At 44.0% G+C, this 72089-nt stretch overlaps 1 protein-coding gene and 1 pseudogene across 1 annotated transcript; one reads left to right on the forward strand and one right to left on the reverse strand.

Annotated features, from left to right (window-relative positions):
• Positions 1-20002: 20002 nt before the first annotated feature.
• Positions 20003-22821, reverse strand: LOC147975877 (protein FAR1-RELATED SEQUENCE 5-like; annotated as a pseudogene).
• Positions 22822-25316: 2495 nt separating this feature from the next.
• LOC125551574 (bidirectional sugar transporter SWEET16) lies at positions 25317-29595 on the forward strand. The gene is made up of 6 exons (XM_048714827.2): positions 25317-25560; positions 25677-25713; positions 25826-26036; positions 26157-26318; positions 28838-28957; positions 29060-29595. Exons 1-6 carry the CDS (start codon positions 25527-25529, stop codon positions 29420-29422), a joined length of 927 nt encoding a protein of 308 aa, XP_048570784.2. The 5' UTR covers positions 25317-25526; the 3' UTR covers positions 29423-29595.
• Positions 29596-72089: the final 42494 nt, after the last annotated feature.

Consider the following 72089-nt stretch of genomic DNA (forward strand, 5'->3'; position numbering starts at 1 on the left):
TATAATTTATCCCGTTGCTGATAGTCAGTGGGTAAGTCCTGTCCATTGTGTCCCTAAGAAGGGAGGTATTACTGTTGTCCCTAATGATAAAGATGAATTGATTCCTCAAAGAATTATCACAGGTTATAGGATGGTAATTGATTTCCGCAAATTAAATAAAGCCACTAAGAGAGATCATTACCCCTTACCTTTTATTGATCAAATGCTAGAAAGATTATGCAAACATACACATTATTGCTTCCTAGATGGTTATTCTGGTTTCTCTCAAATACCTGTGTCGGCTAAAGATCAATCAAAGACTACTTTTACATGCCCTTTTGGTACTTTTTTTATAGACGTATGCCTTTTGGTTTATGTAATGCACCTGCTACCTTTCAAAGATGCATCATGGCTATATTCTATGATTTTTGTGAAAAGATTTGTGAGGTTTTCATGGATGACTTTTCCGTCTATGGTTCCTCTTTTGATGATTGCTTGAGCAATCTTGATCGAGTTTTGCAGAGATGTGAAGAAACTAATCTTGTCTTGAATTGGGAAAAGTGCCACTTTATGGTTAATGAAGGTATTGTCTTGGGGCACAAAGTTTCTGAAAGAGGTATTGAAGTTGATAAAGCCAAGGTTGACGCTATTGAAAAGATGCCATGTCCCAAGGACATCAAAGGTATAAGAAGTTTCCTTGGTCACGCCGGATTTTATAGGAGGTTCATTAAGGACTTCTCAAAAATTTCTCGGCCTCTGACTAATTTATTACAAAAAGATGTACCATTTGTCTTTGATGATGATTGTGTAGAAGCATTTGAAATACTTAAGAAAGCATTAGTCTCTGCACCTATTGTTCAGCCACCTGATTGGAATTTACCCTTTGAAATTATGTGTGATGCTAGTGATTATGCTGTAGGTGCTGTTCTAGGGCAAAGAGTTGATAAGAAATTAAATGTTATCCATTATGCTAGTAAGACTCTAGACAATGCTCAAAGAAATTATGCTACTACCGAAAAGGAATTTTAGCAGTTGTGTTTGCTTGTGATAAATTCAGACCCTATATTGTTGATTCTAAAGTAACTATTCACACTGATCATGCTGCTATTAAATATCTTATGGAAAAGAAAGATGCTAAACCTAGACTTATTAGATGGGTTCTCTTGCTGCAAGAATTTGACTTGCATATTGTTGATAGAAAAGGAGCTGAGAACCCAGTTGCAGACAACTTATCTAGGTTAGCGAATGTTCTTGATGGCCCACTACCTATTGATGATAGCTTTCCTGATGAACAATTAAATGTCATAAGCACTTCTCGTAGCACTCCATGGTATGCTGATTATGCTAATTATATTGTTGCTAAATTTATACCACCTAGCTTCACATACCAACAAAAGAAAAAGTTCTTTTATGATTTGAGACATTACTTTTGGGATGACCCACATCTTTATAAAGAAGGAGTAGATGGTGTTATTAGACATTGTGTACCTGAGCATGAACAGGAACAGATCATACGCAAGTGTCACTCCGAAGCTTATGGAGGACACCACGCTGGAGATAGAACTGCACATAAGGTATTGCAATCTGGTTTTTATTGGCCTACTCTCTTCAAGGATGCCCGTAAGTTTGTTTTATCTTGTGATGAATGTCAAAGAATTGGTAATATTAGTAGACGTCAAGAAATGTCTATGAATTATTCACTTGTTATTGAACCATTTGATGTTTGGGGCTTTGATTATATGGGACCTTTTCCTGCCTCCAATGGATACACTCATATTTTAGTTGCTGTTGATTACGTTACTAAGTGGGTAGAAGCTATTCCAACTAGTAGTGCTGATCATAACACTTCTATTAAAATGCTTAAGGAAGTTATTTTTCCGAGGTTTGGAGTCCCTAGATATTTAATGACTGATGGTGGTTCACACTTTATTCATGGTGCTTTCCGTAAAATGCTTGCCAAATATGACGTTAATCATAGAATTGCATCTCCTTATCACCCACAGTCTAGTGGTCAAGTAGAATTGAGTAATAGAGAGCTCAAATTAATTTTGCAAAAGACTGTTAATAGGTCTAGAAAGAATTGGTCCAAGAAACTTGATGATGCATTATGGGCATATAGAACTGCATATAAGAATCCTATGGGTATGTCTCCGTATAAAATGGTTTATGGAAAAGCATGTCACTTACCTCTCGAACTAGAACATAAGGCATATTGGGCTATTAAAGAGCTTAACTATGATTTCAAACTTGCCGGTGAGAAGAGGTTATTTGATATTATCTCACTTGATGAATGGAGAACCCAAGCCTATGAAAATGCCAAGTTGTTTAAAGAAAAAGTTAAAAGATGGCATGACAAAAGGATACAAAAGCGTGAGTTTAATGTAGGCGATTATGTATTGCTATACAACTCTCATTTAAGATTTTTTGCAGGAAAACTTCTCTCTAAATGGGAAGGTCCCTACGTTATCGAGGAGGTCTATCGTTCCGGTGCCATAAAAATCAACAATTTCGAAGGCACAAATCCGAAGGTGGTAAACGGTCAAAGAATCAAGCACTATATCTCAGGTAATCCTATAAATGTTGAAACCAATGTTATTGAAACCGTAACCCCGGAGGAATACATAAGGGACACTTTCCAGAACGTTGCAGACTCCGAAAAGGAATAGGTATGTGGTACGGTAAGTAAACCGACTCCAAAACCATTTTTAAGGCAATATTTCTCCGTTTTGGAATATTTAGAAAAATAGAAAAATAGGTAGCAGTCCAGGGAGGACACGAGCTCTCCACGAGGGTGGAGGGCGCGCCCCCCTACCTCATGAGCACCTCGTGTGCCCTCCGGACTCCATTTTCCTGCACGATACGTATTTTGGTCGGTAAAAATTCATTATATATTCTCCCGAAGGTTTTGACCCCCGTATCATGCAAATATCCCCTGTTTTCGTTTCGAGCTGTTTCCGTTGCAGATTTGAGAATTCCGGAGACTCGATCATCCTTCTATGAGGGTGAGCCTATGCCATGGAAGGGGACGACAAGCTTGCGTCATCAACAACACCTCCACCTCCAACAACAAAGAAGGAGACCTCATCACATGGGTATGGGCACTCCCCTTGGCAACTGCCAAGCTTGGGGGAGGTGCCCCGGTATCGTATCACCATCACAACTCCTATCTTTACCGTTTTTCTTAGTTCGATCCTATTAGTAGTATCTTGATTTGGTAGAATAAAGTCACGGCATGATCTAGTTTTGAAGTTTGCTTTATGATCCCTCTATGCAATCTAGTCCGTGAGCTATATATAATAAAGATTAGTGTTGAGTCAAGGGCTTGATTATTTTGCCATGATCTTGAGTGAATAAAAGAAATAATAAAAAGAAACAAAGAGTTCATATTGATCTTATTGAGAGTAATGACTTCACATAGAAAGAGTATGATGATTAAAAAGTTGTCAGGAGTTGGAAAATATAGCTTTAGTCATCGTGGCAATTAATAGGAAGTAATAAGGAGAGAGAGGTTTCACATATAGATATACTATCATTGACATCTTTCATAATTGGGAGCACTCATTAAGTATGACATGCTAAAGAGTTGATGTTGGACAAGGAAGACAACGTAACGGGTTATGTTTTCTCGCATCTCAGTTAAAGTATATTGTCATTGATCATTCAAACATGCTAGCCAAATTCTCAGCACCAAGTAGAGATACTACTTGTGCTTCCAAATACCCTTAAACCAGTTTAGCCATGAGACTCCACCATATCTACCTATGGATTGAGTAAGATCCTTCAAGTAAGTTGTCATCGGTGCAAGCAATAAAAATTGCTCTTTAAATATGCATGACTTATTAGTGCAGAGAAATAAGCTTTGTACGAACTTGTTGTGGATGCAATAAAAGCGACGGACTGCATAATAAAGGTTCACATACAAGGGGCAATATAAAGTGACGTTCTTTTGCATTAAGATTTTGTGCATCCAACCATAAAAGCGCATGGCAACCTCTGCTTCCCTCTGCGAAGGGCCTATCTTTTATTATTATCCTCTATCTTATGCAAGAGTCAAGGTAATCTTCACCTTTCCCTTTTTCATTTTATCCTTTGGCAAGCACTTCATGGTGGGGTGATCCTGATATATATATCCAATTGGATGTATGTTAGCATGAACTATTATTGTTGACATCACCCAAAGATGAATAAGTTTGGAGGCAGCATTATAAGCCCCAATCTTTCTCTGTGTCTGATTGAAACTTCATAACCACAAGTATTGCGTGAGTGTTAGCAATTATGAAGGACTAAGTGATAGTTGAGTATGTGGACTTGCTTTTAAGCTCTGACATAGACTCCTTCCGATGTTATGATAAATTGCAATTGCTTCAATGACTGAGGTTATAATTTGTTAGCGCCTAATAAGGTTTCTGATTCATACTTTTGCATTGTGAAAAGATCATCACTTGAACATAAGTAATCATATGACAATCTATATATGTTGCTGTTATGAAACAATCATGATGCCTTCATGTCCGTATTTTACTTTTATCGACGCCTCTACCTCTAAACATGAGGACATATTTATTGTTATCGGCTTTTCGCTTGAGGACAAGCGAGGTCTAAGCTTGGGGGAGTTGATACGTCCATTTTGCGTCATGCTTTTATGTTGATATTTATTGCATTATGGGCTGTTATTTCACGTTATGTCACAATACTTATGGCTATTCTCTCTTATTTTACAAGGTTTACCATGAAGAGGGGGAATGCCGGCAGCTGGAATTTTGGCTGCAAAAGGAGCAAATATTGGAGACCTATTCTGCACAACTCCCAAAGTCCTGAAACTCCACGGAATATCTTAAAATAAATAAAGAAAAATCGTCGCCAAAGATGAAGGCCAGGGGGCCCACACCCTGCTCACGAGGGTGGGAGGCGCGCCCCTCCCCCCTGGGCGCGCCCCCCTACCTCGTGGGCCCCCTGGTGGCTCTCCGACGCCCATCTTCTCCTATATGAAGTCTTTCGATGAGAAAAAAATCATAAGCAACCTTTCGAGACGAGACTCCGCTGCCACGAGGCGGAACCTTGGCGGAACCAATCTAGGGCTCCGGCAGAGCTGTTCTGCCGGGGACACTTCCCTCCGGGAGGGGGAAATCATCACCATCGTCATCACCAACGCTCCTCTCATCGGGAGAGGGCAATCTCCATCAACATCTTCACCAGCACCATCTCATCTCCAAACCCTAGTTCATCTCTTGTATCCAATTCTTGTCTCTAAGTCCGAGATTGGTGCTAGTAGGTTGCTAGTAGTGTTGATTACTCCGTGTAGTTGATGCTAGTTGGTTTACTTGGTGGAAGATCATACGTTCAGATCCTTTATGCATACTATTACCCCTCTGATTATGAACATGAATATGCTTTGTGAGTAGTTACGTTCGTTCCTAAGGACATGGCAGAAGTCTTGTTATAAGCAATCATGTGAATTTGGTATTCGTTCGATATTTTGATGAGATGTATGTTGTCTAACCTTTAGTGGTGTTATGTGAACGTCGACTACATAACACTTCACCATTATTTGGGCCTAGAGGAAGGCATTGGGAAGTAATAAGTAGATGATGGGTTGCTAGAGTGACAGAAGCTTAAACCCTAGTTTATGCGTTGCTTCGTAAGGGGCTGATTTGGATCCATATGTTTCATGCTATGGTTAGATTTACCTTAATACTTTTGTTGTAGTTGCGGATGCTTGCAACAGAGGTTAATCATAAGTGGGATGCTTGTTCAAGTAAGAACAGCACCCAAGCACCGGTCCACCCACATATCAAATTATCAAAGTACCGAACGGGAATCATATGAGCGTGATGAAAACTAGCTTGACGATATTCCCATGTGTCCTCGGGAGCTCTTTTCCTTGTATAAGAATTTTTCCGGCTTGTTCTTTGCTACAAAAAGGATTGGGCCACCTTGCTGCACCTTATTTACTTTTGTTACTTGTTGCTCGTTACAATTTACCTTATCACAAAACTATCTGTTACCACTTATTTCAGTACTTGCAGAGAATACCTTGCTGAAAACCGCTTATCATTTCCTTCTGCTCCTCGTTGGGTTCGACACTCTTACTTATCGAAAAGACTACGATAGATCCCCTATACTTGTGGGTCATCAAAATCAATGTCGCAAGTGAGGTAATCTTCACACAACCCATGTAATACATAAGGGAAAGAGATACATAGTTGGCTTACAATCGCCACTTCACACAATTACATGAATAAAACAATACAACATCCAGATACAATCAAGGTCCGACTATGGAACCAAAATAAAAGAAGACTACCCCAAATGCTACACAGATCCCCGATTGACCCCAACTGGGCTCCACTACTGATCAACTGGAAACGGAAAACACAAAGGGCAAGATCTTCATCGAGCTCCTCCTTGAGCTCGGTTGCGTCACCTGTACGGTATCATCGGCACCTGCAAGCTGGTTTTGGAAGTATCTGTGAGTCACGGGGACTCAGCAATCTCACACCCTCGCGATCAAGACTATTTAAGCTTATAGGAAGGGTAAAAGTTATGTGGTGGAGCTGTAGCAAGCGACTAGCATATTTGGTGGCTAACATACGCAAATGAGAGCGAGAAGAGAAGGCAAAGCACGGTCGAGAAACTATGATCAAGAAGTGATCCTAGAACAACCTACGGCAAGCATAACTCCAACACCGTGTTCACTTCCCGGACCCCGCCGAGAAGAGACCATCACGGTTACACACGCGGTTGATGTATTTTAATTAAGGTAAACTTCAGGTTTTCTACAACCGGACATTAACAAATTCCCATCTGCCCATAACCGCGGGCACGGCTTTCAAAAGTTCAAATCCCTGCAGGGGTGTCCCAACTTAGCCCATCATAAGCTCTCACGGTCAACGAAGGATATTCCTTCTAGCGGGAAGACCCAATCAGACTCGGAATCCCGGTTACAAGACGTCCTCGACAATGGTAAAACAAGTCCAGCAACACCGCCCGAATGTGCCAACAAATCCCGATAGGAGCTGGACATATCTCGTTCTCAGGCCACACTCAGATGAGACTAGCTACGAGTAAAACCAGCCCTCAAGTTTCCCCGAGGTGGCCCCGCAGGCAGCTCAGTTCGGACCAACACTCAGAGGAGCACTGGCTCGGGGGGGTTAAAATAAAGATGACCCTCAGGAGCGCGACTCCCAAGGGAAAAGAAAAGGCTAGGTGGCGAATGGTAAAACCAATGTTGGGCATTGCTGGAAGAGTTTTATTCAAGGCGAACTGTCAAGGGGTTCCCATTATAACACAACCGCGTAAGGAACGCAAAATCCGGGAACATAACACCGATATGACGGAAACTAGGGCGGCAAGAGTGGAACAAAACACCAGGCATAAGGTCGAGCCTTCCACCCTTTACCAAGTATATAGATGCATTAATTAAATAAGAGATATTATGATAACCCAACCAATAACCATGTTCCAAACATGGAACAAGCTCCATTCTTCACCTGCAACTAACAATGCTATAAGAGGGGCTGAGCAAAGCGGTAACATAGCCAAACAACGGTTTGCTAGGACAAGGTGGGTTAGAGGCTTGGCTTAACAATACGGGAGGCATGATAAAGCAAGTGGTAGGTATCGCAGCATAGGTATAGCAAAAGAGCGAGCAACTAGCAAGCAACGATAGAAGTGATTTTGAGGTATGGTCATCTTGCCTGAAATCCCGCAAGGAAGAAGAACGAGTCCATGAAGAAGACAAACGGGCGTAGTCGAATGGGTCCTCACAAACGCGATGTTATCGGAACCAACCCGAAGAAGCAACACCGGAAAGAAGCACACAACATAGTAAACAAACAACACATGGACATGGCATGATGCACAACCAAGTATGATGCATGTCCGGTTTAATGATACATGGCATGGCATGGCATGGCAAAGTGCAACAAACAACACTACAACTTAAGTGGAGCTCAATATGCAACGGAGTTGCATATTGAAGAAAACACCACATGACTTATTTAGTTCTCTCTCGTTTATGTACCCAACAAGATTAATTGTTGATTAACATGGCAAGAGGGTGAAGCAAAGCAAAACTACCTATCTAGTCAAGTTTAAAAGAGGCCGGGAACAACAAACAAAAATCCGGAAACTCCTCATGTGCATATATTAGGTTAGGTCCTGTTCTGCCCTAAACCATATTTTAGAGTTGTTTAACATGCAAAGTGATGCCGCCATGTTAAACTAGGCATTTTTCTACCCCATTTACATATAAAGTTTGTTAGGTTTGGAGCTACGGTTATTTAGTTATGAAATAAAGCATTTTAGCATGGCATTTAAGCAAATTTACTCAAACAGCATTTTAAACATTTTAAACATGGATGAAAGTGGCATATTATTAAACTAGACAAAATTCTAAGCAACTTTCATATAAGGTTTGTTTTAAACTGATGCACGGCTATGAAGTTATTATATGCATGAAGTGCAAGGGTTTTCCTACAAAACTGCAGTCTCAGGTTTAATTGCTAAAATCGCAGACAAGGGGAAAAAATACATCGGGACGAATCTGCAAGCTGCTGGGGCACTCACCATGGGCTGAGGCCCATCAGTTGGAGGGGAGGCCGTTGGGCCTGATGCATGCTGCGGTTGCGGCCCGGGCCTTGGTGGGCAGGAGGAGGCCCACGCACGGCGCGGTCAACGAGCGGGCGAGCGGGCACGCTTGATCCTGAACCGCTACTCGAAGCAAGGGAAGAAGAGGCCGGGCGCTGGCCTGGCACAGATGGGACAGGAAGCAGGGCGAGGCGGCGCTGCTTGATGGGAGGTTCGACGATATGGGGCCTGCAGGCGGCGTACGGCGGCGGAATCCACCGGATCTGACGAGGGAAGCCGATTCCTGATGGTGGGAGTCGAACAAGACGACGACGGCTCTGTTCCTGTGAAGAAATACAGCGAGCAAAAATTCAGAGGGGAGAGACAGGGAGAAGAAACGGGGAAGAAAGGAGGGAAGAATGGGTGCGGCTTGGCTGGCCGGAGCTTCACCACAGGCGTGCGGGCACGGCGGCGCTGCCGGAGGAGATGCAGACAACGGGGAGGGTTCGTGGTGATGGCAGCGCGGGCGATGCAGCACGAGGACGGCGACATCGAAGTCTTGTCCATGGCGGCAGAGAGTGAGCAGAGAGATTAGGGAGGTGGAAGAAGGACGGAGGAAAAGGAGAAGGGCGGCGAGGGCTGACCTTGTCGCGGTGGTCTCCATGGCTGACAGCTCGCCGACGAGTCGAGCGGGAGCAAGGGCGACGAGGGCTGCTGGTCGAGAAGGGCCGTGGGGGCTCTGATTGGTGGGGATCGAGAGGAGTGGTGGCACTGGAGGTGGCAGGAGGAAGTGGATCCCGGCGGCGAGGTCCTCAGGGATCATAGAGCTCTTGGCGCGAATCCATGGTGTTCGACGGCTGCGACTGGTTCCTGCGGTAAGAAACTGAGCAGGGGAGTTGAGAGATGGAGGAGGAAGACGAGGAGAAGGAGAAAACAGGAGGAAGAGGAGGGCCGTGGTGCTCATCTGCTGCTGATGCTTGGGTGGCCGGTGACCATCTAGTTGGCTCCTGGTTCGCTTCGCCGGCGCGAAGGTTGGCGGTGACGCGGGGTCGAGGGGCTCCTCCCCTCGATCCAATCGAGAGTGAGGGAGCAGGGGGGAGCACGAGAGGATCTGGATCGAGAAAAAAATAGTGGCTGGGCACGGAAGGAGAGGCGCAGGTGGATCGAGAGGAGATCCTGAGGTTGGGGGAAGGCTGTCGGCTGGCTAGATTGGTCGGGGAGGATCCCGAGGAAGATGGAGACTGGGTGGCGGCGCGAGGAGGGAAAAGAGGGAGTTGATCTAGGGTTAGGCTAGGGTTAGATCTGATTTAGTAAGTGGGTGCACTATAAATAGGAAACATAGGGTTGGGATTAGACCCTCCGATCGTAATCGGGCGTTCGAGAATAAAAGGTTAGAGGAGTCCAATTAACAAAACGGGGACGTTTTGTATATGTTTGGGGATGATCCGGACCCGTTGGTGACAACTGTCCGGGTCAGGTCCGGGACAACTTTTTGGACGCGCGCGCAAGGAGAGCCGCGGGCTGACGAGAGAGGTTAGGTTGGTCCTGGCGGTAGGTAGTGGGCTGTGTAGACGGTCTCGAGCTGAGAGAAGAGAAGAGGGGGAGGCCCGACGACTGTTTCCGGAGACCGAAAACGTCCGACGTTAGACCGGCTATACTGCCGCTATAGTTATCCGTTCGGGCATCAAACGAACTCCGAATGTGACGAAAATTGACAGGCGGCCTACCTACAACATAAAAACACTGCACGCCAACTTTCATCCCATTCCAAGAACATATTCCGGCCACTTATAAAATAATATCTCAGACATGCCGCGGGCGCGTGCAAGTGTGGCTGGGCTCAGAACGGACAATGGAAGGAACTGGGGGAACCCGGACGGATGCAGGTTTTGAAAACATGATGATGCAATGCACATGATGACATGGTAAGATGCAACACGAAAGCAAAAGACAAGGCAACAACAGCGAATAACTGGAGGACACCTGGCACATCGGTCTCGGGGCGTTACAACACTCCACCACTACGAGAGGATCTCGTCCCGAGATCTAGAATGGCATCGGAGGGAAAAACGAAAGAGGAAGAGGAAGAGAGGAGGTAAAACTAAGTTGCTTCTTTGAAAAACGAGTGAAACCACGAGCCTTGAAAAGGTTAAGCCATTTCGAGAAAAGAATACAACGGAGATAAATGAAGTAGAAAGCACTCCGTTAGCAAAGAGGAACAAGGAAGAACAACTTTGGGCAGCACTCCGGTTGAGAAGGGATGCAAGGCTTGATAAGGTGAAAAGAACCTGAGCCGAGGGCACAACTCTCCGGTTAAATGGATAAGCAAGAAAAGAATATGATCTTTGACAAAATGAGATGATGGTTGAAAAGAACAACGTAGCAAAGCCTCCAGAAGAGAGAAATAGAATATAGATCATTGAAATAAAAGAATGGAGAAGAAAAGCCAACTTCTGCCACAAAAGAGTTTGAAAAGGTATCCTTTGGAGAAGGGTCGAACGGAATTGTTTGAAAACCAACAACGAGAAGAATAAGCTTGATATGGTCTTATGGAATACATCCCAAATTATGAGGTGACAACCAGCCACTCACGGGAAAAAAGAATTGGATTGGCATGAACAAGGAGACGAGAAAGTATTTCATCGGGAGGATAAAGAAGAACTTGGGTCCTTTATGAGCACCATAATAGCAACAATCCTTAGGGAAGGCTTTAGGTGAAATATAACCCAAGATAACTTCAAAGAAGAGATTGATGGATTTAAAATACCTCATTCCTAACAACATATGAATCATGAAACATGAACCCAAATTATCAAGAATGACATAATACCACCTCCAATAATATGGTAGAAAGAATTGCACTTCGGATTGCAAGATGAAGAATGCTTGAAGTATATCTTGGCGGATCATAGCTTCGAGAGATATCTTGAAGAACAATTGAAGAATGAAAAGAAATCCTTGATGAACCATCATGAGGAACTCTGGTAATAGAAGGATGATCAAACAAAAGGAATGAGAAGTTGAAAGCACAAGGTGAATCCTCGCGATGATTTAGAAGGAGCTTCGCGATGAGATAATGCGGAAAAGCTAGGAACTCCGGAAAAGAAAGGTGAAGCAAGTGAAACCGAGAATTTGATGAGCCTCCGGAATACGGAATTAATCACTTGGAAGAAACAAGAATAAGGATTACATTATGCTTATCCTTCACAAATTAGATTGATGACAAAACAATGGATTTGGCACACTACTTATTCTCGTAGTAAGGATTAAGCGAGATATAGCGCAAACTTGAGAAGGTCTTCAACGATCCATCGGTAGAATTGAAACAATGAATGAATTGATATGATAGCAAGAAAGAAAAACTTGAAAGAACCACCGTAAGAATTGAAAACGAACGAAGTAATGGGGTGAATCACCGGTAAGAATTAGCAAACTGAATTAATAAACCTGAATTGATGGACTCCGGATAATCAAACTGAGAAGACTCATTAATTGCTCTGGAAGGATGAAAAGAATTGTCACAATCGAAACAATTATGAGAGGATGACATCAAGCTAGAACCGTGAATCTCTGAGAGAGCGGATAAGATATGGAGGTAAAACTCTACTAATGCCTTCAAATGATGAGAAAGACGATGAGAAACACCACCGTGAATTGTTGAGACACTCCGGAATAAAGAAGAATAGAAAAGTTGAACCAATGATGAAAAGAATTTGGAAGATCTTGGAGAAAGACATTTGACTGATGATAAATCATTCTTACGTCAAACTCCGAAAAGAAATTTGAGGATAGCTCCGAGAAAATGAGAGGAGCCAGGTAAGATCCTGGGAAAAGACCTGTGGGTTAGGGCCCACTGAAAGATACACGACGATTGCTAGAAACTGAGATTGCACCGGTATAGAATGGATAGAATGAGATACATGAATAAAGAAGAATGAGATACACTGTGAAATTATTATATGCATGAAGTGCAAGGGTTTTCCTGCAAAACTGCAGTCTCAGGTTTAATTGCTAAAATCGCAGACAAGGGAAAAAAATACATCGGGCCGAATCTGCAGGCTGCTGGGGCACTCACCATGGGCTGAGGCCCATGAGTTGGAGGGGAGGCCGCTGGGCCTGATGCATGCTGCGGTTGCGGCCCGGGCCTTGGTGGGCAGGAGGAGGCCCACGCACGGCGCGGTCAACGAGCGGGCGAGCGGGCGCGCTCGATCCTAAACTGCTGCTCGAAGCAAGGGAAGGAGAGGCCGGGCGCTGGCCTGGCACGGATGGGACAGGAAGTAGGGCGAGGCGGCACTGCTTGATGGGAGGTTCGACGATATGGGGCCTGCAGGCGGCGTACGGCGGCGGAATCCACCGGATCTGACGAGGGAAGCTGGTTCCTGATGGTGGGAGTCGAACAAGACGACGATGGCTCTGTTCCTGCGAAGAAATACAGCGAGCAAAAGTTCAGAGGGGAGAGACAGGGAGAAGAAACAGGGAAGAAAGGATGGAAGAATGGGTGCGGCTTGGCTGACCGGAGCTTCACCAGAGGCATGCGGGCACGGCGGCGCTGCCGGAGGAGATGCAGACAACGGGGAGGGTTCGTGGTGACGGCAGCGAGGACGATGCAGCACGAGGACGGCGACATCGAAGTCCTGTCCATGGCGGCAGAGAGGGAGCAGAGAGATTAGGGAGGTGGAAGAAGGACGGAGGAAAAGGAGAAGGGCGGCGAGGGCTGGCCTTGTCGCGGTGGTCTCCATGGCTGACAGCTCGCCGATGAGTCGAGCGGGAGCAAGGGTGACGAGGGATGCTGGTCGAGAAGGGCCGTGGGGGCTCTGATTGGTGGGGATCGAGAGGAGTGGTGGCGCTGGAGATGGCAGGAGGAACTGGATCCCGGCGGCGAGGTCCTCGGGGATCATAGAGCTCTTGGCGCGAATACATGGTGTTCGACGGCTGCGACCGGTTCCTGCGGTAAGAAACAGAGGAGGGGAGTTGAGAGATGGAGGAGGAAGACGAGGAGAAGGAGAAAACAGGAGGAAGAGGAGGGCCGTGGTGCTCATCTGCTGCTGATGCTTGGGTGGCCGGCGACCATCTGGTTGGCTCCTGGTTCGCTTCGCCGGCGCGAAGGTTGGCAGTGACGCGGGGTCGAGGGGCTCCTCCCCTCGATCCAATCGAGAGTGAGGGAGCAGGGGGAGCACGAGAGGATCTGGATCGAGAAAAAAATAGTGGCTGGGCACAGAAGGAGAGGCGCAGGTGGATCGGGAGGAGATCCCGAGGTTGGGGGAAGGCTGTCGGCTGGCTAGATTGGTCGGGGAGGATCCCGAGGAAGGTGGCGGCGCGAGGAGGGAAAAGAGGGAGTTGGTCTAGGGTTAGGCTAGGGTTAGATCTGATTTAGTAAGTGGGTGCACTATAAATAGGAAACATAGGGTTCAGATTAGACCCTCCGATCGTAATCGGGCGGTCGAGAATAAAAGGTTAGAGGAGTCCAATTAACAAAACGGGGACGTTTTGTAGATGTTTGGGGATGATCCGGACCCGTTGGTGACGACTGTCCGGGTCAGGTCCGGGACAACTTTTTGGACGCGCGCGCGAGGAGAGCCGCGGGCTGACGAGAGAGGTTAGGTTGGTCCTGGCGGTAGGTAGTGGGCTGTGTAGACGGTCTCGAGCTGAGAGAATAGAAGAGGGGGAGGCCCGGCGATTGTTTCCGGAGACCGAAAACGTCCGACGTTAGACCGGCTATACTGCCGCTATAGTTATCCGTTGGGGCATCAAACGAACTCCGAATGTGACGAAAATTGTCAGGCGGCCTACCTACAACATAAAAACACCGCACGCCAACTTTCATCCCATTCCAAGAACATATTCCGGCCACTTATAAAATAATATCTCGGACATGCAGCGGGCACGTGCAAGTGTGGCTGGGCTCAGAACGGACAACAGAAGAAACTGGGGGAACCCGGACGGATGCAGGTTTTGAAAACATGATGATGCAATGCACATGATGACATGGTAAGATGCAACACGAAAGCAAAAGACAAGGCAACAACAGCGAATAACTGGAGGACACCTGGCAAATCGGTCTCGGGGTGTTACAGTAGGAGCACAAAGTACCCGAACCAGAAAAGCCAAAAATGAAGCCCGCCGTTGGTGCGGCAAAGAAGTCCAAGTTAGCCTCAAACGCGGACGAGATGATGAACCTCATCATGAAGCGGTGTATGGATTACATACGCAGCCAAATGAAGGAAATACCGGAACAAGTAGCTGAGGTGACACACCCTTAATTCTATGTTTACAACATTTTTGAAGTTGCAAAACCGTGCCGACATTAATTAATATTTTTAATGTAATGCGGAGATTGTTAGAGAAGTTGAACCAAAATGGTGTGATGTACAAGCCAGCGGCTGATGCGGCTTCCGGCAACAACGATGCAGACATAGAAGTGGATTCCTTTGAGAATGGTCCGCCAGAAAAAAAAGAATTCGTGTACAAGGATGACTCTGACGGTCTAGAGCCGGTGATTGATTTGACACAGCCTGACGAGCCTGTTGTCAACAAGAACAACGATGATGAGGAAGTATGTTTTCATTTATTTGTCTTCATTTATCTCAATTATGCATCTTCATTTTCGTTAACTGAACCTATCACATTATTTCTTTGTTAACTAGAAAACACCTGCCAAGTTAGATGTTGACAAGACAACGGAGTGCGGCGCAACACCGAAGAACCCTTGGATTGTAGGTAATTCTCCTCGAGCAGAATCGTCCGACATTGACATTTCTGCAAGTTCTATCGACAGGATGGTGGGTAAGAGCAAGGGGAAAAAGTCTGCAGCAACCACAAAAGAAGACGATGTTATATCCGGGAAGCGCCGACGGACTGTTCCCAAGAAATTTGAATCCCCCTTTAAACTTGACAAGCCCTGCAAGCGAAGCGCTCGTGGTACTAAGCCATCCGGCAACACTACCACAACTAGAGGTACCGTTAGTAGCTATCTTAGTGCTTAATTTACTACCATTTCATGTACTCACCATTCGTGACGTTCATAATTTATCATGCAGCTCTGTTTAGTAACAATGACGTGGAAGGCTCTGCTAAGGACGATCTCACACCGGAACTCATTGATGCTGTTGTTACGTTTGTGGAGGCAGCTGCTCGGTCTAAGAAGAATATGAATAAAAGAGTTTACTGCAATGAACGTGGCACTTCTATGACTGTGGAGAGTATACGACCGGTACTTGAGCATACATGGCTGGCGGATGACGTAAGATCTATTACCATGTCCTGCTATTTAAGTGCATAATCTAGGTGTCACCTATGAAAATAAAATGTTCTATTATTTTACGCAGATTATCGATGCTTATCAGACACATTTGGCTCTGCGCGTTGGTCATGATCGGCACCTCTGTCCAGCCTGGAGGTCCAAATACCTTGTTGATCGTGCTAAGGCACGAGACAACCCTAAACCGTCGACATACAACATGGATAGTGCGCTGAGCAGAGCTGGAGCAGTACGTAGGGTTCTGGACGAGTATACCATCCGTGATAAGGTACGATATGTTCTTACTAGTTAATTAACACTCATTTCAACAAGCATAATTGCATCTGATTACAAATGTGTTCCACATTTTAGTCGTTTATCCTTTTGAACATCGGCAATACACACTGGATCACCGTGGTGATGCACAACCGCAAGAAAGAATTCCGAGTTTTTGATTCGCTCTATCCTCTCGAGTTCTCTCTCGACACTGTGAAAGCACTGGTACTCTCCCCAACATTGAGCATTCTTCATATGAAATGTCATATGGTTTCTCACTACTACTTTCTTTCAAATAGCGACTAGCAATAGCAATTGATATGGAAGAGGCAAACCGTATTACACCTGGCAAATATCCAAACGTCACTAAGTGGCCTATCTTACCTCAGATCGACATGCCACTACAAGAGGACGGGTGAGTTACGGTTCATCATTTTCTACTTACGAAAGACATGTTCGTGTGCACGGTGACTAATGTTTGCATATATATTAGGAACTCTAGTGGCCTTTTTGTGATTGACGTTATGGAGCATTGGGACGGGGATCGATGGACCACCGATTTTACCCAGGTAATTTATCCTCTCTTTTCGTACACTTGTACAATTGTCGTATAATACCAACTTCTATTCATTAAACATTGTTCTAAAAATTGCAGGCCACGGTTAATGCAAGGAGAAGGCGTCTCGTCGCCCAGGTGGTTCTCTCACCTACCAACACGCTCGAATGTGTGAAGAACAAAATCCGTGACATCGCAAAGAAAAGCAAGGCGTAAAGACATCATACATGATTCAAGATTCTAGTTTTAGTCGTTTGTTTTAAGTCCGGAAGCACGTTTCCCGGCATGGACAACTTTGATTTTCAATCATTCATGTAATAAGCACGATACCATGGATTTTGTGTGGATTTTTGGTCGCTCACACATACTTGTGTATGTGTAATATAGTCAGACTATACGTTTCGTACCAATAAATTTTTGCTTCCCTTCATTTGTTCTGTCTTAATGTTTTTTGCTGTTGTGTTCATTCTTTTCTTCCATGGAAGAGTAATTCATTTCCTTTTTACTTTTGCATATTTTTTGATTTGATTTGGCATTATTCAACAATAAGAAAAAAATGATAAATTCCTTTTTGTTTGCTTGAGAATCAACCTCGGCTGTCGTGCCATCCGGTGTGGGATCCCGTGTCCGAGACAACGACAGATCCGGTCCCCGCGCGGGCGACCCAGTCGACGAGCGCCAGTTGGCGCGGGGCGACGCGCCAGGTCCGGACCCACCCGACCGCTCGGTGGAGACAGCCCGTGTGTCAGACGCAGACGGGCCACCCGTGGATCCTGCGGTTGGTGGAGTAGGTAGATCCGCCTGGGATCCTGTGCGCATGATTGCGCCGCTGGATCTCTCGGGATCGGCGTCCGCAGGTGGATCTTCCTCGTGTCTTGCGCCAGACTCCCTTGGCGTTATCTGTTGCTTCAAATCACGTTGCACAGTTTTTTTTGCTACATTTTTGTTAGCCTTTTCCTTTTCTACATCATGAAGATCAGGATCAGTAGCACCATCAATCACATGATCAACTACTCCTTCGCCCCCTTGATCAGTACGATTTAGAGCTCCGGTGGAAGCAAAAGAATTTCAGTGCTTAGCCGAGAACCCGCATTAGGATGCAGGTCAAACAAGGGCAAACTATTTCGAAAGTGATATAATTTATTGGTTAATATAATATACTTAGACCTTACACAAATGAACTGGCCACAATGCAGATAGGACTTGATCATTCAGTTCAACAATAAACCACAAAACATACTTAAAATTCATCACAAATCTCCTTCAGCTTCTTGATCTTATCAACGTACCCATGTTTCTGTTTGAGAAAATCTGCAATAATATACTCAAGTTTTTTCTTCTCTTGCTTCAGCTGGTCCCTCTCTCTCTCTCATCACTTGGTCTCTCTCTAGCACCACCTGGTCCGGTCTTTCTCAGCCTTTACCCTCAGGACCTGATGTATATTGGCACAACCATGGTCTGCCATCTTATTCTTCTCCAGCTCCTCTTTGAGATCGCTAAGTGACAATCTTGCATTGCCCAACTGCGTGAGAGCATCCTCCTTATCAGCCACTAGTTTAGCAAAGTCCATTTTGAAAAATCTCAGCTCTTCCTCCGTCCTCCTCTTTTCTCCAATTAACATGCATTTGTCTTCAGCATTCTTAATATTCTGTCTCAGCTTCTCGTCATACATGCTCCACAGTTCTCTCAGGCAGAACTTCGTAGCCACTGACCACTCCGGGTCTACCCATTCCACATAGTTACATTTCACTTCTTCCTACAGTATGAAAAAATATGGTCTCAATCATATATGCACAAATGCAATACAATTACATGGAATGCACTAAAAATATGGTCTCAATCATATAAACACAAAATGTAGCATGCAATGATATACATATATATGTATATGGATCAATTAACTACAAGTATATGTTATTATATGCTAAAACAAATATTAGACCGTGAAAAAGACAACATAAATACGGAATTTGTAAATGCACAAATTAATTGAAATTGTATGCAATTTTGGGCAGATCAATGGATTACCGCGAAGTAAGTTGAGCACGAGGTAATGTAAACATATATTTACAGTACGGAACAACATACCTTCTGACCACAGGCAAGAAAACGTCTGCCAGTGTCCAAGGAATCAAAAGCAACAAGCCTGGCGCAAGGTTCTCGATGCAGACAACGAGAAGACAAATCGTGAGCAATGCCACTCCATTCATAGCACGGGATAGTCGTAGGAAGCTAAACAAAACAACAGAGATAATGCACAAATCAACGCCCTACGTTAAATACTGGAAATGAAGAACCCTAACCCTAAGCCTAGCACTATCTAAAGATTATATAGTAGGAGCGTACCTGCAGGCTAGTCACGGATTCGCCATCCGAAGAAGAGCTCGACTCGTCGCTCCACGAAACCATGGCGTAACGTGACCGGCGGCAAGACGTGGATCGGTGGCGGCGGCGGCGGTCGCAGTGGATAGATAGAACGCGCGTGGAGATCGTGAGGGAAGAACCGCCCCGACCAGGTGGCCAGCGCGGCCCATTTAAACAGGTTGTAATCAAAATAAAAATTGTTAAATGGGCTCGGCAACGGGAGCGGTCGTGTGTCGCGCCGTCTAACGGCATCCGTCACCCCCCTCCACGTCATCGCGACAAGCGGCACGAGTTACACTACAAGCCCTGAAATGGTGGGTTTTTCTTTTCTTTATGAGGTGAAAATGGTGGGGTTTTGGTACGAAGTCTATACTATAGACCAAAGTGAGCTAGTATCTTCCATATCTAAATGGTGGTGAACCAAAGGAGTGAAAAAAAATTAATTATTACCACACATAATTACATCTTCTATATCTAAACAACTAGCCACCACTAACCTATTTCTCTTAACATGCAAGTTTGCCACCTCGTTATTCAACATGTATGGAGAAAGGTCCACTACAACATGCAAACAAAAGATTCCCGCAACAACATATACATGTTACATGTAAGCATTTCTCTATGAATATATTGCAAAACATTCCCGCAACAACATGCCGTGTATTGTCTAGTTTTCTAATATAATATAACTAGAGTGGACAACACAAAAGATGACATCATTACAATGGCTAAAATGCTATCCATTTTCCATGATTAAATTCCCTAGTGACCGCCTCCTGTTTAGTCCATATATGCTACAAGCACTATCTCAAGGTAGTGGCCTCTTGCAATATTATATATCATGTATCATGTATGCAGTAACACATTGTAAACACCTCACTATTAGATCACTGGATTCATCCTAACATAACTCTAGCAACTATTCTACTCTTCTTCGCCCACCACGCTTCTGCACATGATAACAGGAAAAGTTAATGAATGACAAATTAAAAACAATTATAACCTACAATGCGTACAAAAACTTACTTCTTATTTAGTTTGCATTTCTTGCTGCGTTTAGTGTGCCCTAGCAATTTGCATGCACCGCACCTGATTCTGATCTCGTCGTACCAAAGTGGCCCACCATTTTTCGACATAGGGCGGTTCTCATCTACCTTAGTTGCACCTTTCGTCGATACTTTAATAGGATCTTGAACTTCAACTATGTTGCCTTCACCATCGTCTACATATTCAATTGCACAACTACTAAGATCAGCCGTTTTCTTACTCAAATTTTCCTTTAGCTGATCATACTCATGGCTCTTAGCTATCACGGTCTTCAAACTCTCCTGTAATTGATCCCACAAAGCTGGGTGTTTGCATGCTGCATGAATAGCTTCTGAAACCAACACACTGACCTGGCTATATTTCATTCTTTCAGCTGCTCCAGTCCATCCAAATCCCAACAGATCACTTGTGCGCCTTGCGGGCGGTCCCAACCTTGCGTCTTTCGTGAACCGCACAAGAACTAAACACTTTTGTATTTCAGATATATTCAAGTACTTCAGTACATGGAATATGTGCTTGCAAGGTAGACCCTTTCGAATCATTCTTCTGCAGCTGCACCTTATAGTTTCTACGGAATTTACTGGAGTGTACTCCACCCAAAAATGGCTCTTCCGGTTATTCTTCCAGGCCACGATGTACTGCTATGATCCATCTCCGAGCTTTATTTCTACAATCTCCATGCCGCCAATTTTCCTAAGATCAGCTTGCAACATATGGAAGTTTGCTGGAGTGAAGACGTGAGAAGCAGCTATCTCAAGTTCCCTCGAGCTAGTAACTACCACAGGTACACTCTGTGAGGCCGTGCAATCATCTCGTGCCTCATTCTCACGGATACGTACAACGGCGTTCTCATAGTGCAAAATCATATCCACCAGGGTCATTTCACAGTCTAGGTGGAGGTGAAGGCATGAGTTTAGACTTTCACTCCTCTGGTTGCTTTTCATGCCAAGCCAAAAACCCTCTGTCAGATAAGCCGCAGCCCACAGTCTCCTCTTCTTATACATCTGTCTCAACCATGTTATTGTTTTTTCCGACTGCCATCTTTTGGAAAACGCCTGCCATCTCTCCTCAAACGTGGCCATGGACGTGCTGTAGTACAGAAGAGTTCGGAACTCCTTCAAGGACTTGTGACTGAGGTGAATCTTCATATTTTTTTCTATATGCCACGTAAATATACGGTGCCACACGTCTGGCAAGACTTGGCGAATTGCCTTGATCATCGCAGCGTCGACGTCCATGATAACACTATTCGGCATATTTTGACACATGGACCTAAAAAAAGTCTCCAGCAGCCACACATATGTCTCTTCGGTCTCGTCCAAAACTATGGGACAAGCAAAAACACTGGTCTTCCGGTGATGGTTAAGACCAACAAAGGGTATGAATCGCATACCATACCGGTTCATCTTGTACGTGCTGTCAAATACAAGCACGTCGCCGAAGTCCTCGTAGTCATGACGAGACTGGGAGTCACACCAGAACATCCTATTCATATGTCCTTCCTTGTCTAGCTTGTACTCGAAAAAGAAGCTAGGATCCCTCTGTTTCCTACTGGCCATGATGCCTATGACTGTGGTAGCATCACCTTTTGAAAGCAGCTTCCTCTTCTCCCTAGCGCAAAGGTTGTATATTTCACGCCTGGTAAAACCAACACCGCCATACCATACATGTTTGCTGATGAACGAATCCATCATGTCGTGAATTCTAATCCCTGCAGCTCCCATGGACAGTATCTCAGCTCTCTGGTACTCTTTGATTTTTCTGTGGGACCAAAGAAAAGGTACCTCATCCGGTCCTGCCAAGATATGGCTATGCTTGTCCTCAAAACTATCAACATACCAAACCCCACGCTTTTGGTCAAGCTTCACGGTCAGGTGCGCTTTGCAGTGGCAGCGTGTCTCGGGTCGGAGCCTACGGCTGTGTCCTTCCTCGGTTAGCAACCTGCTATCACGTTTTCCTTGTCTGGAACAAACAAACCGCCTATAACGCATATGACGTGACTCGGTTTTGGTATACCTGACCCTATTCTTTCTAATGCCAAAACCATTTTCTCTAGCATAGCTATTGTAGAAATCATACGCAGCCTCATGAGACCTAAAAGTCTTTTGTATTATCTGCATGAACATATCCCTCTTATCATCTGCACTAGCAGTATCTTGGACATTCTTTTTCCCCTCAACTTCTGTCACCTACACAATCATAACATAGCCATGAAAATAGTTTTCTATGGTATAACATTACTTCCATACAACATTCATTACATACATACCTCACTCATGATGACCGACGATTGCGACTCCCCAGAATCAGGTGCAGCTAATGATTCGACATCAAGGCCTGTCTCCGCGTCGGATTCACCATAATAGTCGTACGCATTATGACATTCGGAAATGAGCTGAAAAATATAACACAAATACATAAGTACTTATAATATAATATTCCAGGATTTATTCAACTTGCATGCATGCCAACAAAAAATTCCACTTCCATACCTGACTAATGTAATCTTCATTCGAGATCTCCGAGTTGTTTTCCTCACCATCATCATGCTCATTGTTTTCCTGACCATCATCATGTTCATCCATCTATAAATTTTCAAAATATAATATTGTCGGATGCCACCAAAAAATTACAACATGATAATGCGACTCACATTAAGATCTTCCAATACGTTCCCATTCTCTGACCTATCTCCGCGATCTGAATTTTCATCATCTGACCAATCTTCTATCCAGTCTTTCATCACTTCTCCAAACTCCATGTCATACATCATATCAGTTAACTCATCGTCCGCCATTTCCTACAACAATTAATATGTATCATCGCATGTGCAAACATTATCAATGCTGACATATACAACACCTAGCGCATGATCACGGATGTTAAATAAACTACCCCAACCGGAGAGCGCCCCAACCGAGGGCGTTCAGATCATGCACACAACCGACGCCAACAACCTCTGATCGCCCATGGATCCTCCCCCTGTCCACACCGAGCGGCGTTAAGGTACGTCCCACGAATCCAGTACGTGATCACTTTGGATCGCGAGAAGCTGCGCTACCCGTGATAACATGCGCCGCCGGATTCCTAGCCCACGAAACCAGTCGTGATTACTTTGGATCGTCAGATACCTAGTTAAGCCGCCGCATCAAATAACGGAGCCGTCGTGCACACAACGGACAGCAACCGACACTAGGTTAACCCTAGAAAGAAGAAACCCACTTTAGCCCGCGTGATCACTGTGTATATCACGACGAGCAGCACTACCAAAACAAGATCTGCGATGGCCTGGACCGCCGGAAAGCTAGGTTACCCGCCCCGCTAGGTTAACCACTACGACGAAAACAACGGCAGTTCGTTTGATGCTGCCGCGAGCGAGACAAACGTGGGGAAACGAGATGCGGTACCTGCGAGCGCTGGAGGTTGACGACAGTGCCGCGCGCGCTCTCGGACGAGATCGCCGGCGATAAGATCGCCGCCGCCGATATTCTAAAGAACCTCACCAGAATGATGGAGGAGCTGCGTGAATGATGGAGCTGCGTGAATGATGGAGCTGCGTGATTGATTGAGCTGCGTGATTGATGGATCGGCCGTCGGCAAGTCCTACCTGGTCGTGGGGTCGTGTCATCCTCTTTTTTTTCGGGATGTCACCGTATACATACGTATGGATCATGTTATACGGGGCTTGGATATGGGCCACGGGGCTTGGATATGGGCAGCAGTGGGCCGGAGAAAAAAATAGATGACGGGGGCAAGAATACCCCTAGAAAATTGAGTTGGGGGGTGCAAGAAGGCAGCACGAAACAGGTGAGCACCAATTCCACAAGGTCGCCGGCGAGCTTCCCGGAGCCTCCGGCTGACACCGGCAACGACTAGTGTATGCGGTATCGTGGCGCTGCAGCATAGGAAGATGGCCCATTGGGAAAGAAGACAGGGATGAAGATGGGAGTGGTTGCTTTGAGATTCAGAGATCCACGTGGTGCTCGATGAAATGGGTCGTTCTGTGCGGAGCGTACGACCGGGTCGCATATGATTTTCTTCCATAACACGTATGACCGCCCACTTCCACGTCAATTCGTTTTGTGAAGGCCCAGATCACCTGACTGCCCCGGTAAAGCGACACCAAGTCGACAGACACACATAATCCATGCATATGCATCCACGCATTTATTCGTTTGAAACGGAGCATCCATGCAGTTAAGCTCACCTGACTTTGGTGTTACTACTGTACTATACTGCTCCTTTGATCGGTTAATATCAGAAAATGGGAAGCGTCCTCCGTTTCAATTTCAACGACAGGATGAGGAAGGAGTAACGTTTGATGACTGGGTGAGACACGTGTCCTTGCTCCCATTACATTAACCGGTCATGTCGACCAGGCCGTGTTCATAACAACATCCGATGCTTGATGCAAGTTGCATGCTTTGGTCCCAAAGCAAAGCATAGGCCTCCCAGTGCGTGTAGCATCTCATTCCGGGCGTGTACCCCACAAAGACAAAAGCAAACGAATTCCTCGGCCAACTGTTACATCTAACTAGCTGCTCTCCGATCTGCTCCGCTAACAGTCCAGTCCGTCCCAGGCGATACGTTTCTACTGCTTTACTTACTTCACCAACCGACGACGACGACGACGACGCCGTCACCTCTCGTCTTTCTCTCCTCTCGATCTAGTACTTCCATCTACGAACGAGATGAGATGGCCACACCGGACAGGGACTCGGTGACGGCCACGCGGGAATATCTAAGATTCTTTATCGGCCGGCGTGTAGCCATCGCGCGTACGGTACTTGCTCCCACTTACGCCTCCATGGCCGCAACGTGTCCACTCTCTAGAACGTGTGGTCGACCTCCGATCTGTGTCCCTTCCCATGGTCGACGTCACATTCCCTCGCCTTTCGGCCTCTAGTCTTTGAGTGGCGTCTGGAATTCTGGATCCTGCCATGCCAACCCTCACTAGCTAAAGCTCCTACTAGCAAGTGAGAGCCCGAGCGTGCAAAGGCTGATGGCACCTTGGTAGTGATCCAGTCCACTTCTTGCGGCCGACAAGGCGGAATCGGATATCCACAGCGCTCAATTAACGAACCAGCTACGTCGGAAATGGTTATCTGCACTACCGGCTGCTTACCTACGGCCAACAAAAAGCCAGGCCTTTTTTTTTAGAGAGAGAGAACAAAAAGCCAGGCCTTGTGGCCAGGAAACTAATAGGAGAAATCTTGAGGTCAAGAAAGTGCCCCGGATGGATTTCACCGCTCCGTAGCACGCCACGTCTGTCTACCGACCGGCCGGCCGGCCTATGTCAGTCTATGTGTGGCCCCTCTGCAGATCCGGCACTGTGAAATCTGAGGAATGCGTGCTTATGGGACAAGATCCTAGTAGTACAACCAAACACTTGAGGCTGTCCACCAGTGCTCTATCTATCTATATATATATGGTCATCTATGTCTATGTGAGAGACGTAGCTAGCTTGCCATCAATTTGTACCTCCCGGCTCTTACACCAATGGCCGATCCAAGCTTCTTCGTCGGAATCATTGGTCAGTTCTCTTTCTCCTGCTTAAATTCAATGGCCGATCCAAGCTTCTTCATGCATACATCCTCTTGCTTAAATGCCCACTGCTCTCAGCATCACTCTCTTTCTTTTCCGCAACAGGGAACATAATCTCCATACTCGTCTTCACATCTCCAATGTGAGTTCAGCCAGCAATTCCGACTATATGTATAAGCGCTCGCGGTTTACCAATTCTTGCGCGATCCAGAAGCTGATGCTGATGCTGTATGTGTTTTGCTTGCATGATTCAGTGCGACTTTCCGGAGGGTCGTGCGGAACAAGAGCACGGAGGAGTTCTGGTGGCTGCCCTACGTCACCACCCTCCTCTGCACCTCCCTCTGGGCCTTCTATGGCCTCCTCAAGCCCGGCGGCCTCCTCATCATCACCGTCAACGCCGCCGGCGCCGCTCTGCAGGCCACCTACGTCGCCCTCTACCTGGCCTATGCCCCCAGGGACACCAAGGTGCGTCCATCCCTCTGCGCCCTTCACAAACCCGTTTTCAGCTAGCAGCGCTGCTGTGACCTTCTCAACATGGCCAGATGGAACCCGGGCGGATCTGAACTGTGGATAACTAATTTGCAGGTGAAGATGGCGAAGGTGGTGGTGGGAGTGAACATCTGCTTCTTTGCCGCGGTCGTCGTGGTGGGGCTGGTGGCGCTGCACGGCGCCGTCCGGCTGTTCGCGGTGGGGGTTCTCTGCTCCGCTCTCACCATCGCAATGTATGCTGCGCCCATGGTCGCAATGGTTAGTAACAAGCTCGATCATCTCTTCAGTTCTACCACCACCAAAATCTTGGTCTTTTCTTTTCTTTTCGAAACTGTCTCCCTCACGGCAGCGTTTCCTTTCAAGCAGAAGTTAATTTTATTTTTTTGCGGGGACAAGCAGAAGTAACTTTAACTAGGGCAAAGTCATTTTCCATCATATTTTTCAATTCTCAAATGTCTGAAATTTTGGAAGTCTCTGTCACCTAAAACCACACTCTCCCAAATCTGAATCGCAGTTTGAAACTGTGTACCTTTTGCAAAATGTCAGTGTTTTCTTCGATTTTATAGCAGTAGGTGTAACTCTCCCAAATCTGTCATTAAGCAGTAGGTGTTGGTCTGATGTCGTTTTCTTGGATTTATAGCAGAAGCAATATTATAAAAGCGAAAGCTTCGCTTGAGCACGACTTCTCACCTATTTGCACGTAATATTAAATGATGTGTGTAGGCACATCTAGATATGCTATAGTTATTACACATCTAAATGAATGAATCAAGCATAAAGAAAAAAAAAATTCACACAAATCTCAACGTAAGATCAATGACATAGAATTTAAATGTGCAATATTTATGGCACATCTAGATGTGCTTTAGCAAAACTGAATATTAAACTAGTTTAATTTTATTCGTAATTTATGTTTAAACTGTTTGAAATGGATGGGTATTTACGAAACATGGTTGGATGGCGTGGTACCCATACACGTTCAAACGTACTAGTATTTGCGGATATTTGGAGGCGTCAGTTTGATAACCGCCATCATTCTAGATTTTCATTCACACATGACGTCCATGCCTTCTTTCTAGAATTTCATTCCCCATCAAAATGCATATCTAGATTTTGATTCCTGGACTTGCAGTAATTTCGAATTAAGTCTCGTCATGTGCGGAGTGAGTCATGACACACAGTCTATCCGTATTTGTATGTAACGACGTGACATGACATGATCACCCGCGTCACAAACGGATCAGGCCCCTACGTCGCCCCCCTCAGGCGACTCGAGTGGCTCTCCAACCCTAGCCGCCATCGGGGCCTAGCCCATCTTTCTCCCCTCCTCCCGCCGCCGCCGGCTTGCGCCCGGAGGCCGACGGCGGTGGCGGGAGCTCTTCCTCCCTCCCGCGTCTCAGGGATGGCGGGGCCCCAACATGCGTGGAGGTGCGGCCGATCTAGAAGCGACGGCGGCGGCGGTCGGCCCTGCCTCGGACCATGGGCGGCTACTGCGGTGGCGGGCCTAGATCGGGCGGCGGCGCGATGCGGTCTTCGGCGGCATGTCAATTGGCTTTAGATCAGCGGCGGCGTCGAGGGCCTGATGGACTGCTTGGCGGCATCCATAGCAGATCTGTTCTGGCCGGTGTAGCCAGTGATGGTGGCCATCTTCGTCGGCGGTGGCCGGCCAGAAGCTTGGTGATTGGATTTCGAGATCCATCATCTAGTTCCGACTGCGAGTTGGGGAGACATGGTTGACGGTGAAAACCGAGCCGACGGCAGGTGATGGCGGCACGTCATTACCTTGATGAAGGCATCGTCGTGTAACTACTGTCGACCCACTCGTGTTGCTCCGGGGGAAACCCTAGGATCTGGTGTTTCAGATCGGACGATGGCGGCACTGCGGTGTTGTTTCTCTTTTGGGAGCATCGTTTGTGGAGCAGCGTTGGAAGTCAGAGGCGGGAGGTGGAGCGGCTTCGTCTTGCATGGAGTTTCGGTGGAGATGTCAAGTCATGCCTGACCGACAGGTGCTACGCTTTGTCATGCCTGGTCGGCAGGTGCTACGCACGACAGATCTTCCAAGGACTTCAAACTCTGTCGGCTGATGGTACTTGGCAGCATGGCGCTGAGGTGTATCAGTGGCGACCGCTGTTTGCGCGCAGGGAGGGGGTGCCATTGGGCGCCGTGGTGGCGTCGACGATAGCTAGACCGAGCAAGGTTGATGCATCAGTATAGTTCTGAAGATGGAGCGGTGGCAGTTGCCGGCAGCGGCCTCTGAGAGCACGCGCGGACCAGTGTGTGCCCCGGCCCCGGCAAGTGGCTAGGTTGGGGTCTTAGGTCTTAGATGTTAGGCTTGGCTACGATGTCTGTTTGGTATTAGGCCCAGGCTATCTACGCCCCTTCATCAACTGGATAGGTGTAGTGACAGTTTGTTGCTTAGACGACGGCTTTAATCTTACTGTTGTATCATTTTGTAAGGTCTTATGAAAATAATTAATAAAGTGATCGTATGCATCGTCCAGACGCAGAGAACGGGGGTCATCATCCTTCTTTAAAAAAATGACATGATCACCCCGCAGGCCACAGTTGGTACGTGGTGACCATTAATGCGTGTTTCAGATGCCTTAAGTGGTTCGGTTTCTCATCGCACTCAAGCCTCTCGGGAGAAAAGAGAAGGTTTTTTGTTTGCCACGTAGTTCTCGATTACCCAAATGCACTCACTGGCAGTATGTTGAGAAGCGCTTACAAGTGAGCGATTGAAAACTTTATCCGCCGTGAATTAATTGATATGCATGCAGAGGACAGTGGTGAAGACCCGGAGCGTGGAGTACATGCCCTTCTCCCTGTCCTTCTTCCTCTTCCTCAACGGCGGCATCTGGAGCGTCTACTCCCTGCTCGTCAAGGACTACTTCATCGGGGTACGCACGCATCATGCACACATGACGTCCATACGCATATACACTACGTAGAGGCGCAGGTTTAACTAACTTCACACTTGTTGGAACTGGAACTACTTTCAGATCCCCAACGCCATGGGTTTTGTGATGGGCACGGCGCAGCTGGCGCTGTACATGGCGTACCGGAACAAGAAGAAGCTCGTGGCGCTCAAGGAGGAGGACGAGGAGAAAGGGGCGGTGCACCTGATGGGACAGGTAGAGCTGGGCCAGGCCAAGGTGCCGTCGTTGAAGAAGGGGCTGAGCCTGCCGATGCCCTCGTCCCTGCCGTCGCCGTTGCACGGGTTTGGCAACCTAATCAAGGCCTTGTCCGCCACCCCCCTGGAGCTGCACTCTGTCTTGAGCCAGCACGAGCGCGTCGGTGCTAAGGAGGAGCACCACCACGACGACGACGACGACGACGACGAGCATGCCTACTCGTCCAAGTGACACACACTAACACTAACTAGTGCGTGTAGCAGCATTTGATAAAGCCTGCACGGGGTATGCGTAATATAATGCGTGTACAGTGTTCGCACTGAAATGGAGAGTATGGCGTGACAGCATGTATATGACGTGCTTATTTTGCGCATAAATTGAGAGGGCTAGTTTCTTTTCTTTTCTATTTCAGCTCAGATCTTTTAAGGAGGACATAGCCTCGGCCTCTATATCGTTGCGAGTGATGCACACAACCATATTTATTAGTAATTATTATTAAAGGTGTGAGTATCATTCATCCAATACAACACAAACAAAATATAGAAAGATAAAATCCGCAACCTGCGTATAACATGACAATATCCTATGAATCCATTTATGTTTGTGAATCCCTGTATCCTCTCCTCATCAGCCGTTTGATGGAAATCTTGTGCCTAGCGAGCGTGAGGGCTCATTTTGCACAATGACGCCCGCCTCCAGCCCAAGCTCCATGTGAATTTTTTAAAAAGGTCCCCAGCCCAGTACTTTCCAATCGTTTCTCTGTCAATCCCCTGTGGTCACGACCATCTACCAACGATCGCCGCGACAGACACGACGGGAAGCGCCTTCCAGATCCCGATCAACATGCCGGACGTCACCGCGAGTCCATGACAGACACGACGTCCCAACTCTCAATCAGCAGGGCGGACGAAGTCTCCTCGCAACTGATCAGCATGCCAGCTACTGCTGCTATGGACGATGAAGCTGCTTCGAGAACAATGGAGGGAACCTGCTCACCCTCCTTCCATAAACCAAAAGGCTACTCTGCATTTGCCTGCACATCTAGTTGTCAGCAAAGCCATCTCTCACGCCCTGATGTGGCTGTCCAAAGCCCTACGACTACAGAATATGAGCTGTGCTTCAGTACGAGAAATGTAGCTTCAGGCAACACATGGAAAACAAGTAATATTTGTGTGTGATGTAGATGTATACCACAGAGCACAAAGCACTGAACATCCTCTGGTTTATATTCCAAACAGAGAAATGACATTCATTTTTTTTTTGAATTTTGCATTCAAAACAACATCAATTGTTATTGCAATCGGCAAGAGGAGTTCATCTAAACAAAAGTAGCTATGTGGTCACAGTTGTGGTAATCTATTCAAGGACAGGGATGCGGCGGCCGCCTAAGCGGACCTCCGTCGCAAGCTGCCGATGCGACGGCCATCGTGATGGATCTCTTGTGAAGCTGTTTTTCTCTTATGGCCAGTGTTGAGTTATGTGTGATGGCAGCTGCTTCTTTGACGAGTGTTGAGTTGAATGGAGTGTGGCAAGTAGCAGGAGCACCAAGATATATTATGTTCTCATACACCTGAACATGCTCTGATTTTGTTATATATACCAATGAGCACATAAACCTAGACATGCTCTGATTTTCTTATACTACTAAGGAGCAGCTGCTATCACATGGGAGAAATCCATGTACAGAAAACTTTGGCAAACCAAGAGCTCATCCATTTATTCTGCTGTACAAGCAGTGTTCAATTCAACCCTGGCTGCTTAATAGTAGAAGTAGCATCTATTAGGTGTAGAAGTGTATTGGCGGCATACGAGACTTGTTAACCAAATTACAGTATCAATTCACTAAAAGAAAGTAAAAATACTTTTTTCCTGAGAGTAAACGAGAGCTTTCATTCAATCTACTCCCTCTGTTCACTTTTATAAGACATTTTAGACAGTTGAAATTGAACTGTTTCGGTGTTGTCTTAAATGTGTAAACGGTCTTACAAAAGTGAACGGATGAAGTAACAAACATGTTTACATTGTCATTTTCAGTACAAGATATACTGTCAATTCTAACCCAGGCAGTCAATACATGTTTTGCCCAGTTGCTCTCTCTCCCAACTTTCTGAAAAACAAATCTAGAGAAATGACATTCAGTATTTCTGAATTTTGCACTCCAAACAACATGAACTGCTACTGCAATCGGCAAGAGGAGTTCATCTAAATAAAAGTAGGTATGTGGTCGCAGTAGTGGTCGTCTACGGGGTTGTGCTGTTGTAGTCGTCGTCGTTGTCAGGATGTGGTGGCCGCCATCTTCCTCGGAATGTGTTGGTCGCGGCCGCCAGAGTGTGGTGGTCGCTTGCTGTTGTCTCCATGACAGGTCGTCGCCGCCGGGGTGCAGTCCGCCGCCTACTCGGATCCCGGGTGCAGGCTGCCGATGCGACGGCCATCGACATGGATCTCCGTCCGAGGGATAGAAATCAACATGAATCTCTGTCCGAGGTCGCCGCTGCGACGACCACCCACACGGCAGGCTGTCCGCACCGTCGTAGCAACCACCCATGCAGATACACATCCCGTTGCGGCTGCCACTGGGATTGGAGGTCGCCGTGGCCGCCGGCGAGGTGTAGGTTGCGACCTGATTAGCGATTGACAGAGAAACGATTGGAGAGTACTCTCCTGGGGACTTCTTTAAAAAAATCGTAGGAAGCTTGGGCCGGAGGCGGGCGTCATTGTGCAAAAGGAGCCCCGGCGCACGCTAAGCACAAGATTTTTATCAAACGGCTGACAGGAGAGGATACAGGATACAGGGATTCATAAACATAAGTGGATTCACAGGATATGACGCCATAACATGACAATATCCTATGAATCCACTTACAGCGTGTTTGGTTCAGGGGAATTAGAGATGGGGAATGGGAGTTGAGGGATAAGGAGATTAAAAATCCACTGTTTGATTAGAGGGAATGAGAGTTTAAGTGGGAAGGGGATTGGGAGTTGGGAAACCCAATTCCCACCGATTTCTTTCCAGGGGTACCTTGTTAATTCGTGAGGAGAGTTTTATCCCACGCCAATTCCCATCATATGTCAAACAAGGGAATGGGAGTAAAAATCTACTTCTCATGCCTAATCCCTTCATAAACACCCTTGTGCAAACTCCCATGCCCTTACCCAAGTGTTTACCAAACAGACTGTTATGTTTGTGAATCCCTGTATCCTCTCCCCGTCAGCCGTTTGATGAAAATTTTGTGCCTAGCGAGCATGAGGGCTCATTTTGCACAATGACGCCCGCCTCCAGCCCAAGCTCCATGTGAATTTTTTAAAAAGGTCCTAACCCAGTACTTTCCAATCGTTTCTTTGTCAATCCCCTGTAGCCACGACCATCGATTCACAAACATAAGTGGATTCACAGGATATGACACCTATAAAAATCCCTCGAGAAGCCTTAAAAATGGCACGCACAAAAAATGAATATTTGTTTTGTTAGAAGAAAATCGTTTCCACAGTTTCATAATGCCCAAATGTGGAATATGTGCAAGATGGTATCACTTATTTTGGGACGGAAAGAGTATTACGCAGCAGAAAGAGGTTGGATAAGAAGCAAGATGGTGTCCGATCTGGCGCGAGATTAGGTACTCCGTTCCTTAATTGAGTGTTTCCTTGTATAAATTAATACGCTATTAACTGCTCACTGATTCAGTCCCAGTTTTTTAGGAAACAAATTTCGGATTTAAGGAAGCTAATAACAACTCTAGGAAAATGAGATTCCACGCCATGTAGTGTGCTTCCTTATAGTATTAAGTAATAAAGTGTTTCCAAAATTACAAATTTTGCTTCCATAGAAGAAAATTTTGTTATCGATTGTGGCGAACTTTAATCCTGTGCAACTTATTTCGCGTGTGAAGTTGTGATGAAGGAGAGTGCTTCAAACATGATCGAACATTGCTTCCATTTGGTATTTCGTTTTCAAACTAGAAAAGATGTGCTTCAAACAAACAAGGAATTGTTTTGTAGGAGCGTTAAATTGCTTCCAAATGACAAATATGTATTTCTACCAACATTGCTTCCAAAATATAATAGGGTTAGCTTCCAATGAAACAAATATTTTTCTCTATTGTTGTTTCCAATATCGACTGGAATTGCTTCTAAAGGAAAATAATATTTGTTTCTAATGATGATCAGAATTTGATTCCATATACAACACAAATATGTTACATAGGCTGTGCCGATAATGCCATTGTGGTCCACCACATTAGGGAGACACATACACACGGACACACCGGCGAGACCATATAAGCGCACTCGCTGGTTTGATGCATCCTTGAACATGGGCACTGTCGTGTGGTTGGATGTTTCCAAGCGAGCAACGACGATGGCGTCCACGAGGAACTACGGGGGCTTGTTGATGACATCAGCACCACGTTCCGCTTGTTGATGACCATATAAGCGCACTTGCTAGTTTGATGCATGCTTGAACATGGGCATTGTCGTGTGGTTGGATGTTTCCAAGCGAGCAACGATGATGGTGTCCACGAGGAACTAAGGGGGCTTGTTGATGACATCAGCACCCGAGCTCGTCATCCATCGTGGCTCTCCTGACTAGCGCTACCAGAACTCTATTCCCTAAGCACCGTGCTTCGAACTAACCTCATCTCGAAGCAGACCATCGCCAAGATCTGTTTTCCTCAACGCGGCCTTGTGCGACGTTGCAGGTCCCCCGGCTCGGCATTAGGCGGCCATGAGCCCATGAATGTCACCAACCACACTGCAGCACGGCGAGACGGCAAACACTTCGCAGATGTGGTGGTGGTCCTGCACAGCGAGACGTCGTGGAACGCCTCCGGCATCGTTCAGGTCTGATGGTTGATTTCGCCTCCTAGTTCTCTGCCCCATGCTTCTCCGTTGTTCTTTTGTTTACACTCCAACGAATGATCCGGGCTTGCCTTGTGATTACGTGACAAATTTCTATGCACAAGATTTAATCCTGCTTAGTTGGAGCTGCAGGAAAAAATAGAGGATTAATATACACCCACTCATGCATTCAGATTTGGTCCTGCTTAGTATAGAACTATAGATCCACCATGTTATTTTCCTCAAGAGGTTGCCCAGATCAACCAGTTCATTTTGGAGGCACTAGGTGTGCACGGCTCCACCACCCACTACTTGCATCTTCAAATTAATTTAGGTGTCAATTTCCCTTTGTTGCATCCAGTTTCATAATCCATGCTTCATAGGTCTCCTATGTGTGCTTCATATGTATAACATCTATGCTGCAATAGAGACAGATTTTTGCTTCATAATCCATGCTTCATAGGTTTCCTATATGTGCTTCTTATCTATAATAACTAGAGTGCCGCGGTACAACTATGCTTCTTAATTTATGTAGCAATATGCTTCCATGACTTCCTAACGAACTAGTGCATGCATGATGCCAAGCCATTATCTATTCCTTATAATTCCATGCTTCCAATCTATTTTATTATTGTTTACTGATGTCCATATGTGTCTTTAGATGAATTTTGATTATAGATCAAAACTTTATGCGCCCATATCCTATTCAGTTGGAGATTCAACTATAGCATCTATGTTCATTGTATGCTTCAATGCCAAATATATAATGTTTCACCGCTGCTCTACCTCAATATTATGAGCTATAAACATTTACCTGTGAATAATCGGTTGTGTTGTTTCATAGAATCTCACATGATGCTTCTGTTGGGGAACGTAGTAATTTCAAAAATTTCCTACACACACAAGATCATGGTGATGCATAGCAACGAGAGGGGAGAGTGTGTCCACGTACCATCGTAGACCGAAAGCGGAAGCGTTAGCACAACGCGGTTGATGTAGTCGTACGTCTTCACGATCCAACCGATCAAGTACCGAACGCACGGCACCTCCGAGTTCAGCATACGTTCAGCTCGATGACGTCCCTCGAACTCTGATCCAGCCGAGTGTTGAGGGAGAGTTTCGTCAGCACGACGGCGTGGTGACGATGATGATGTTCTACTGACGCAGGGCTTCGCCTAAGCACCGCTACGATATTATCGAGGTGGACTATGGTGGAGGGGGGCACCGCACACGGCTAAAAGATCAAGAGATCAATTGTTGTGTCTTTGGGGTGCCCCCTGCCCCCGTATATAAAGGAGTGGAGGAGGGGGAGGGCCGGCCCTCTCTATGGCGCACCCTAGGGGAGTCCTACTCCCACCGGGAGTAGGATTCCCCCTTTCCTAGTAGAATTAGGAGCCCTTCCAAGTAGTAGGAGTAGGAGGGAAGGAAAGGGAAGGGAAAAGGAGAAGGAAGGAAGGGGACGCCCCCCCTCCCTAGTCCAATTCGGACCAGCCCATGGGGAGGGGTGCGGCCACCCTTTGAGGCCTTTCTCTCCTTTCCCGTATGGCCCATTAAGGCCCAATACGAATTTCCGTAACTCCTCGGTACTCCCGAAAATACCTGAATCACCCGGAACCTTTCTGATGTTCGAATATAGTCGTCCAATATATCAATCTTTACGTCTCGACCATTTCGAGACTCCTCTCATGTCCCCGATCTCATCCGGGACTCCGAACTCCTTCGGTACATCAAAACACATAAACTCATAATATAACCGTCATCGAACTTTAAGCGTGTGGACCCTACGGGTTCGAGAACTATGTAGACATGACCGAGACACGTCTCCGGTCAATAACCAATAGCGGAACCTGGATGCTCATATTGGCTCCTACATATTCTACGAAGATCTTTATTGGTCAAACCGCATAACAACATACGTTGTTCCCTTTGTCATCGGTATGTTACTTGCCCGAGATTCGATCGTCGGTATCTCAATACCTAGTTCAATCTCGTTACCGGCAAGTCTCTTTACTCGTTCCGTAATACATCATCCCACAACTAACTCATTAGTTGCGATGATTGCAAAGCTTATAGTGATGTGCATTACTGAGTGGGCCCACAGATACCTCTCCGACAATCGAAGTGACAAATCCTAATCTCGAAATACGCCAACCCAACAAGTACCTTCAGAGACACCTGTAGAGAACCTTTATAATCACCCAGTTACGTTGTGACGTTTGGTAGCACACAAAGTGTTCCTCCGGTAAATGGGAGTTGCATAATCTCATAGTCATAGAAACATGTATAAGTCATGAAGAAAGCAATAGCAACAAACTAAACGATCAAGTGCTATGCTAACGGAATGGGTCAAGTCAATCACATCATTCTCCTAATGATGTGATCCCGTTAACCAAATGACAACTCATGTCTATGGTTAGGAAACAAAACCATCTTTGATCAACGAGCTAGTCAAGTAGAGGCATACTAGTGACACTCTGTTTGTCTATGTATTCACACATGTATTATGTTTCCGGTTAATACAATTCTAGCATGAATAATAAACATTTATCATGATATAAGGAAATAAATAATAACTTTATTATTGCCTCTAGGGCATATTTCCTTCAGTCTCCCACTTGCACTAGAGTCAATAATCCAGTTCACATCGCCATGTGATTTAATACCAATAGTTCACATCACCATGTGATTAACACCCATAGTTCACATCGACATGTGACCAACACCCAAAGGGTTTACTAGAGTCAATAATCTAGTTCACATCGCTATGTGATTAACACCCAAAGAGTACTAAGGTGTGATCATGTTTTGCTTGTGAGAGAAGTTTAGTCAACGGGTCTGCCACATTCAGATCCGTAAGTATTTTGCAAATTTCTATGTCAACAATGCTCTGCATGGAGCTACTCTAGCTAATTGCTCCCACTTTCAATATGTATCCAGATTTAGACTTTGAGTCATCTGGATCAGTGTCAAAACTTGCATCGACGTAACCCTTTACGACGAACCTTTTGTCACCTCCATAATCGAGAAACATATCCTTATTCCACTAAGGATAATTTTGACCAATGTCCAGTGATCTACTCCTAGATCATTATTGTACTCCCTTGCCAAACTCAGGGCAGGGTATACAATAGGTCTGGTACATAGCATGGCATACTTTATAGAACCTATGGCTGAGGCATAGGGAATGACTTTCATTCTCTCTCTATCTTCTGACGTGGTCGGGTTTTGAGTCTTACTCAACTTCACACCATGTAACACAGGCAAGAACTCCTTCTTTGACTGTTCCATTTTGAACTACTTCAAAATCTTGTCAAGGTATGTACTCATTGAAAAACTTATCAAGCGTCTTGATCTATCTCTATAGATCTTGATGCTCAATATGTAAGCAGCTTCACCGAGATCTTTCTTTGAAAAACTCCTTTCAAACATTCCTTTATGCTTTGCAGAATAATTCTACATTATCTCCGATCAACAATATGCCATTCTCATATACTTATCAGAAATGCTGTAGTGCTCCCACTCACTTTCTTGTACATACAGGCTTCACCGCAAGTCTGTATAAAACTATATGCTTTGATCAACTTATCAAAGCGTATATTCCAACTCCGAGATGCTTGCACCAGTCCATAGATGGATCGCTAGAGCTTGCATATTTTGTTAGTACCTTTAGGATTGACAAAACCTTCTGGTTGCATCATATACAACTCTTCTTTAATAAATCCATTAAGGAATGCAGTTTTGTTTATCCATTTGCCAGATTTCATAAAGTGCGGCAATTGCTAACATGATTCGGACAGACTTAAGCATAGATACGAGTGAGAAACTCTCATCGTAGTCAATACCTTGAACTTGTCGAAAACCTTTTTGCGACAATTCTAGCTTTGTAGATAGTAACACTACTATCAGCGTCCTTCTTCCTCTTGAAGATCCATTTAATCTCAATGGCTCGCCGATCAATGGGCAAGTCAATCAAAGTCTATACTTTGTTCTCATACATGGATCTCATCTCAGATTTCATGGCCTCAAGCCATTTCGCGGAATCTAGGCTCATCATCGCTTCCTCATAGTTCGTAGGCTCGTCATGGTCAAGTAACATGACCTCCAGAACAGGATTACCATACCACTCTGGTGCGGATCTCACTCTGGTTTACCTACGAGGTTCGGTAGCAACTTGATTTGAAGTTACATGGTCATCATCATTAGCTTCCTCACTAATTGGTGTAGTAGTCACAGGAACAGATTTCTGTGATGAACTACTTTCCAATAAGGGGGCAGGTACAGTTACTGAAGGAAATATGCCCTAGAGGCAATAATAAAGTTATTATTTATTTCCTTATATCATAATAAATGTTTATTATTGATGCTAGAATTGTATTAACCGGAAACATGATACATGTGTGAATACATAGACAAACACAGTGTCACTAGTATGCCTCTACTTGACTAGCTCGTTGATCAAAGATGGTTATGTTTCCTAGCCATAGACAAAGAGTTGTCATTTGATTAACGGGATCACATCATTAGGAGAATGATGTGATTGACTTGACCCATTCCGTTAGCATAGCACTTGATCATTTAGTTTATTGCTATTGCTTTCGTCATGACTTATACATGTGCTTATGACTATGAGATTATGCAACTCCCATTTACCGGAGGAACACTTTTTGTGCTACCAAATGTCACAACGTAACTAGGTGATTATAAAGGTGCTCTACAGGTGTCTCCGAAGGTACTTGTTGGGTTGGCGTATTTCGAGATTAGGATTTGTCACTCCGATTGTCGGAGAGGTATCTCTGGGCCCACTCGGTAATGCACATCACTATAAGCCTTGCAAGCATTGCAACTAATGAGTTATTTGCGGGATGATATATTACGGAACGTGTAAAGAGACTTGCCGGTAACGAGATTGAACTAGGTATTGAGATACCGACGATCGAATCTCGGGCAAGTAACATACCGATGACAAAGGGAACAACATATGTAGTTATGCGGTCTGACCGATAAAGATCTTCGTAGAATATGTGGGAGCCAATATGAGCATCCAGGTTCCGGTATTGGTTATTGACCGGAGACGTGTCTCGGTCATGTCTACATAGTTCTCGAACCCGTAGGGTCCGCACGCTTAAAGTTCAATGACGGTTATATTATGAGTTTATGTGTTTTGATGTACCGAAGGAGTTCGTAGTCCCGGATGAGATCGGGGACATGACGAGGAGTCTCGAAATGGTCGAGACGTAAAGATCGATATATTGGACGACTATATTCGAACATCGGAAAGGTTCCGAGTGATTCGGGTATTTATGGGAGTACCGGGGAGTTACAGGAATTCGTATTGGGCCTTAATGGGCCATACGGGAAAGGAGAGAAAGGCCTCAAAGGGTGGTCGCACCCCTCCCCATGGGCTGGTCCGAATTGGACTAGGGAGGGGGGCGCCCCCTTCCTTCCTTCTCGTTTTCCCTTCCCTTTCCTTCCCTCCTACTCCTACTACTTGGAAGGGCTCCTAGTTCTACTAGGAAAGGGGGAATTCTACTCCCCGTGGGAGTAGGACTCCCCTAGGGCGAGCCATAGAGAGGGCCAGCCCTCCCCCTCCTCCACTCCTTTATATACGGGGGCAGGGGGCACCCAAAGACACAACAATTGATCTCTTGATCTCTTAGCCGTGTGCGGTGCCCCTTCCACCATAATCCACCTCGATCATATCGCAGCGGTGCTTAGGCGAAGCCGTGCAACGGTAGAACATCATCATCGTCACCACGCTGTCGTGCTGACGGAACTCTCCCGTGAAGCTCTACTGGATTGGAGTTCACGGGACGTCATCGAGCTGAACGTGTGCTGAACTCGGAGGTGCCGTGCGTTCGGTACTTGGATCGGTCGGATCATGAAGACGTACGACTACATTAACCGCGTTGTGCTAACGCTTCCGCTTTCGGTCTACGAGGGTATGTAGACAACACTCTCCCCTCTCGTTGCTATGCATCACCATGATCTTGCGTGTACGTAGGAAAATTTTGAAATTACTATGTTCCCCAACAGTGGCATCAGAGCCTGGTTTTATGCATAGATGTCATATGCACGAGTAGAACACAAGTGAGTTGTGGGCGATATAAGTCATACTGCTTACCAGCATGTCATATTTTGGTTCGGCGGTATTGTTGGATGAAGCGGCCCGGACCGACATTATGCGTACGCTTACGCGAGACTAGTTTTACTGCCGTGCTATGCACACAGGTGACTAGCGGGTGTCAGTTTCTCCAACTTTAGTTGAACCGAGTGTGGCTACGCCCGGTCCTTGCGAAGGTTAAAACAGCACCAACTTGACAAACTATCGTTGTGGTTTTGATGCGTAGGTAAGAACGGTTCATGCTAAGCCCGTAGTAGCCACGTAAAATTTGCAACAACAAAGTAGAGGACGTCTAACTTGTTTTTGCAGGGCATGTTGTGATGTGATATGGTCAAGAAATGATGCTAAATTTTAATGTATGAGATGATCATGTTTTGTAACCGGGTTATCGGCAGCTGGCAGGAGCCATATGGTTGTTGCTTTATTGTATGCAATGCAATCGCCCTGTAATGCTTTACTTTATCACTAAGCGGTAACGATAGTCGTGGAAGCATAACATTGGCGAGACGACAACGATGCTACGATGGAGATCAAGGTGTCGAGCCGGTGACGATGGTGATCATGAAGGTGCTTCGGAGATGGAGATCACAAGCACAAGATGATGATGGCCATATCATATCACTCATATTGATTGCATGTGATGTTTATCTTTTATGCATCTTATCTTGCTTTGATTGACGGTAGCATTATAAGATGATCTCTCACTAAATTTCAAGATAAAAGTGTTCTCCCTGAGTATGCACCGTTGCCAAAGTTCGTCGTGCCCAGACACCACGTGATGATCGGGTGTGATAAGCTCCACGTCCATCTACAACGGGTGCAAGCCAGTTTTGCACACGCAGAATACTCAGGTTAAACATGACGAGCCTAGCATATGCAGATATGGCCTCGGAGCACTGAGACCGAAAGGTCGAGCGTGAATCATATAGTAGATATGATCAACATAATGATGTTCACCATTGAAAGCTACTCCATTTCACGTGATGATCGGTTATGGTTTAGTTGATATGGATCACGTGATCACTTAGAGGATTAGAGGGATGTCTATCTAAGTGGGAGTTCTTAAGTAATATGATTAATTGAACTTAAATTTATCATGAACTTAGTCCTGGTAGTATTAGCATATCTATGTTGTAGATCAATAGCTCGCGTTTTAGCTCCCCTGTTTTATTTTTGATATGTTCCTAGAGAAAACTAAGTTGAAAGATGTTAGTAGCAATGATGCGGATTGGATCCATGATCTGAGGTTTATCCTCATTGCTGCACAGAAGAATTATGTCCTTAATGCACCGCTAGGTGACAGACCTATTGCAAGAGAAGATGCAGATGTCATGAACGTTTGGCTAGCTCAATATGATGACTACTTGATAGTTTAGTGCACCATGCTTAACAGCTTAGAATCGGGACTTCAAAGACGTTTTGAACGTCATGGATCATATGGATGTTCCAGGAGTTGAAGTTAATATTTCAAGCAAATACCCAAGTTGAGAGATATGAAGTCTCCAACAAGTTCTATAGCTAAAAGATGGAGGAGAATAGCTCAAGCAGTGAGCATGTGCTCAGATTGTCTGGGTACTACAATCGCTTGAATCAAGTGGGAGTTAATCTTCCAGATAAAATAGTGATTGACAGAATTCTCTAGTCACCATCACCAAGTTAGTAGAACTTCGTGATGAACTATAATATGCAAGGGATGACGAAAACGATTTCCGAGCTTTTCATTATGATGAAATCGATGAAGGTAGAAGTCAAGAAAGAGCATCAAGTGTTGATGGTAGACAAGAACACTGGTTTCAAGAAAAGGGCAAAGGGAAGAAGGGGAACTTTAAGAAGAACGGCAAGCAAGTTGCTGCTCAAGTGAACAAGCCCAAGTCTGGTCCTAAGCCTGAGACTAAGTGCTTCTACTGCAAAGGGATTGGTCACTGGAAGCGGAACTGCCCCAAGTTTTGGCGGATAAGAAGGATGGCAAAGTGAACAAAGGTATATTTGATATACAGATTATTGATGTGTATTTTACTAGTGTTCGTAGCAACCCCTCGGTATTTGATACTGGTTCAGTTGCTAAGAGTAGTAACTCGAAACGGGAGTTGCAGAATGAACAGAGACTAGTTAAGGGTGAAGTGACGATTGTGTTGGAAGTGGTTCCAAGATTGATATGATCATCATCGCACACTCCCTATACTTTCGGGATTAGTGTTGAACCTAAATAAGTTTTATTTAGTGTTTGCATTGAGCATGAATATGATTTGATCATGTTTATTGCAATACGGTTATTCATTTAAGTAAGAGAATAAATTGTTGTTCTGTTTACATATATGGTTACACACCCAATGAAAATGGTTCGTTGGATCTCGATCGTAGTGATACACATATTCATAATATTGAAACCAAAAGATGCAAAGTTAAGAATGATAGTGCAACTTATTTGTGGCACTGCCGTTTAGGTCATATTGGTGTAAAGCGCATGAAGAAAAACCATGCAGATGGGCTTTTGGAATCACTTGATTATGAATCAGTTGATGCTTGCGAACCATGCCTCATGGGCAAGATGACTAAGACTCTGTTCTCTGGAACAATGCAGCAAGCAACAGATTTGTTGGAAATCATGCATACTGATGTATGTGGTCCGATGAATATTAAAGCTCGCGGCAGGTATCATTATTTTCTGATCTTCACAGATGATTTGAGCAGATATGAGTATATCTACTTGATGAAACACAAGTCTGAAACATTTGATAAGTTCAAAGAATTTCAGAGTGAAGTGGAGAATCATCGTAACAAAATAAAAGTTTCTACGATATGATCGCAGAAGTAAAATATTTGAGTTATGAGTTTGGCCTTCAGTTAAAACAATGTGAAATAGTTTCACTACTCACGCCACTTGGAACACCACAGTGTAATGGTGTGTCCGAACGTCAGAACCGTACTTTATTAGATATAGTGCGATCTATGATGTCTCTTACCGATCTACCACTATCGTTTTGGGGTTATGCATTAGAGACAGCTACATTCATGTTAAATAGGGCACCATCTAAATCCGTGGAGATGACACCGTATGAACTGTGGTTTGGCGAGAAACCTAAGCTGTCATTTCTTAAAGTTTGGGACTGCGATGCTTATGTGAAAAAGTTTCAACCTGGTAAGCTCAAACCCAAATCGGAGAAGTGCATCTTCATAGGATACCCAAAAGAAAATGTTGGGTACACCTTCTATCACAGATCTGAAGGCAAGATATTCATTGCTGAGAATGGATCCTTTCTAGAGAAGGAGTTTCTCTCGAAAGAAGTGAGTGGGAGGAAAGTATAACTTGATGAGGTAACTGTACCTGCTCCCTTATTGGAAAGTAGTTCATCATAGAAATCTGTTCCTATGACTACTACACCAATTAGTGAGGAAGCTAATGATGATGATCATGTAACTTCAGATCAAGTTACTACCGAACCTCGTAGGTAAACCAGAGTGAGATCCGCACCAGAGTGGTACGGTAATCCTGTTCTAGAGGTCATGTTACTTGACCATGACGGGCCTACGAACTATGAGGAAGCGATGATGAGCCCGGATTCCATGAAATGGCTTGAGGCCATGAAATCAGAGATGAGATCCATGTATGAGAACAAAGTATGGACTTTGATTGACTTGCCCATTGATCAGTGAGCCATTGAGATTAAATGGATCTTCAAGAGGAAGACGGACGCTGATAGTAGTGTTACTATCTACAAAGCTAGAATTGCCGCAAAAGGTTTTCGACAAGTTCAAGGTGTTGACTACGATGAGAGTTTCTCACTCGTATCTATGCTTAAGTCTGTCGAATCATGTTAGCAATTGCCACATTTTATGAAATCTGGCAAATGGATAAACAAAACTACATTTCTTAATGGATTTATTAAAGAAGAGTTGTATATGATGCAACAAGAAAGTTTTGTCAATCCTAAAGGTGCTAACAAAATATGCAAGCTCCAGCGATCCATCTATGGACTGGTGCAAGCATCTCGGAGTTGGAATATACGCTTTGATAAGTTGATCAAAGCATATAGTTTAATACAGATTTGCAGTGAAGCCTGTATTTACAAGAAAGTGAGTGGGAGCACTACAGCATTTCTGATAAGTATATGTGAATGACATATTGTTGATCGGAGATAATGTAGAATTATTGATCTATAGAGATAGATCAAGACGCTTGATAAGTTTTTCAATGAGTACATACCTTGACAAGATTTTGAAGTAGTTCAAAATGGAACAGTCAAAGAAAGAGTTCTTGCCTGTGTTACAAGGTGTGAAGTTGAGTTAGACTGAAAACCCGACCACGGTAGAAGATAGAGAGAGAATGAAAGTCATTCCCTATGCCTTGGCCGTAGGTTCTATAAAATGTGACATGCTGTGTAAGATCTATTGTATACCCTACACTGTTTATGGCAAGGGAGTACAATAGTGATCTAGGAGTAGATCACTGGACAACGGTCAAATTATCCTTAGTGGAATAAGGATATGTTTCTCGATTATGGAGGTGACAAAAAGGTTCGTCGTAAAGGGTTACGTCGATGCAAATTTTGACACTGGTCCAGATGACTCTAAATCTCAATCTGGATACATATTGAAAGTGGGAGCAATTAGCTAGAATAGCTCCGTGTAGAGCATTGTTGACGTAGAAATTTGCAAAATACTTACGGATCTGAATGTGGCAGACCCGTTGACTAAACTTCTCTCACAAGCAAAACATGATCACACCTTAGTACTCTTTGGGTGTTAATCACATAGCGATATGAACTAAATTATTGACTCTAGTAAAACCTTTTGGGTGTTGGTCACACGACAATGTGAACTATGGGTGTTAATCACATGATGATGTGAACTATTGGTGTTAAATCACATGGCGATGTGAACTAGATTATTGACTCTAGTGCAAGTGGGAGACTGAAGGAAATATGCCCTAGAGGCAATAATAAAGTTATTATTTATTTCCTTATATCATGATAAATGTTTATTATTCATGCTAGAATTGTATTAACCGGAAACATGATACATGTGTGAATACATAGACAAACAGAGTGTCACTAGTATACCTCTACTTGACTAGCTCGTTGATCAAAGATGGTTATGTTTCCTAGCCATAGACAAAGAGTTGTCATTTGATTAACGGGATCACATCATTAGGAGAATGATGTGATTGACTTGACCCATTCCGTTAGCATAGCACTTGATCGTTTAGTTTATTGTTATTGATTTCTTCATGACTTATACATGTTCCTATGACTATGAGATTATGCAACTCCCGTTTACCGAAGGAACACTTTGTGTGCTACCAAATGTCACAACGTAACTGGGTGATTATAAAGGTGCCCTACAGGTGTCTCCGAAGGTGCTTGTTGGGTTGGCGTATTTCGAGATTAGGATTTGTCACTCCGATTGTCGGAGACGTATCTCTGGGCCCACTCGGTAATGCACATCACTATAAGCCTTGCAAGCATTGCAACTAATGAGTTAGTTGCGGGATGATGTATTACGGAACGAGTAAAGAGACTTGCCGGTAACGAGATTGAACTAGGTATTGAGATATCGACGATCGAATCTCGGGCAAGTAACATACCGATGACAAAGGGAACAACGTATGTAGTTATGCGGTCTGACCGATAAAGATCTTCGTAGAATATGTGGGAGCCAATATGAGCATCCAGGTTCTGCTATTGGTTATTGACCGGAGACGTGTCTCGGTCATGTCTACATAGTTCTCGAACCCGTAGGGTCCGCACGCTTAAAGTTCGATGACGGTTATATTATGAGTTTATGTGTTTTGATGTACCGAAGGAGTTCGGAGTCCCAGATGAGATCGGGGACATGACGAGGAGTCTCGAAATGGTCGAGACGTAAATATCGATATATTGGACGACTATATTCGGACATCGGAAAGGTTCCGAGTGATTCGGGTATTTTCGGGAGTACCAGGGAGTTACGGGAATTCGTATTGGGCCTTAATGGGCCATACGGGAAAGGAGAGAAAGGCCTCAAAGGGTGGCCGCACCCCTCCCCATGGGCTGGTCCGAATTGGACTAGGGTGGGGGGCACCCCCTTCCTTCCTTCTCCTTTTCCCTTCCCTTTCCTTCCCTCCTACTCCTACTACTTGGAAGGGCTCCTAGTTCTACTAGGAAAGGGGGAATCCTACTCCCGGTGGGAGTAGGACTCCCCTAGGGCGAGCCATAGAGAGGGCCGGCCCTCCCCTTCCTCCACTCCTTTATATACGGGGGCAGGGGGCACCCCAAAGACACAACAATTGATCTCTTGATCTCCTAGCTGTGTGCGGTGCCCCTTCCACCATAATCCACCTCGATCATATCGTAGCGGTGCTTAGGTGAAGCCCTGCAATGGTAGAACATCATCATCATCACCACGCCGTCGTGCTGACGGAACTCTCCCGTGAAGCTCTACTGGATTGGAGTTCGCGGGACGTCATCGAGCTGAACATGTGCTGAACTCGGAGGTCCCGTGCGTTCGGTACTTGGATCGGTCGGATCATGAAGACGTACGACTACATTAACCGCGTTGTGCTAACGCTTCCGCTTTCGGTCTACGAGGGTACGTAGACAACACTCTCCCCTCTCGTTGCTATGCATCACCATGATCTTGTGTGTACGTAGGAAAATTTTGAAATTACTATGTTCCCCAACAGTTACCTCATCAAGTTCTACTTTCCTCCCACTCACTTCTTTCGAGAGAAACTCCTTCTCTAGAAAGGATCCATTCTCAGCAACGAATATCTTGCCTTCGGATCTGTGATAGAAGGTGTACCCAACATTTTCTTTTGGGTATCCTATGAAGATGCACTTCTCCGATTTGGGTTTGAGCTTATCAGGTTGAAACTTATTCACATAAGCATTGCAACCTCAAACTTTAAGAAACGACAGCTTAGGTTTCTTGCCAAACCATAGTTCATAATGTGTCATCTCAACGGATTTAGATGGTGCCCTACTTAAGGTGAATGTAGCTGTCTCTAATGCATAACCCCAAAACGATAGTGGTAAATCGGTAAGAGACATCATAGATCGCACCATATCTAATAAAGTACGGTTATGACGTTCGGACACACCATTACACTTTGGTGTTCCAGGTGGCGTGAGTAGTGAAACTATTTCACATTGTTTTAACTGAAGGTCAAACTCGTAACTCAAATATTTTACTTCCGCGATCATATCATAGAAACTTTTATTTTCTTGTTACGATGATTCTCCACTTCACTCTGAAATTCTTTGAACTTTTCAAATGTTTCAGACTTATGTTTCATTAAGTAGATATACCAATATCTGCTCAAATCATGTGTGAAGGTCAGAAAATAATGATACTTGCCGTGAGCCTTAACACTCATCGGACTGCATACATCAGTATGTATTATTTCCAATAAGTCAATTGCTCGCTCCATTGTTCCGGAGAACGGAGTTTTAGTCATCTTGCCCATGAGGCATGGTTCGCAAGCATCAAGTGATTCATAATCAAGTGATTCCAAAAGTCCATCAGCATGGAGTTTCTTCATGCGCTTTACACCAATATGACCTAAACGGCAGTGCCACAAATAAGTTGCACTATCATTATTAACTTTGCATCTTTTGGTTTCAATATTATGAATATGTGTATCACTAAGATCGAGATCCAACGAACCATTTTCATTGGGTGTTTAACCATATAAGGTTTTATTCATGTAAACAAAACAACAATTTATTCTCTTACTTAAATGAATAACCGTATTGCAATAAACATGATCAAATCATATTCATGCTCAACGCAAACACTAAATAACATTTATTTTAGGTTTAACACTAATCCCGAAAGTGTAGGGAGTGTGCGATGATGATCATATCAATCTTGGAACCATTTCCAATACAGATCGTCACTTCACCCTTAACTAGTCTCTGTTCATTCTGCAACTCCCGTTTCGAGTTACTATTCTTAGCAACTGAACTAGTATCCAATACTGAGGGGTTTCTATAAACACTAGTAAAGTACACATCAATAACATGTATATCAAATATACCTATGTTCACTTTGCCATCCTTCTTATCCGCCAATTACTTGGGGTTGTTCCGCTTCCAATGACCAGTCCCTTTGCAGTAGAAGCACTCAGTTTCAGGCTTAGGTCCAGACTTGGGTTTTTTCACTTGAGCAGCAACTTGTTTGCCGTTTTTCTTGAAGTTCCCCTTTCTTCCCTTTGTCCCTTTACTTGAAACTAGTGGTTTTTTTACCATCAACACTTGATGCTTTTCTTGATTTCTACCTTCGTCGATTTCAGCATCACGAAGAGCTTGGGAATCATTTCCGTTATCCCTTACATATTATAGTTCATCACGAAGTTCTACTAACTTGGTGATGGTGACTAGAGAATTCTGTCAATCACTATTTTATCTGGAAGATTAACTCCCACTTGATTCAAGCGATTGTAGTACCTAGACAATCTGAGCACATGCTCACTACTTGAGCTATTCTCCTCCATCTTTCAGCTATAGAACTTGTTGGAGACTTCATATCTCTCAACTCGGGTATTTACTTGAAATATTAACTTCAACTCCTGGAACATCTCATATGGTCCATGACGTTCAAAACGTCTTTGAAGTCCCGATTCTAAGCCGTTTAAGCATGATGCACTAAACTATCAAGTAGTCACCATATTGAGCTAGCCAAACGTTCATAACATCTGCATCTGCTCCTGCAATAGGTTTGTCACCTAGCGGTGCATCAAGGACATGATTCTTCTGTGCAGAAATGAGGATAAACCTCAGATCACAGAGCCAATCCGCGTCATTGCTACTAACATCTTTCAACTTAGTTTTCTCTAGGAACATATAAAAAATAAAACAGGGGAGCTAAACGCGAGCTATTGATCTACAACATAGATATGCTAATACTACCAGGACTAAGTTCATGATAAATTTAAGTTCAATTAATCATATTACTTAAGAACTCCCACTTAGAAAGACATCGCTCTAATCTTCTAAGTGATCACGTGATCCAAATCAACTAAACCATAACCGATCATCACGTGAAATGGAGTAGTTTTCAATGGTGAACATCACTATGTTGATCATATCTACTATATGATTCACTCTCGACCTTTCTGTCTCAGTGTTCCAAGGCCATATCTGCATATGCTAGGCTCGTCAAGTTTAACCTGAGTATTCTGCGTATGCAAAACTGGCTTGCACCCGTTGTAGATGGACATAGAGCTTATCACACCCGATCATCACGTGGTGTCTGGGCACGACGAACTTTGGCAACGGTGCATACTCAGGGAGAACACTTTTTATCTTGAAATTTAGTGAGAGATCATCTTATAAAGCTACCGTCGAACTAAGCAAAATAAGATGCAGAAAAGATAAACATCACATGCAATCAAAATATGTGACATGATATGGCCATCATCATCTTGTGCCTTTGATCTCCATCTCCAAAGCATCGTCATGATTTCCATCGTCACCGGCATGACACCATGATCTCCATCATCTTGATCTATATCAATGTGTCGTCACATGGTCGTCTCGCCAACAATTGCTCTTACAACTATTGCTATCGCATAGCGATAAAGTAAAGCAATTATTTGGCGCTTGCATCTTATGCAATAGAGAGATAACCATAAGGCTTTTGCCAGTTGTCGATAACTTCAACAAAATATGATCATCTCATACAACAACTTATATCTCATCACGTCTTGACCATATCACATCACAACATGCCTTGCAAAAACAAGTTAGACGTCTTCTACTTTGTTGTTGCAAGTTTTACGTGGCTGCTACGGGCTGAGCAAGAACTGCTCTTACCTACGCATCAAAACCACAACGATAGTTTATCAAGTTAGTGCTGTTTTAACCTTCTCAAGGACCGGGCGTAGCCACACTCGGTTCAACTAAAGTTGGAGAAACTGACACCCGCTAGTCACCTGTGTGCATAGCACGGCGGTAAAACCAGTCTCGCGTAAGCGTACGCGTAATGTCGGTCCGGACCGCTTCATCCAACAATACCACCGAACCAAGTGTGACATGCTGGTAAGAAGTATGACTTATATCGCCCACAACTCACTTGTGTTCTACTCGTGCATATTACATCAACGCATAAAACCTGGCTCGGATGCCACTGTTGGGGAACGTAGTAATTTCAAAAATTTCCTACGCACACGCAAGATCATGGTGATGCATAGCAACGAGAGGGGAGAGTGTGTCCACGTACCCTCATAGACCAAAAGCGGAAGCGTTAGCACAACGCGGTTGATGTAGTCGTATGTCTTCACGATCCGACCGATCAAGTACCGAATGCACGACACCTCCGAGTTCAGCACACGTTCAGCTCGATGTCGTCCCTCGAACTCCGATCCAGTCGACTGTTGAGGGAGAGTTTCATCAGCACGATGGCGTGGTGACGATGATGATGTTCTACCGACACAGGGCTTCGCCTAAGCACCGCTACGATATTATCGAGGTGGACTATGGTGGAGGGGGGCACCGCACACGGCTAAAAGATCAAGAGATCAATTGTTGTGTCTTTGGGGTGCCCCCTGCCCCCGTATATAAAGTTGTGGAGGAGGAGGAGGGCCGGCCCTCTCTATGGCGCGCCCTAGGGGAGTCCTACTCCCACCGGGAGTAGGATCTCCCCTTTCATAGTAGAACTAGGAGCCCTTCCAAGTAGTAGGAGTAGGAGGGAAGGAAAGGGAAGGGAAAAGGAGAAGGAAAGAAGGGGGCGCCCCCCTCCCTAGTCCAATTCTGACCAGCCCAAGGGGAGGGGTGCGGCCACACTTTGAGGCCTTTCTCTCCTTTCCCGTATGGCCCATTAAGACCCAATACGAATTCCCGTAACTCCCCGGTACTCCCGAAAATACCCGAATCACTCGGAACCTTTCCGATGTCCGAATATAGTCGTCCAATATATCGATCTTTATGTCTTGACCATTTCGAGACTCCTCGTCATGTCCCCGATCTCATCCGGGACTCCTAACTCCTTCTGTACATCAAAACATATAAACTCATAATATAACCGTCATCGAACTTTAAGCGTGCGGACCCTACGGGTTCGAGAACTATGTAGACATGACCGAGACATGTCTCCGGTCAATAACCAATAGCGGAACCTGGATGCTCATATTGGCTCCTACATATTCTTCGAAGATCTTTATCGGTCAAACCGCATAGCAACATACGTTGTTCCCTTTGTCATCGGTATGTTACTTGCCCGAGATTCGATCGTCGGTATCTCAATACCTAGTTCAATCTCGTTACCGGCAAGTCTCTTTACTCGTTCCGTAATACATCATCCCACAACTAACTCATTAGTTGCAATGCTTGCAAGGCTTATAGTGATGCGCATTACCGAGTGGGCCCAGAGATACCTCTCTGACAATCGAAGTGACAAATCCTAATCTCGAAATACGCCAACCCAACAAGTACCTTCGGAGACACCTGTAGAGCACCTTTATAATCACCCAGTTACGTTGTGACGTTTGGTAGCACACAAAGTGTTCCTCCAGTAAACGGGAGTTGCATAATCTCATAGTCATAGGAACATGTATAAGTCATGAAGAAAGCAATAGCAACAAACTAAACGATCAAGTGCTATGCTAACGGAATGGGTCAAGTCAATGACATCATTCTCCTAAGGATGTGATCCTGTTAATCAAATGACAAGTCATGTCTATGGTTAGGAAACATAACCATCTTTGATCAACGAGCTAGTCAAGTAGAGGCATACTAGTGACACTCTGTTTGTCTATGTATTCACACATGTATTATGTTTCCAGTTAATACAATTCTAGCATGAATAATAAACATTTATCATGATATAAGGAAATAAATAATAACTTTATTATTTCCTCTAGGGCATATTTCCTTCAGCTTCAACTACTTAACCTCTATGCACCTTAGCTTTTTCATTGCTTAAACTTTAATGCTTCATTACTACTCAATAAACGCTTCAACTTATGTCCTGGTATGCTTCATCCTATTTTTATATGCTTCATTACTTTTTCATATACATTCTGCACAAACAAGGTTGTCAGAATCGTGATTCTGAATCGAATCGGAGCTCCGATGGTAGGATCGCAAATCGTAGAATCTTCACTATCAGGATTGTAGAAACGTAGATTCTAGAGACTAAAGTCGTAGAATCGGAGGGGTTAGTTTGGATTGTAAAGTCATAGAGTCGTACAATAGAATCGCGATTCTGACAACCTTGTGCACAAATGGTACTAACTTTGCTTTCCCACTGCAACCTTAATACATGCTTGAAAGATATTTGTTTTCATTCATTTACTTCCAGGAGATTTACCACCACATGTTAAGGTGCATAGAGGTTAAGTAGTTGAAGCATCATGTGAGATTCTATGAAACAAAACAACCGATTATTCATAGGTAAATGTTTATAGCTCATAATATTGAGGTAGAGCAGCGGTGAAACATTACATATTTGGCATTGAAGCATACAATGAACATATATGCTATAGTTGAATCTCCAACTGAATAGGATATGGGCGCATAAAGTTTTGATCTATAATCAAAATTCATCTAAAGACACATATGCACATCAGTAAACAATAATAAAATAGATTGGAAGCATGGAATTATAAGGAATAGATAATGGCTTGGCATCATGCATGCACTAGTTCGTTAGGAAGTCATGGAAGCATATTGCTACATAAATTAAGAAGCATAGTTGTACCGTGGCACTCTAGTTATTATAGATAAGAAGCACATATAGGAAACCTATGAAGCATGGATTCTGAAGCAAAAATCTATCTCCATTGCAGCATAGATGTTATACATATGAAGCACACATAGGAGACCTATGAAGCATGGATTACGAAACTGGATGCAACAAAGGGAAATTGACACCTAAATTAATTTGCAAATGCAAGTAGTGGGTGGTGGAGCCGTTCACACCTAGTGCCTCCAAGATGAACTGGTTGATCTAGGAAACCTCTTGAGGAAAATAACATGGTGGATCTATAGTTCTATACTAAGCAGGACTGGGTGTAGATTAATCCTCTGTTTTTTTCCTGCAGCTCCAACTAAGTAGGATCAAATCTTGTGCATAGAAATTTGTCACATAATCACAAAGCAATCCCGGATCATTCATTGGAGTGTAAACAAAAGAACAACGGAGAAGCATGGGGCAGAGAACTAGGAGGCGAAATCAACCATCAGACCTGAACGATGTCGGAGGCATTCCATGACGTCTCGCCGTGCAGGACCACCACCACATCTGCGAAGCGTTTGCCGTCATCGCCGTACTGCAGCGTGGTTGGTGACATTCATGGGCTCATGGCCGCCTAATGCCGAGCCGGCGGACCTGCGACATTGCACAAGGCTACGTCGAGGGAAACAGATCTTGGCGGTGGACTACTCCGAAATGAGGTTAGTTCAAAGCACGGTGCTTATGGAATAGAGTTCTGCGGCGCTAGTCAGGAGAGCCACGGTGGATGACGAGCTCGGGGGTGAGGTCCACCGGTCCGACGGAAGGAAGAGAGAGGAACGGGGAATTTGGGAGAGATGAGCCGGGTGAGGAATTAGGGGGGCAGTTACAGAAACGTGAAAACTGGGTGGTTAGCAGTCGGACAAGGATTATGTGCAGCCGTGGGATTAAACAAAGATGGGCGGACCATGAGTGGTCTGAGGATTGCTTCCTATCAGATTTATGGTACTAAGTGTTTCCCATTTTATATAGTCATTGGCTAAGTAAGCATTTGTTCTTTACTTCAGGGTGTTCGATCCCCATCCCCCCTTAGTCATTTCGCCAAGAAATACTTTTTCTTATGTTTCATCGCTCCGCCAAAAGAATCTAGAACGGCTCTGCCAAAAGAACCTAGAAATCCAATCTCTTTTGTACACCTTTTGGTACTTGAAAGGATGAGAGCATAAACATAGGTAGGCTAGTGAGCACATAGTTGACAAGGAACAGAAGCCTACCATAAGAAATATGCTTTGTTTTCCAACAACTCTCAAATCGGTCTTCAACACTTCCGCTATTTGTTTGCCATTTCTTTGAAATGAATAGGTATCCTGAAATATTATATCCAAAGAATTGCTATAGCGATGTTTCCCCCTTTTGTACACCCAAAGCATATGGTAAAGGGAGTTGCATATTTTAATTATGGTTTGTAGTTCATTTTTTGTTTATTGCTTGGGTCATGGGAATGGAAGTGCGAGAAGGCCAACTGTTGAACGGGTCTGAGTTGTTGCACCAATGCCTAGGCGGTGCAACTCCCGTTACCCAAAGGAGTGAGAGCACTTTTTTACGAAAAGGAGAGAGGATTTGGGCATGACACGTTGGTGCGATCATAGTTGGTACACGACTGTACTGCGTTGTGCATTAATCATCAGTCTATACCACAAGCTTGGGAGCTAGGCTGGCCACAATAAACTCCTGTTAATGGTTCCAAGCAATCATAATTAATTTTTGCTAACCACTTTGTTCCAAACCGACCTCAAATACAATTTTTTAAGACAAGATAAATTATTATTTCTTCGGGTAGTAAAACAAAATGTTCATTGATACGTCCATTTTGCATCATGCTTTTATATTGATATTTATTTGCATTATGGGTTGTTATTACACATTATATCACAATACTTATGCATTTTCTCTCTTATTTCACAAGGTTTACATGAAGAGGGAGAATGTCGGCAGCTGGAATTCTGGACTGGAGAAGGAGCAAATCTGAGAGACCTATTCTGCACAACTCCAAAAGTCCTAAAAATTTACGAAGAATTATTTTGGAATATATAAAAATACTAGACGAAGAAAGCACCAGAGGAGACCCACCAAGCATCCACAAGGGTGGGGGCGCGCGCTACCCCACTGGGCGCGCCCCCTGCCTTGTGGGCCACCTAGCAGGCCCCTGGTGCCCATCTTCTGCTATCTGGTGTGTTTTGACCTGGAAAAAAAATCAAGACGAAGCTTTCGGGATGAAGCGCCGCCGTCTCGAGGCGGAACTTGGGCGGAACCAATCTAGGGCTCCGGCGGAGCTGTTCTGTCGGGGAAACTTCCCTCCGGGAAGGGGGAAATCGAAGCCATCATCATCACCAACGATCCTCTCATATAGAGGGGGTTAATGTCCATCAACATCTTCACCAGCACCATCTCCTCTCAAACCCTAGTTCATCTCTTGTATCCGATCTCTGTCTCAAAACCTCATATTGGTATGTGTGGGTTGCTAGTAGTGTAGATTACTCCTTTAGTTGATGCTAGTTGCTTTATTTGGTGGAAGATCATATGTTTAGATCCTTAATGATAATTAATACTCCTCTGATTATGAACATGAATATGCTTTGTGAGTAGTTACGTTCGTTCCTGAGGACATGGCAGAAGTCTTGTTATAAGCAATCATGTGAATTTGGTATTCGTTCGATATTTTGATGAGATGTATGTTGTCTCTCCTCTAGTGGTGTTATGTGAACGTCGACTACATGACACTTCACCATGATGTGGGCCTAGGGGAAGGCATTGGGAAGTAATAAATAGATGATGGGTTGCCAGAGTGACAGAATCTTAAACCCTAGTTTATGCGTTGCTTCGTAAGGGGCTGATTTGGATCCACATGTTTCATGCTATGGTTAGTTTTTTATCTTAATTCTTCTTTCGTAGTTGCGGATGCTTGCGAGAGGGGTTAATTATTAGTGGGAGGCTTGTCCAAGTAAGGACATCACCCAAGCACCGGTCCACCCACATATCGAATTATCAAAGTAACGAACATGAATATATGAGCATGATGAAAACTAGCTTGACAGTAATTCTCATGTGTCCCTGGGAGCACTTTGCTTTATATAAGAGTTCGTCCAGGCTTGTCCTTTGCTACAAAAAGGTTTGGGCCAAGTTGCTGCACCTTAGTTACTTTTGTTACTTGTTACCCATTACGAATTATCTTATCACACAACTATCTATTACCGATAATTTCAGTGCTTGCAGAGAATGCCTTGCTGAAAACCGCTTGCCATTTCCTTCTGCTCCTCGTTGGGTTTGACACTCTTACTTATCAAAAGGACTACGATAGATCCCCTATACTTGTGGGTTATCAAGTCTCTTTTCTGGCACCGTTGCCGGGGAGTGAAGTGCCTTTGGTGAGTGGAATTTGGTAAGGAAACATTTATATTACGTGCTAAAATTTACTGTCACTTGTCACTATGGAAAATAATCCTTTGAGGGGCTTGTTTGGGGTATCTTCACCCGACCGGAAGATCAAAGAGTTGCTCCTCGACCTACTTCACCTACTGAAAAAATTTATTATGAAATTCCTTCCGGTATGATAGAGAAATTGCTAGCTAATCCTTATGCAGGAGATGGAACATTACATCTTGATATGCATCTAATCTATGTGGATGAAGTTTGTGTATTACTCAAGCTTGCAGGTTTGCCCGAGGATGATGTCAAGAAGAAGTTCTTCCCTTTATCTTTGAAGGGAAAGGCATTGACATGGCATAGGCTATGTGATGATATTGGATCTTGGAACTACAACGGATTGAAATTGGAATTTCATCAGAAGTTTTATCCTATGCATCTGGTTCATCGTGATCGGAATTATATATATAATTTTTGGCCTCATGAAGGAGAAAGTAGTGATCAAGCTTGGGGGAGGCTTAAGTCAATGTTATATTCAGGCCCCAATCATGAGCTCTCAAGAGAAATTATTATTCAGAATTTTTATGCTCGACTTTCTCGTAATGATCAATCCATGCTCGATACTTCTTGTACTGGCTCTTTTATGAAGAGGACTATTGAATTCAAATGGGATTTATTAAGAAGAATTAAACGCAACTCTAAAGATTGGGAACCCGACGATGGTAATGAGTCAGGTATGAACCTTAAGTTTGATTGTTGTAAATCTTTCATGGATACCGATGCTTTTCGTGACTTTAGCACTAAACATGGACTCAACTCTGAGATAATAGCTTCTTTTTGTGAATCATTTGCTACTCATGTTGATCTCCCTAAGGAGAAGTGGTTTAAATATCATCCTTCCATTGAAGTGAAAGTAGTAGAACCTATTAAAGTTGAAGAAGAAACTATTACCTATAATGTTGATCCTATAGTTCCTACTGCTTTCATTAAGAAACCACCTTTTCCTGTTAGGATAAAGGATCATGCTAAAGCTTCAGCTGTGGTTCATAAGAGTTATACTAGAACACCTAAACCACTTGAACAAATTAGAGTTGAACCTAGTATTGCTATGGTTAAAGATCTCTTGGTTGATAACATTGACGGGCATGTTATTTATTTCTATGATGAAGCTGCTAGAATTTCTAAACCCGATACTAAAGATAAACATAGACCTATTGTTGGCATGCCTATTGTTTCTGTTAAAATAGGAGATCATTATTATCATGGCTTTATGTGATGTGGGTGCTAGTGTGAGTGCAATTCCTTTTACTTTATATCAAGAAATTATGAATGATATTGCACCTGCTGAGATATAAGATATTGATGTTACTATTAAGCTCGCCAATAGAGATACTATATCACTAATTGGGATTGTTAGAGATGTTGAAGTCTTGTGTGGGAAAATAAAATACCCTACTGATTTTGTTGTTCTTGGCTCCCAACAAGATGATTTTTCCCATTATATTTGGTATACCTTTCTTGAACACTGTTAATGCTAAGATAGACTGTGAGAAATAAATTGTTACTGTAAGATTTGGAGATGTGTCTCATGATTTTAATTTCTCTAAATTTCGTAGATAACCCCATGATAAAGAATTGCCTAGGAAGGATGAAATTATTGGTCTTGCTTCTATTGTTGTGCCTCCTACCGATCCTTTAGAACAATATTTACTAGACCATGAGAATGATATGTTGATGAATGAAAGAAAGGAATTAGATGAAGTTTTCTTTAATCAAATGTCTGTTTTGAAACACAACTTGCCTATTGAAATCCATGGAGATCCTCCTCCACCCACGGGTGATCCTGTGTTTGTGCTTAAGAAATTACCTGATACTTTGAAATATGCTTATCTTGATGAAAAGAAGATATATCATGTTATTATTAGTGCTAACCTTTCAGAGCATGAGGAAAATAAATTATTAAAAACTCTGAAGAAGCACCATACCGCCATTATTCCCACTCTATGTCAGCACAAAATTAATATGGAGTCTGATGCTAAACCAGTTGTTGATCACCAACGACAGATAACCGTGCCGATGACCCAAAAATTCATTTGTCTTGTCACCAACGAGGCAAACCGCACCTACTTTGGTTGCCCTGGTTGGAAAGCCCTTGCAGATGCTTACGAGATGGAAGCTGGGGAGAGAGCCACGTTCTACCTCGACTACGATCGTGACAAGATCATGGTGTACTACAAGCCCTGCTGACAATGATGATGGTGCACTTACTACAGACTATGACCTTGACTCTGCCCATCGAAAAGTCGTAGTTAGTTGGCATGCATGGAAGATATACATCATGTTATTATCACCTCTATTTATTTGAACTTGTACATTCATATGTGTGTTACTTTGCCTACTTTGTTCACTATATCAATAAATGCATTGTTGAACTTCAATGCTGTCATTGGGACTATTTATATATAGTTGATTTAGTGACTGTTCTGAAACTAGATTATGTTTTCATTGTGGCTGAAATCGCTGTTGTACAGCTTTTATTTCAAATTTGAAAATCAAAATACTGGCATCGAGAAAAATGGAACGTCACAACTGATGACTAATACTGCTGGCGTGGAAAATGCGCCACGCCATTACCATTCAAAATACTGATGGCGTAGGTGCCAGCGCCAGCGCTAATTTTTAACAGTGGCACCATATTGATGGCGTCGGGTGTCCACGCCACGAACGCTGTTTTCGACACGTCGTAGCTAGGTTTTTCTCCACTAGTGTCATTAGACTAAAATGAGCAGAGTCAAGGAGTACCTTGCTCTGATACCAATTGTAGGAACGAAGTATGTCTACCATAGGGGGTGAAAGGGAGTTTAATTTCTTCGAAAAACTTAAATCTCTTAGAGCCCAGCAGCGGAATAAATGATAAACAGACTATTAAGAACTACTATTGAGTACTGAAAGGAAACTAAAACATGCATCGAAATAAAATACATGAATGAAATGCATCGAATGTAAACATGAGTAGCAGAGGTAACCAAAGGTGCTCGATGGCGACAAGGAATTTGTTCGACCAGTTCATCATTCTGCACAAGGACTACATCTGGTTGGAGGGGTTGTGACTTAACACGGAAGATAAACTCTATTCACCCTATTCTCGTCGATAATCAATTCGTCAACCGATGTCGATCACTAGTGGTAGATACTTCAAGGCAATCTCCGAACCTTTACAAACTTCTTCTTTGAGATCCACAATCACTCTTGGTCTCTGAAGAAATTTACACCTAACCCTCTAGAGATTTTTTACAGCTCTCAAATGTATTAGAGGAGTGTACTAAACTTAGATTCCAGTGATGCTGAACCACTATCTAATTCTTCGGCTCTAGGGTTTTTCTCTCGATGGAATTTAAACTAAAATCGGTCATAGAGTGGGTTGATCAACAATGTTCTCAGAATCAAACGGAGTAGCCACGAGACAAAGTCGACGCATGGTGGCTATTTATAGCTGCAGCCTTCCCAGATGGGAAATGACCATTTTAGACACGAGGTCCAGCCAATGCCCAACCGACACATTCACAACGGTCGGATTTTGAAGCAACGGAACAAGTAATGCTAACTCCTCGATCTGAGTCAAATCACTCACAGCGAAGAAGATCACAGTCTCTTGCTGGCAAGTATTTACTCGGAGCACAAAGAGATTGCTCTCACAGCTTTCATAGGTTTTGCATCAGAGAATCAAAGCTTCGAACGCTGCACCCCTCTTAATAGTACGGTGGTCCTATGACTCAATGAAAGAAGAAGACCAACGAAATAAATGCTACGTCTTCACTTCGTCTTCATTCTTCCTCGAGCGCAGTCATTTGCTTCGAACATGCACCGAACCAATTTCTTAGACGTCAGCAATTTTTAGGGGTTACTCTTGGTAGCTTTATCTTCGGTGATAAACTTCGCTGCTGTGCAGGGACATTATCTTCGTCGTTTTCATCAAACTCCTTGATACTTCAGGGACCTGTTACTCTATGTGCACTAGCAAACAAATAAGTCCCATACTGTTTATGTCAACAAACTCCAAAACATAAGGGGCCTATCATTGCACCAACACTAGTTTCATATTTCTAGCCTTTACGAGGTCATGATTCATGAATATAATTGTGTCATCGGCGTATTGTAGTATGGACCCCCTGACATGAGGAACGAGTCCGCCTACCTAGCCATTCTCCTTGGCCATACCGGTAAGAACTGCCAACATGTCAGCCACTATGTTCAATAGAATAGGAGACATCGGATCTCCCTATATTAAGCCCTTATGTGTCTGAAAATAATGACCCGTGTCATCATTGACTTTAGTCCCCATGGTACCTTCTTAAATGAAGGAATCTACCTGGTTCCTCCAGGCTTCATTGACCCCTTTCATATGCATGGCTTGCTGGAGGAAGGTCCATTTGACCTTATCGTACGCTTTCTAAAAATTCACCTTGAAGATCACCCCATCAAGTTTCTTCGAGTGAATTTCATGTAGAGTTTCGTGTAAGACAACCACCCCTTCAAGTATATGTCTTCCCGGCATGAAAGCGGTTTGACTCCGTTGTACCAGCGAGTGGGCAATCCGTGTCAATCTATTTGTACCGACTTTCGTGTATATTTTGAAAATCGCATTTAAAAGACAAATGGGCCTAAACTATGTTGGGGAACATAGCATGCAATTTCAAAAAAATTCCTACGCTCAAGCAAGATCTATCTAGGAGATGTATAGCAATGAGAGGGGGAGAGTGTGTCCACGTACCCTCGTAGACCGAAAGCGGAAGCGTTTGACAATTCGGTTGATGTAGTCGAACTTATTCACGTTTCGACCGATCAAGCACCGAACGTACGGCACCTCCGAGTTCTGCACACGTTCAGCTTGATGACGTCCCTCGAACTCTTGATCCAGCAAAGTGTCAAGGGAGAGTTTCATTAGCATGACGGTGTGGTGAAAGTGATGGTGAAGTGATGTGCGCAGGGCTTCGCCTAAGCACTATGACAAATATGACCGGAGGCGAAAACTGTGGAGGGGGGCGCCGCACACGGCTAACAATTGTTGTGTGTTCTAGCGGTGCCCCCCACATATATATAGGTTGGAGGGGAGGAGAGGCAGCCAAGGGGGCGCCCCAAGTAGGAGGAATCCTACTTGGGGGCCACCCCAGCTTGGCTTCCCCCCTTCCATATCTTCTGGAGGGGGGGGAGGAGGAGGGAGGAGGGAAGGAAGGGGGAGGCCGAATCCCTCCCCTTCCTTCTCTCTACCCCCTCTTTCCTTCTCCTCCTATTCGGCCTATATGGGGGAGCACCAACCCCTTAGGGGCTGTTCTCTCCCCCTCTTGGCCCATTAGGCCCATATAGTTGCCGGGGGGTGCCCGGAACCTCTTCCGTTGACCCGATATGTACCCGGTACCCCCAGAACACTTCCCGTGTCCGAATATCATTGTCCTATATATGAAACTTTACCTCTCGACTATTTAGAGACTCCTCTTCATGTCCGTGATCTCATCCAGGACTTCGAACAACATTCAGTCACCAAATCACATAACTCATATAATACAAAATAGTCATCGAACGCTAAGCGTGCGGACCCTACAGGTTCGAGAACTATGTAGGCATGACCGAGACACCTTTCCGGTCAATAACAAACAATAGAACCTGGATGCTCATATTGGTTCCCACATATTCTACGAAGATCTTTATCGATCATACCGTAATGACAACGTACGTTATTCCCTTTGCGATCGGTATGTTACTTGCCCGAGATTCGATCGTCGGTATCTTCATACCTAGTTCAATCTTGTTACTGGAAAGTCTCTTTACTTGTTCCGTAATACATCATCCCATAACTAACTCATTAGTCACATTTCTTGCAAGGCTTTTCATGATGTGTATTACCGAGAGGGCCCAGAGATACCTCTCCGATACTCGGAGTGACAAATCCTAATCTCGATCTATGCCAACCCAACAAACACCTTCAGAGATCCCTGTAGGGCATCTTTATAATCATCCAGTTACGTGTGACGTTTGATAGCACACAAGGTATTCCTTCGGTATCCGGGAGTTGCATAATCTCATAGTCGAAGGAATATGTATTTGACATGAAGAAAGCAATAGCAATAAAACTGAACGATCAATATGCTAAGCTAATGGATGGGTCTTGTCCATTACATAATTCTTCTAATGATGTGATCCTGTTCATCAAATGAAAACACATGTCTACGGTTAGGAAACTTAGCCATCTTTGATTAACGAGCTAGTCTAGTAGAGGCTTACTAGGGACACCGTGTTTTGTCTATGTATCCACGCATTTATCAAGTTTCCGATTAATACAATTCTAGCATGAATAATAATCATTTATCATGATATAAGGAAATATAAAATAACAACTTTATTATTGCCTCTAGGGCATATTTCCTTCAGTCTCCCACTCGCACTAGAGTCAATAATCTAGTTCACATCGCCATGTGATTTAGCACCAATAGTTCACATCTTTATGTGATTAACACCCATAGTTCACATCACCATGTGACCAACACCCAAAGGGTTTAGTAGAGTCAATAATCTAGTTCACATCGCTATGTTATTAACACCGAAAGAGTACTAAGGTGTGATCATGTTTTGTTGTGAGAGAAGTTTAGTCAACGGGGCTGCCATATTCAGATCCATATGTATTTTGCAAATTTCTAAGTCAACAATGCTCTTCATGCAGCTACTCTAGCTAATTGCTCCCACGTTCAATACGTATCTAGTTTGAGACTTAGAGTCATCTAGATTAGTGTCAAAGCTTGCATCGATGTAACTCTTTATGACGAACTTTTTATTACCTCCATAACTGAGAAACATTTCCTTAGTCCTCTTTAAGGTAACTAAGGATAATTTTGACCGCTGTGCAGTGATCTACTCCTGGATCACTATTGTACCCCCTTTCCAAACTCATGGTATGGTACACAATAGTTCTGGTATATAGCATGGCATACTTTATAGAACCTATGGCTGAGGCATAGGGAATGACTTTCATTCTCTCTCTCTATCTTCTACGGTGGTGGGGCTTTGAGTCTTACTCAACTTCACACCTTGCAAACAGGCAAGAACCCTCTCTTTGACTGATCCATTTTGAACTTCTTCAAAATCTTGTCAAGGTATGTGCTTTGTGAAAGTCCTATTAAGCATCTTGATCTATCCCTATAGAACTTGATGCCTAATATATAAGTAGCTTCACCGTGGTCTTTCATTGAAAAAAATTCTTATTCAAGTATCCTTTTATGCTACTCAGAAATTCTATATCATTTCCAATCAACAATATGTCATCCACATATAATATTAGAAATGCTACAGAGCTCCCACTCACTTTCTTGTAAATACAGGCTTCTCCAAACGTCTGTCCAAAAACATATGCTTTGCACATTATCAAAGCGTATATTCCAACTCCGAGATGCTTGCACCAGTCCATAAATGGATCGCTGGAGCTTGCACACTTTGTTAGCACCTTTAGGATCGACAAAACCTTCAGTTTTGACGTCCATTTGCCAGATTTCATAATCACAAAATGCGGCAATTGCTAACATGATTCAGACAAACTTAAGCATCGCTACGTGTGAGAAGGTCTCATCATAGTCAACTCCTTGAACTTGTCGAAAACCTTCCGCAACAAGTCGAGCTTTGTAGATAGTAACATTACCATCAGCGTCAGTCTTCTTCTTGAAGATCCATTTATTCTCTATGGCTTGCCGATCATCGGGCAAGTCAACCAAAGTCCATACTTTGTTCTCATGCATGGACCCTATCTCAGATTTCATGGCCTCAAGCCATATATCAGAATTTGGGCTCATCATCGCTTCCTCATAGCTCGTAGGTTCATCATGATCTAGTAACATGACTTCCAGAACAGGATTACCGTACCACTCGTTTGTGGAGCGTGCTCTGGTTGACCTACGAGGTTCAGTAGCAGCTTGATCTGAAGTTTCATGATTGTTATCATTAGCTTCCTCTCTAGTTGGTGTAGGCATCACAGGAACGGTTTTCTGTGATGAGCTACTTTCCAATTCGAAAGAAGGTACAATTACCCCATCAAGTTCTAATTTTCCCCACTTACTTCTTACGAGAGAAATTCCTTCTCTAGAAAGGATCACTACAAGAAATATGTCAACTTCCGACCATCACTATTGGTCACTGAAAGGTCATTGTTTTTAATTTGCGATCTTTTTTGACCAAAAATAGATGTCAAAAGCTGACGGTCGTAAACTGAAATTAACGACCTTCTCTGTGAGAAGGTCGTGGAAGGAAATGACCAAAACAAAAGGTCATTGATTCAACGACCTTCTGTTTTGGTCACTAGCTGTCTGCCCAGGCCACGTCGGATCTGACATGGCAATCTGACGTGGCAAAATTGCGACCAATTGAAAACGTCATTGACAAGAATCAGCCCGGTCCGATTAGGTGTCTATATGGGCCGAGCCCATTAATTCAGCCCATTTAATGTATTTTTTTCCTTATTAATTCTGGTCGGCTTCATCGGCGAAGCCCAACATTGCAGCCTTTTTTATTTTTGGGCCGTGGGATTTTTGTCTCAGTAGTTTGTTTTTTGTATATATAATGGGTCCACTAGTCAGATGGGTCCTAGTTATCAGATTCTGTTAAGTGGATCCTGGCTGTCAAGGTCATATTCTTCATGTTTCAGTTTGGTAGTAAATAAATAAGCAGTATTTGAATTGGCACAACAGAAAACACATATAATAATACTTCAAATAACAACCAGATTCATTATGGAGCTCCTGCTCTACAAATAAATAACACATAATACAATGGCTAAATCTAGAGCTCCTGCTCTACAAATAACACGGAATACAATGGCGCTTCTGCACTACCAACTATCAAGTGTACTTTACAACCTCTACACGATGAGCCCCTGCTCTACCAACAGTGCTATATTCTTCACGATGGAGCTCCTGTCATGAACAACATGCAACCTCAGTCGCCCTGTTACATGAATCAACACAGAAGAATCAGAAAAATGGAGCCAATATATTATGAAGAGACCACTCAAAAAAACACAAGTTATTTAGGATGATAACATAAATTCAACTAGTGTAATGCTTTTATTATCCAGCTATTCAAAACAAGATACTCGTTCATACAAGAAAGGTGACTCACGAAAATAGAGCATTCTACTCATAGCTCGCAGAGTATCAATATTCTGTTCTTATAAGCTTATTCTTATGCCTGAAGCAAGTAAGGAAATCTGACCAAATAAGCAACACCTCCATAAACTAATCGTGACTAAATGGAGCAGAGGAAGGAAAGGATCTCACCATGGTTGTTTTTGTAGCCGATGTTGAACAACACAGCCGCCACCACCGTTGCATGGAAGTAGCAGAAAAGAGGAGCCTGGCATGACGAACCCCTTGTACCGAATCAAATCCTATTGCACAAGAAGAACAAGAGAAATAAGAAGATAATCTTGAGGTCAAATCAAAAATCAGAAAAATAAATCATGGACTCAAGCACATTCATACATATACTTAAGTTGTTCACTCTCTTTCTAGATATTTTGACAGTTTTTTGTAAACACACATATTAAAGTAAGTAACCATACCCATTATATATGCTGGCCCAAACACTACCCTTGAGTAACATCTCAATTAAGCACAAGTAACAAAGTATAGGAGATGGATGAATCATAGCAGGGGTTTAGGATAATGCCCTCAAACTTGTATGCATCAAGTATTTAGAAACAAAACAGTGTCACATTTATAGAAATAGAGGTAGTAAAAATAAATATGAGCATAAGGTTTTTAATAAGCAGACTCAAAGGACATGACATCACAGAGAAGATAAAAGCACAAGATGACTGCAGTGACTAGGCTACAAGTTAATACAATTGATACAAGTTAATACAAGCCTGATGTACTACTCTGGGTAAGAAGTGTTGGGGAACGTAGTAATTTCAAAAATTTCCTACGCACACGCAAGATCATGGTGATGCATAGCAACGAGAGGGGAGAGTGTTGTCCACGTACCCTCGTAGACCAAAAGCAGAAGCGTTAGCACAACGCGGTTGATGTAGTCGTATGTCTTCACGATCCGACCGATCCAAGTACCGAACGCACGGCACCTCCGAGTTCAGCACACGTTCAGCTCGATGACGTCCCGCGAACTCCGATCCAGCAGAGCTTCACGGGAGAGTTCCATCAGCACGATGGCGTGGTGACGGTGATGATGTTACTACCGACGCAGGGCTTCGCCTAAGCACCGCTACAATATGACTGAGGTGGAATATGGTGGAGGGGGCACCGCACACGGCTGGGAGAGATCAACTGATCAACTTGTGTGTCTAGAGGTGCCCCCCTGCCCCTGTATATAAAGGAGCAAGGGGGGAGGCCGGCCGGCCCTCTATGGGCGCGCCAGGAGGAGGAGTCCTCCTCCTAGTAGGAGTAGGACTCCCCTTTCCTACTCCTACTAGGAGGAGGAAAGGAAGGAGGAGAAGGAGGAAAGGGGGGCCGACCCCCTAGTCCAATTCGGTTTGGGCTAAGGGGGGCCGCGCGCCCTGCCTCCTCTCTTCCACCACTTGGCCCATGAGGCCCATTACTTCTTCCTCGTATTCCCGTAACTCCCCGGTACCCCCGAAAATACCTGAATCACTCGGAACCTTTCCGATGTCCGAATATAGTCATCCAATATATCGATCTTTACGTCTCGACCATTTCGAGACTCCTCGTCATGTACCCGATTTAATCCGGGACTCCGAACTACCTTTGGTTCATCAAATCACATAAACTCATAATACAATCATCACCAAAACATTAAGCGTGCGGACCCTACGGGTTCGAGAACTATGTAGACATGACCGAGACATGTCTTCGGTCAATAACCAATAGCGGAACCTGGATGCTCATATTGGCTCCCACATATTCTACGAAGATCTTTATCGGTCAGACCGCATAACAACATGCGTTGTTCCCTTTGTCATCGGTATGTTACTTGTCCAAGATTCGACTGTCGGTATCTCAATACGTAGTTCAATCTCATTACCGGCAAGTCTCTTTACTCGTTCCATAATACATCATCCCACAACTAACTTATTAGTTGCAATGCTTGCAAGGCTTAAGTGATGTGCATTACCGAGAGGGCCCAGAGATACCTCTCCGACAATCGGAGTGACAAATCCTAATCTCAAAATACACCAACCCAACAAGTACCTTCGGAGACACCTGTAGGGCACCTTTATAATCACCCAGTTACGTTGTGACGTTTGGTAGCACACAAAGTGTTCCTCCGGTAAACGGGAGTTGCATAATCTCATAGTCATAGGAACATGTATAAGTCATGAAGAAAGCAATAACAATAAACTAAACGATCAAGTGCTATGCTAACGGAATGGGTCAAGTCAATCACATCATTCTCCTAATGATGTGATCCCATTAATCAAATGACAACTCTTTGTCTATGGCTAGGAAACATAACCATCTTTGATCAACGAGCTAGTCAAGGAGAGGCATACTAGTGACACTCTGTTTGTCTATGTATTCACACATGTATCATGTTTCCGGTTAATACAATTCTAGCATGAATAATAAACATTTATCATGATATAAGGAAATAAATAATAACTTTATTATTGCCTCTAGGGCATATTTCCTTTAGTCTCCCACTTGCACTAGAGTCAATAATCTAGATTACACAGTAATGATTCTAACACCCATGGAGCCTTGGTGCTGATCATGTTTTTCTCATGGAAGAGGCTTAGTCAGCGGGTCTGCAACATTCAGATCCGTATGTATCTTGCAAATTTCTATGTCTCCCACTTGGACTAAATCCCGAATGGAATTGAAGCATCTCTTGATGTGCTTGGTTCTCTTGTGAAATATGGATTCCTTCGCCAAGGAAATTGCACCAGTATTGTCACAAAAGATTTTCATTGGACCCGATGCACTAGGTATGACACCTAGATCGGATATGAACTCCTTCATCCAGACTCCTTCATTTGCTGCTTCCGAAGCAGCTATGTACTCCGCTTCACATGTAGATCCCGCCACGACGCTTTGTTTAGAACTGCACCAACTGACAGCTCCACCATTCAATATAAACACATATCCGGTTTGCGATTTAGAATCGTCCGGATCAGTGTCAAAGCTTGCATCAACGTAACAATTTACGATGAGCTCTTTGTCACCTCCATATATGAGAAACATATCCTTAGTCCTTTTCAGGTACTTCAGGATGTTCTTGACCGATGTCCAGTGATCCACTCCAGGATTACTTTGGTACCTCCCTGCGAGACTTATAGCAAGGCACACATCAGGTCTGGTACACAGCATTGCATACATGATAGAGCCTATGGCTGAAGCATAGGGAACATCTTTCATTTTCTCTCTATCCTCTGCAGTCGTCGAACATTGAGTCTTACTCAACTTCACACCTTGTAACACAGGCAAGAACCCTTTCCTTGCCTGATCCATTTTGAACTTCTTCAAAACTTTGTCAAGGTATGTGCTTTGTGAAAGTCCAATTAAGCGTCTTGATCTATCTCTATAGATCTTAATGCCCAATATGTAAGCAGCTTCACCGAGGTCTTTCATTGAAAAACTCTTATTCAAATATCCCTTTATGCTATCCAGAAATTCTATATCATTTCCAATCAATAATATGTCATCCACATATAATATTAGAAATGCTACAGAGCTCCCACTCACTTTCTTGTAAATAAAGGCTTCTCCAAAAGTCTGTACAAAACCAAATGCTTTGATCACACTATCAAAGCATTTATTCCAACTCCGAGAGGCTTGCACCAGTCCATAAATGGATCGCTGGAGCTTGCACACTTTGTTAGCTCCCTTTGGATCGATAAAACCTTCTGGCTGCATCATATACAACTCTTCTTCCAGAAATCCATTCAGGAATGCAGTTTTAACATCCATTTGCCAAATTTCATAATCATAAAATGCGGCAATCGCTAACATGATTCGGACAGACTTAAGCATCGCTACGGGTGAGAAGGTCTCATCGTAGTCAATCCTTTGAACTTGTCGAAAACCTTTTGCAACAAGTCAAGCTTTGTAGACAGTAACATTACCGTCAGCGTCAGTCTTCTTCCTGAACATCCATTTATTCTCAATTGCTTGCCGATCAATGGGCAAGTCAACCAAAGTCCACACTTTGTTCTCATACATGGATCCCATCTCAGATTTCATGGCTTCTAGCCATTTTGCGGAATCTGGGCTCACCATCGCTTCTTCATAGTTCGTAGGTTCATCATGATCTAGTAGCATGACTTCCAGAACAGGATTACCGTACCACTCTGGTGCGGATCTTATTCTGGTTGATCTACGAGGTTCGGTAGTAACTTGATCTACAGTTTCATGATCATTATCATTAGCTTCCTCACTAATTGGTGTAGGTGTCACAGAAACCGGTTTCTGTGATGTACTACTTTCCAATAAGGGAGCAGGTACAGTTACCTCATCAAGTTCTACTTTCCTCCCACTCACTTCTTTAGAGAGAAACTCCTTTTCTAGAAAGGATCCATTCTTAGCAACGAAAGTCTTGCCTTCGGATCTGTGATAGAAGGTGTACCCAACAGTTTCCTTTGGGTATCTTATGAAGACACATTTCTCCGATTTGGGTTCGAGCTTATCAGGTTGAAGCTTTTTCACATAAGCATCACAGCCCCAAACTTTCAGAAATGACAACTTTGGTTTCTTGCCAAACCACAGTTCATAAGGCGTCGTCTCAACGGATTTCGATGGTGCCCTATTTAACGTGAATGCAGCCGTCTCTAAAGCATAATCCCAAAACGATAGCGGTAAATCTGTAAGAGACATCATAGATCGCACCATATCTAGTAAAGTATGATTACGACGTTCGGACACACCATTACGCCGTGGTGTTCCGGGTGGCGTGAGTTGCGAAACTATTCCGCATTGTTTCAAATGTAGACCAAACTCGTAACTCAAATATTCTCCTCCACGATCAGATCGTAGAAATTTTATTTTCTTGTTACAATGATTTTCAACTTCACTCTGAAATTCTTTGAACTTTTCAAATGTTTCAGACTTATGTTTCATTAAGTAGATATACCCATATCTGCTTAAATCATCTGTGAAGGTGAGAAAATAACGATATCCGCCACGAGCCTCAATATTCATCAGACCACATACATCTGTTTGTATGATTTCCAACAAATCCGTTGCTCTCTCCATAGTACCGGAGAACGGCGTTTTGGTCATCTTGCCCATGAGGCACGGTTTGCAAGTACCAAGTGATTCATAATCAAGTGATTCCAAAAGTCCATCAGTATGGAGTTTCTTCATGCGCTTTACACCGATATGACCTAAACGGCAGTGCCACAAATAAGTTGCACTATCATTATCAACTCTGCATCTTTTGGCTTCAACATTATGAATATGTGTGTCACTACTATCGAGATTCATAAAAAATAGACCATTCTTCAAGGGTGCATGACCATAAAAGATATTACTCATATAAATAGAACAACCATTATTATCTGATTTAAATGAATAACCATCTCGCATCAAACAAGATCCAGATATAATGTTCATGCTCGACGTTGGCACCAAATAACAATTATTTAGGTCTAAAACTAACCCCGAAGGTAGATGTAGAGGTAGCGTGCCGACCGCGATCACATCGACTTTGGAACCATTTCCCACGCGCATCGTCACCTCGTCCTTTGCTAGTGTTCGCTTAATCCGTAGTCCCTGTTTCGAGTTGCAAATGTTAGCAATAGAACCATTATCAAATACCCAGGTGCTACTGCGAGCTCTAGTAAGGTACACATCAATAACATGTATATCACATATACCTTCGTTCACCTTGCCATCCTTCTTATCCGCCAAATACTTGGGGCAGTTCCGCTTCCAGTGTCCAGTCTGCTTGCAGTAGAAGCACTCAGTTTCAGGCTTAGGTCCAGATTTGGGTTTCTTCTCCTGAGTAGTAACTTGCTTACTGTTCTTCTTGAAGTTCCCCTTCTTCTTCCCTTTGCCCTTTTTCTTGAAACTGGCGGTCTTATTGACCATCAACACTTGATGCTCCTTCTTGATTTCTACCTCCGCGGCCTTTAGCATTGCGAAGAGCTCGGGAATTGTCTTATCCATCCCTTCCATGTTATAGTTCATCACGAAGCTCTTATAGCTTGGTGGCAGTGATTGAAGAACTCTGTCAATGACACTATCAACAGGAAGATTAACTCCCAGTTGAGTCAAGTGATTATGATACCAGACATTTTGAGTATATGTTCACTGACAGAACTATTCTCCTCCATCTTGCAGCTATAGAATTTATTGGAGACTTCATATCTCTCAATCCGGGCATTTGCTTGAAATATTAACTTCAACTCCTGGAACATCTCATATGCTCCATGACGTTCAAAACGTTGTTGAAGTCCCGATTCTAAGCCGTAAAGCATGGCACACTGAACTATCAAGTAGTCATCAGCTTTGCTCTGCTAGACATTCATAACATCTGGTGTTGCTCCAGCAGCAGGCCTGGCACCTAGCGGTGCTTCCAGGACGTAATTCTTCTGTGCAGCAATGAGGATAATCCTCAAGTTACGGACCCAGTCCGTGTAATTGCTACCATCATCTTTCAACTTTGCTTTCTCAAGGAACGCATTAAAATTCAACGGAACAACAGCACAAGCCATCTATCTACAATCAAACATAGACAAGCAAGATACTATCAGGTACTAAGTTCATGATAAATTTAAGTTCAATTAATCATATTACTAAAGAACTCCCACTTAGAAAAACGTCCCTCTAATCTTCTAAGTGATCATGTGATCCAAATCAACTAAACCATAACCAATCATCAGGTGAAATGGAGTAGCTTTCAATGGTGAGCATCAATATG

This window comes from Triticum urartu, chromosome 4A, assembly GCF_056163025.1.
Source record: "Triticum urartu cultivar PI428250 chromosome 4A, HENAU_Tu73, whole genome shotgun sequence".
Classification (NCBI taxonomy): Eukaryota; Viridiplantae; Streptophyta; class Magnoliopsida; order Poales; family Poaceae; genus Triticum; species Triticum urartu.

Excerpts from the sequence above, each read along its gene's own strand:
- LOC125551574 (XM_048714827.2), top strand. The coding sequence starts at position 25,527 with ATGGCCGATCCAAGCTTCTTCGTCGGAATCATTG. Across the intron at positions 26,037-26,156 it reads ATGCCCCCAGGGACACCAAG|GTGAAGATGGCGAAGGTGGT; the intron begins GTGCGTCCATCC and ends ACTAATTTGCAG. Across the intron at positions 28,958-29,059 it reads TCAAGGACTACTTCATCGGG|ATCCCCAACGCCATGGGTTT; the intron begins GTACGCACGCAT and ends AACTACTTTCAG.